The sequence below is a fragment of the Cryptomeria japonica genome, chromosome 6 (assembly GCF_030272615.1).
Source record: "Cryptomeria japonica chromosome 6, Sugi_1.0, whole genome shotgun sequence".
Lineage (NCBI taxonomy): Eukaryota > Viridiplantae > Streptophyta > Pinopsida > Cupressales > Cupressaceae > Cryptomeria > Cryptomeria japonica.
In genome coordinates this window covers 645,197,735-645,269,823 of record NC_081410.1, presented here as the reverse complement: position 1 = coordinate 645,269,823, position 72,089 = coordinate 645,197,735, and the positions used below count along the sequence as shown (strand labels likewise).

Sequence of the window (72,089 nt, the reverse complement as noted above, 5' to 3'; positions counted from 1 at the left end):
TAAAGAGAAGTCAATTAGACATGCAACGATCTTATTACTAGAATATCAAAGGCACATTTGGTATCACCTCCAAAAGGATTAAACAAGCAACAATAGGGTAATTTTGCATTTACATCTAAGTCACATTGGAGTTACTTTTGATTCGAATAACAATTCCTCTTGGAAGATTAAAATTAGAAATTCAAGTAGTACTATCGCTTGCTGATACAGAATCCCATATCCATACAAATTGCATCTAGTTAAAATTCAATTCTATATCGTTAATCAGATTGTAAGAGTCATAAATGTAGTTGTATGTCAAATCCTCAATAATGGACATTACTAGTGGTATTAGAGCCATGTTAAACCTGCCAACCCATGGAGAAATTTATGAGTGAGAGAGATAAAATATATTACAATAGGGAGACAAGAAGATAATGGTAGCCTACCTAAGCCTGCGAGGGTGAGACAAAATCAAGAATTTTGGGTATCCACCAAGAATCAACATTGAACAACAACCTGGAATCTTCATCAAATGAACAAAGAAGCTTAAACATGGGAGATAGAGGAGATATCACCGACCATATGGATTAATTCATGGCTGAAAAAAGAACAACTAAACAAAAATGACACAACTAATTGACATGTTAGCTCAAACGATGATTAATACCAATAACAATAACAATAACAATCACAATAACAATCACAATAACAATCACAATAACAATCACAATAACAATCACAATAACAATCACAATAACAATCACAATAACAATCACAATAACAATAACCACTCAGATGATAACAACTACCACAATGGGGGTAATGATGGATATGAAGACAATTCAATCCACAATAGGACTCCAAACCGACATGTGCCTACAACAAGTTCTAGACCAATGATACACACTTTCTCACCAAGAGTAGAGCACCAAGAAGGCAATAAACCCACATTAGTGGACTTACAAGCTAAATTCTACCAAGATTGGATAGATGAAGGTTTGCAAACTGATATGTCCCTTAGGGACTACATGGACTTAAGAATGAGATTTTTATCCAACAAAGGTAATAGAGATAATCACTTTGATCTAAAGAGAAAGATTGACGAACTCAATTTATCGTACTTTGATGATTTGAGAAATACTCAACATGTGCTTGGGTACAAAAAGTGGATACATACTTCCAACTCAACCCAATGTTGAAGGAAGAAGCAATCAAGTACATTGCCCTACACTTCGATGGGGTAGCCCATGGATGGTGGCACCGTAGTATGATCACTATAGGCCATGCACAAATCATTTCATATGTGGAAGAATTGTATTGTCGGTTTTTGGATATTATTGGCTAAATGCAATGGTGTGAGAATGTAAATTTCTATTTTAGATGTTAAAGAGCCATGTTTTATTTTGTAATGGATTACAATAGCATTATAAGGAGGAATGTATTGCCACATTTTACACATTAGTGCATAAAAATGCATAGAATTAGAAAGTAAGGGCAATAGAACTGCTCATGATATATGTAATTTTTGTTTACTATTAATCTAATGGTAGCAACCCCGATGGCTACATTTTACCAACCAAAAAAATTTATAAATAGATTATGTTAAAAATCTAATTATCATATTATATTATATTATATTATATTAAAACTATGACTTTACAACTCGTGATAATTAGTCTCTACATTAAATACAACTTTCAAGCAATTATCATAAATTCAAACATTAAGGAAACATTTATATTTTTCTCTCCTCGATTTATTGTACTAATCAAACAAATGCATTCAAATGCAATACTAATTTAGATATTCAATGAAATTTGAAAGATAATAAAAATCATATGGATACAAAAAAAAATAAAAAAATGGGGCCCACCATTTAGCTTTTTAAATATGACAACTAAAGTGCCCAGCGTTTTCATTAAATGGTTCACATGTTTAAAAAAACTCTCAAAAATGAATATTAAAGTAGATGATGTGAACACTCAATTTTTATGACCTAGAATTTCTTCCAGTCTTATCATTTCCCTTTGCATTAAATGAGTGGGGGATATTATACTATGCCTTTTTAGCCAAGCTTACAATAACACCAAATAAATCCCCATGTACTTAGTGATTTCCTCCCTAAAACTAAAATGCACAACAAAATATGACCAAAAAAACAATGAACAAAAAAATTAAATATCAAAGAAGACTGGTGAAAATGAAAGCCAATATCATTTTCATTGTCTTACATCCTCTTCTGGAATAGGTTGAGTCCATTATCTCAAAATTCAGCCAATTCATTTCATATATGGAATGCCTTTAGTGTAATTAATTTTAAAAATCATTTCTATAGATATTAAGTTTCACAAAATATTAATTCAATATTTTCATGGTATTTAAATAAATATTGTCTATATAGTTTTCTTATCTTCAATAATTTTCTTACTTTATATTGTATGCATAGATTGTGGCATTTTATCGATATTATTGTTTTTTAGTAAAAAAATAGCAAAACAAGGGTGTTGGCCCTATACAAAGACAGACCGAGAGGCTACAAACAATTGGTCAAGAGTAGGCCAATGACAACAAAGTCCTTAATAGACCACTTACAACACACTAGCAGAACAACTAGTAACCAACATCAAGGGTGGGGAGAAAAACAACCACAACTCGGGGAAGAGTTTGGGAGGAGGATGAACGATCTCTCCTTAGTCGATGAACAACAATCCAAACAATATTGTCATTTGGAACAACATCACGTGGGGGGATCAAGAGGGGGAATCCCCATAGTGAGACTGTCAACACAAGGAGCAGAATGCTGACAAGGCAAAACATCAACCACCAAACGTTGGAGCAAAACAGAAGTAGCAAGAAGAGAAGGGTCCATGGCGCCAAAGGGGGTCGTGCTAACAGCAAGAGGCAGAGATATATCCATGGAGTTTGGGGAGGCGAGACCAACAACAGGAGGCAAAACATCATCCTAGGAGGAATCATCCATAGTCTGTGAAGAGTTGTTAGAGGAAGAATTGGAAGCCATGACAGTCAGGTGATCATCATTAGAATCCTTCCACCAAGTGGCAACACCCTTATGGCACAAGAGAGAACAATTTGTGGCCAAGTGACCCGTAGAGAAGCAATGGCGACATCGAAAGGGTATTTCGTCATAATCTAGCGATTGAGTTCATGGCCTCTCCCCAACCATTAGAACCACATCTCCAAGGAGGGGTATGGAGATGTAAACATCTATATTATTGTTGTTCAAGTCACATGCAACAATATTTATTTAATAATTAGACCAACACACTATGCTAATATAGTTTTATCTCTAATGAATTAAAATTAAATAAACATGAACAAGATACTTGCTTGTGTGCCAACATGCACGTACATGTTGGCATATAAGGGTTTATGGTGGGAATTAAGGTGTCTCAACCTTAGTATTTCCTAGCATTGATTTAATTAATTATTATATTTATCATGCCTACATGTTGTATTTTCTTGCACATCCTATTTTTTCATCTAGTATGACATGACATAGTGAATAGTCATCACATTGGTAGGTGACAAGGATGTTTTTGTCCTCACATGGGAAGACAAGCATCCCACTTTATGGTGGAAACTCTCTGCCATGTGTTAATGTCTTGTAATTATTGTATGACAATTTATAATGTAAGAATTAGATACTAAGACAAGTTGGACAAGATTTAAGGAGCATCTTTGCATGGAGAATGCGAGAACCCAAATTGGATAATGATAGGTTGTAAGAGAATTATCAATTAATAATCAATTATAATAGATTCTCTTACAAATATAAGTGTTATTAGCTATAAAAGATTTCTATGACAACTGTAAGGTGTGTAAGAGCATATGTCATATGTATTCATGGCAAAAATGAGGCACCCAAGTTTGGAGGTTTGAATGAGAACTGAAATAATCTCGTACAAGTGTTATTTGCAAGCTTGTAGGTGGTTGGAAGATGTGCCAAGTAATTTTGGACGCCCATATCTTGTAGCCTCCTCTAGGAGCTACCTTCACACTTGATTCTATATATTTTGGATATCTTGGAGTGTAATTTCTATGGTGTCTTTTGCAGGTATTATTATGCTATTAAAATAGCTCCTAGAGTCAACATTGTAAACTTCTATGAAGAAGACTTGCTTTGCAAGTGGTTGTACAACATTGTTTATTATTAATACATTGATCAAGCTTTTAGAGTGGGGTTTTCTCCTAAATGAGTGTTCACCACATACATCTTACTTTGTGGTATTCTTGATTTATTACATGTAACTTTATTATCATGTGCATATATTACTGCAACTATATAAAGGTTTAAGGAAAAAATTGCATTATCTCTAGTTTTGGTCCCATTATTGGGTAGAGGATTTTTTGGACAAATTTTCATTTGAGCAGGAACTTGTTGCGGAATATTTCCTAACCTTGTTCCAAGAAGATGGCTGGAACAATTGGGAGAATAGAAGTGGAGAAGTTTAAAGGTGACAACTTTGAGTTGTGGAAGATGAAATTGGAGGATATGCTTATGGATAAAGATTTGTAGGATACAATATTCAAATCTAAACCAGCCAACATGGCTCAAGCTGATTGGGATCTTATGAATCACAAAGCTTGGAGCTCATAAAGCTCTATTTGGATGACTTTGTGTTATTGAATCTTCAAGAAGAGATGACTACCAAAAACCTATGCAAGAATCTCGAAGGTGTTTATTAGGCTAAATCCCTGGTGAACAAGTTAATCTTGAGGAAAAAGTTGTATTCTCTAAGAATGGAAGATGGAGGATCTATAGTGGATCATTTAACTGCATTTAATATGCTAGTTGCTCAATTGAGTTATGTTGTTGGATTGAAAATGGAGGATAATTTCATGATTGTTCTTTTTTCTTTTGTTGGACTTGTGGGACCACCTTGTGATGGTCATTAAGATTTGCATCGACAAGTTCAATATGAATGAGGTGGTTGTATCATTACTATTTCACCAAATGTGAAAAAAAAACTTTTGAAACAACTAAAGAGGCTCTTATGGCTCATGGTAGATCAAAATAGAAAGGTAAAAAGGACAAGAAGCAAGAAAAAGATGGATCCAAATCCCATGGTAGATCAAAGTCTCTTAAAAAGTTCAAGGCGAAATATTGGATCTACTAAAAATATTGATCATTTCTTAGAAAAATGCAAGGAGGAGAAAAAGAAGAAAAAGAGGAATCCCTTGTATTCAAATTTGGACAAATTTTCTTAGGATGATGGTGAAACCTTTGTTGCAGCCTTGGCAACACATGCACCAGAAGATGTATGGTTGATAGATTTAGGTGCATCTTTTTACGTGACCCCTCACAGGGTCTGGTTCACTAAATATAAAGAATACGATGGTGGGAAGGTGCATCACAATGATGAATCTCATCTGAAGATTGTTGATCATGGAAGAGTCAAGATTAGATTCCTTGATAGTCGATTGAAGGAGATCAATGGTGTTCTGCATATCCCAAGTTTGGCATGAAATCTACTTTTTTTAAGTAAATTGAATGATGGGGGTGCCCAAGTTGTTTTCTCAAATGAGGGATAAAAGATGACTAGAGGAGCTTGGTTTTGTTCAAGTTGGATGTATGCACAGTTCAGTGCAATATTTCTTTTATTGCTTTCAAGTCTTCATCCTCACCACTGGTTGCATCATCTTCAGATGGTCGTGCTTTTTGGGTACCTAAGGGTGCCAATAATTTGAAGATGAAACTTTGAGTAGAGAAGACAATGTTATGGCACCAAAGTCTCGATCACATTTATGAGAAGGGTCTCTAAACGAACTCTAATTGATGTTCGTTAGCATCTTTAACATTCAGTTTTACATCATTGAGCATACCAACCTTAATGTCTCATAAGATGGGGATCTGAACCTAAGATTCACAATTGCAATAGCATCTGCCATACTTTGCCACTATGAAGACTAAGTGATGTGAAACAACAAACTAAAGTAATACTGGAAATTTGCAATCACCTTCTTCACCTCTTCATACATGTTTTTCATTCATCTTGTACTCTCAAAAGTTGATGTAGGAGCACCTTGGGCTTCTAGTTGTTTGATTTACAGTTTACTGTTTTGGTTTTGGTTTTTATTATCAATTTTTGTGTTGATCGTTTTGGGGTATAATGAATCATTGTGTTTTCAAAATCAAAATTTATTAAGAACATGTGTCTAAGATCAACACAAAAATTGACAATAAAAACCAAAACCAAAACAGTAAGTTGTAAATCAAAGAATTAAGGACATGTGTCTAAGATTTATAATTACAAGGGCCCATAAGGCAAATAAACATGCAGTTGTAATGTAACACAAGTTAATTTAATCATGTGTTGGGTTGTGCTAGAGGTTGAGAAGGGTGCCAACTAAGGTGGAAAGGCAGAATACACATGCAAGAGGAAGGGCATAGAAAATGAAGAGTAAATCCAAGACGTTCAACGCCAAGAAAAAGAAAATACATGCCAAAAAAAAGTCAAAAAAGAAGAAGAGGATAGCTGCTATGTGGAGCTGGAAAATGATGCTAGGAACTTGAAAAGTGAAAAAGTTAAGTGGAAGTGAAAGGGCGCTGATTTTGGGGAAGATATACAAATTTGAATAAAGGCGAAGAGAGTTTAAAAAGAGCAGCAAACATAGATAGTAGAGAGAAGGTAAGATAGAGGGCGTAGGAAAAGAGGGAAGAGGTGTGGGCATAAAATTTCCAACAAGAAAGTGTGGAAGACAATAAGGAATAATTGTAGCATCAAAAAATAAAAGATTTTGAATTTGCAAATTTAATTAGAGAGAGAGAAAGAGAGAGATTAGGACACAATATATATGGGAGCAAGGAAATGTACAACATAGGAAAGATGGAAATATTTGCATAGAAAAGGACGAAGGAGATCATGCACAAGATTATAAAAACATTTGAATGTTAATCAAAATATGCAAAAATAAGACGAGAAAAGAGCACGAGTATCACGCTGAGTAAGGAATGAATGCACAACTAAACAAAGAAAGAGAAAAGGTGTTATGGTGCTCTATCAAGAAACAACACAAGATGATTAATTGCAATTCTTTGTAATGTTGATGTTATTATTTACATGTTGAATAAAATCAATTTTCATTGTAAGTCTAAGTGAGAATTTTTGTTTAGTGCAATTAAATTGTATTTAAACCGAAGAATTGCTTGTTTGGGCTTCTCTCTAGACATGACTACATCATTTTATATAAGAGTCGGTCGTTTGTTGCCTAGAGCGCTGAAGTGCTTGGAAGAGATTTTAAAACAAAGCAGAATGATGTGTGAAAGAAAGATTGCAAAGTGAGTGAGTTATCCTCAACAAAGGTTAAAGCAGGGTAGAAGGTGCATTAAAGAGAGGTGTGTCTTCTAGAAACCTCTTGTTGGGCAGAGGATAAGTAGAGTCAATTTGTTGCAGGGAGGACTTGTGAGTACAAAGGGATGAGTGAGTCTCTAAGTAAATTGTCAAAAAGTAAGAAGATGAATTTAAGGGGTAGGAGGAGATGGGTCATGAGGATACCTGTGATAATCCAATTTTGGGAAGAATATTGGGAGGAAGTGGAAAATAGGAAGCTCTGTGAAGAATTGCGAAAACTCCAAGACAGTTTAGATGTATTGGAAAGAAAGATTGAAGTGGAAGAAAGAAAGTTGGAACAGAGATATGGTAAGGAGAAAGGACCCTCGATAAAAGACAGTTGTAGCCCTTGAACAAAAAGAAAAATGTAAGAAAAAAGATGTTAACGCAGCCCACACAAGTGTAGATGGCACCAATAAGGAGAAGAAAAGAAAAGAAGAGAAAACTGTCATTGTGGACCATTAATTAGTGAGTGAAAGCAAAGAGTGTAAAGGAGGAGAAAGTACCTCATAGGTTAATGTAGAAGAGGAAGAAGTATATGGAGTTAGAGAGTCCAAAATTTGATAAGGAAGTTGATGAGGATGATCTCTTGTTGAAAGAGGTGATGGAAAGAATAGAGAGATTCTTTTAAGGAGATATGTCGAAAGAACTTGAGAATGTAATTAAAAATATGCCTCTTTGAAGGCATAATGGTGGAGAATGAGGAGGTTGTATGTGCAAAAGAAATTGAAGAAGAAATTGAGGAAACAAAAATTGCAACAGTGGTTGGTCCTTTGGAGGACATGGAGACATTGAAGAAAATGATGCAATAGAGTGCAAAACAAGAAATAGAAACCATTGATTTCAATAATGTTTTTAATGATGAGTTGAGTACAGAGTGATATGCGAACGTGACGAGAGGTAGTACAGATGAACAAGTGAAAGAGGTAAAGAAAGATGATATGCATGATGACGTAAACAATGTAGTGAGCATAGAAGAAGAGTTAGTACAAATGGGTTTTGTTTTGTATGTAGAAAACACTTTGTATGATGTTGCAGAGAACATTACAGATGTATGTTGGTGGAGGTGGACAAATAGCAGAAGGTTTAATTCCACAGAGAGGGGAAAGGAAGGAAGATATTCTAAGTGGAGGAGGACCGATTATGGTGAGTTAGTTCTCACAACAAATGAAGATGAAGGTGAAATGTGTTGGAGATGGTCAGTTTGTAGTAAATCAAATACCACAAGAAGGAAAAGAAGATGGATAATGTTTTGGAGGAATAAGTTGGACAACAACACACATAAAATTGTAAGCATAAAAGAGATTGGTGAGGAACAAATTTGGCAAACACAAAAAGGAGTTCTTCCAGCCAAATGTTGGAATAAATGAAAAAATGTTGCAAGATAATTACATCAGCGATGGAGTTTGCTATGGGTTGTGATCAATCTAGAAGGGTGGTTCAATCATCCAGCTCCATTTTGTGAGCTATGCTCACAAACTTCTTATTCGGCGTGTCTGATGCAGGAGCACCTTGGGCTTCTAGTTGTTTGAGTAATAGTTTACTGTTTTGGTTTTGATTTTATCGTCAATTTTTGTATTGATCTTTTTGGGGGTATGAGGAATTATTGTGCAGTTTATTTTAAAAATCAAAATTTATTAAGAACGTGTGTTATATTGAGCAATACCTAAGATTTATGATTACAAAGACCCATAAGCCAAATAAACACACAGGTGGAATGTAACACTATAAATTAATCATAAGTATTGGGTTGCGCTAGAGGTTGAGAAGGGTGTTGTTGTGCCCTTTTAACACATCGCCCCATTGCTAACGGGGACCCCCTCTTTTCCTGCTTTCTGCGTTGTTAGGTTAAGGTTTTGGCTGCTTAGTGGGCAATTTTGTGTTTCATATGCCCCCAGTTTCGAAGTTTTGATCGTGCCTAGCGTCGTTTAAGGTTTTGAAGTTATAGGATCAAGCGCATGAAAATTGAGATTTCTAAATGATCCTAGTTTTGTCTAAGTGTAGACCCTTTTGGAGCCTTAACGTGTTTTTAATGTCCTCATCGGTGATTTTAAGTGCTAAGGTGTTTTTCGGACCTTTTGGAGTTGTTTTCTCACTCCTAGAGAATTATCCCATATTGCTTGTGTGGTAAAATTTGGTGATGAAAGTAAGTTTAAAGGGAGGAGTCCAGCATTATTTTATTATTAAGTTTCCTAGGTGGATTCCATGCAAGGGCGATTTTCTCCATAGTTGGCGATTTTGGAGCAAGTGTTGAAGTGAAGTGTTAGATTGAAGACTTATTCCTTCCTCCATTGCAGCCAGCTGGACAATCCACTCCATTGTTGTCATTGAAGCTTAGTGACTCCATTGCTTCAGATTTTCGATTTTTGGGGAGTTAGCGGTTTTTTTTATTTGGCAACTTTGATCATTTTAGAGGGCTCCTACCTCTAAATTGGCAATTTTCTTTGGGGCTGCTATTTTTTGCTGCTAATTCCGATGATACCGCCATTGTTCCCTACTTGTTGTCATTTGCCTCAGATTTGGGCTTTAACTCCATTACTTCAGGTTTTGACCTCCATTGTTGGTTGTACATTCAATTTTCAGACTTATATTTTATTACCCAGCCAACTGCAACTTTAATTATTTGTATTTGGAGACATTTTGGAGGCATTTTGGGATCATTTTCAGACCATTGGAAGGTTGTTTCAAGTCTACAACTATGTTATTGGCTGCCTGTCCTCGTAAATTTATCTTTTACCAGCCATACCTATGTTCCCAAAATTGATTATTTTCAACATTAAAACTAATTTTTATCAAGTTTGTGCATATTTTTTAAGGATTGCAACATGTTTTGAGAGGTTAATTCATTTAGTTGCGGGTTGTCTTCAGATTTCTGACCTCCATTGTTGATTGCGGAAGGTGTCTTCAGACATAATTTTTTGTGAAAACACAACCTTTCACACTTTTCCCTAGTCACTCTTAATCCAGTATACTCTTTTGCACTGTGATTTTCACAAAATTTCTAAGTATAAGGAGGTGTTGATTTCATGGGGGTTTTCATACTCTAGTCTTGTCACATTTCGTATTTAAATTGCTAAGATCTACTTTGAGCGTGGACTATTTTTCTGACTTCATGCTCTTATTAGCCTAAATCATTAGGAAGTTAGGAATTCTATTAAGAATGTTGTATTTTTTTTCCTAAGTTCTAACTTCAAGCTTCATACAGGTGCAATGTTGAAGTCCAGATTTAAGGAAAGAAGAGAACAACAGAAGATATTGGAGACTAGATTCTATCCAGAATCCAAGATGTCATCTAAATGGAAGGAGATTACGGATACAAACATGCATTTCCTGAGCTTGAACCTGATGCGACGACGGATGTTCGAAGTCGGAAATCAGATTCCTTCCTCAGCATACGTAAACATTATGAAGAGTGGTATTTTTCAAGCCAATGAATTTCCACAGTCCATACAATGCAATGAGCTTATCCTAGAGTGTGGACGATGTTATGATCCTCGCTTGCGAACGATCAAGACTCCTAAGGGTGTTGTCATTGCCTACCTTGTTGAAGATGCGATTGTTGAGGTGTTTGGAATTCCATGCGGAGCGGATATGAAAGATGCAATTAAGGATGAATATGAAGAGCGGTACACGAAAAAGATAGATACGTGTAAGAGTATGATAAACAAAGAGTGGATGATCGAGCCCAAGATTCATCATTCCAAGGCTCCCAAGACACTCATGTGCACAGACTTCAAAGGGGAATATAGTGACTTAGTATTCCTGCTTAACAGAGTGATGGGGACACCACAGGGTGCAATATTCAATAGATGAATGTTCTACTTCATCCAGGATTGTCTTAGATGGACATTAATAAATTGGTCTAGAATCATAAGCGAGAATCTAGACTTTCAGCTAAGGAATGTAGAGTGGTCCAAGTCATATGGATGCGTGTAAGAGTATGATAAACAAAGAGTGGATGATCGAGCCCAGGATTCATCATTCCAAGGTCCCAAGACACTCATGTGCACAGACTTCAAAGGGGAATATAGCGACTTAGTATTTCTACTTAACAGAGTGATGGGGACGCCGCAGGGTGCAATATTCGATAGATGAATGTTCTACTTCATCCAGGATTGTCTTAGATGGACATTAATAAATTGGTCTCGAATCATAAGCGAGAATCTAGACATTCAGCTAAGGAATGTAGAGTGGTCCAAATCATTCGCCATGACTTCCTACTTGGTATACATTCTTGCACAATTTGTTTCATACAAAGAATTGATATGCAAAGGTGAAGTCGAGAATGGACAAGGACAATTCAGGAGTCATGAGTGTTATCCTCAACTGAACATGTATAGAATTGAAGATTATAAGAGTGAATGATGTATTCACCATGTACATCACACAGATGTTGCAAGGCGAAATTCACTGAAGATTGTCCAAGGAGGCAACAAAGCTAATAGAGAAATATGGATCATGGTATATTCAATTTACCACTTTCACGTACCTTAGGATTCATGGAATTCAATCTGAACCCTACAAGCTTCCTAGGTATCTGTCCGACATAATGATCTTGTTGGAAGTGGTGAGACAACTTCTAGAGTTTGATTTCATTCAGAGAGAGAAGCATAGGACAGGCATGACATTCCCTATTTCAGTTGGGAAGACGTTGGAGGTTTGTCAGTCTGCCTTAGCCGCCAACAATGTGAGTGAGGAGCTTGCATTTTATCGATTTGCAACCTTCAAGAAAAGAGAAAGATTTGATCCCGATAAGAAAGTTGGAAGGATCAAGGGAGAGGAGTTCATCCACAAGGTAGACATAGAAGATTATTGGGCCAACCTAATGGATGAGAGGCAATGAAGAGACGAATGTGGTCCAGAATGTCAGTGGATTTCATGAGGAAGTGTGGACTTTTCCTCATTCCTGATCAGGTGTTAGAGATCTTGAGTTTCTCCCATACATGGGTAGATATTCAGATGAATAAGTTAGTTGATATGGGTGTTTCCTTCACTTATGAAGGAATGAAGCCGAAAGAGTCTACTTCCGAAGATGATTAGAGGACTATCAGTGATGTCAGGATTCATGCAGACAAAGAGAGTCAAGCTCTCAAGAGAAAGAATAACACGCCATGAGAAGTCAAGGCTAGAGGGAAGAAGATTGAGGAGGTGAAGAAGAAGAAACAAAAAACTATCATTCCTTCACCTATCATTCCTCCACCACCTCTCAGTGTCTCATCAATTAAGAAATTGAAATAACATAACAGAATAAGGAAACTCGGCAATGTTCCAACACAGTGATACTCCCAGAGAATATTTAGGAGTTACATGTCACAGCGACATCTGCCACACCAAATGAGAATGATGATCAGTCGGGATACCCTACTGTCTTTTTGGAGGTTAGTTTGGGAAATGAGATATATGATTTGACCAAGAGCAATCCTGATGATGATGATGTTATCTCAGAATTGAGAGGATTTGATCGCGATGTGTGTCTCGATGATGATATGGAGATGGCCACTATTCCTGATTGGCTGATGAGAAGTATGGAAAAGAGTAAGAAAATGATCGAGGTACAACCTATTGATAACATTGATGACTACTTAGCTAGGAGCAATAAGGAGAAAGAACCCAAGAGAGCTGAGATTTTGTCACACATAGCTAGAGATGAGACAGGATTGCGGATTGTGCAGGTTGTTGTTCCTATTGGAGGTGTGACAACAGACATTACTACTCCTATGGATTTCCAGATTACTTCAGTTACCCTTGGTCGTACATCGAGAGAGCAAGAGTTTTAAGAGGTTGGTGATAACCTTAAGGCAATCAGCGCCAGGTTAGATAGAGAAATTGAAGGGAAGGAGAAGTACAAAGAATAGAATATCAGACTTAGAGAGTACATTGCGGGGATAAAGCGTGAGAATCCCACCCTTATTTCCCCTATTGCAGTTGATCATGGACTACATTCACACTATGAGGCAACGAGAGATACACTTCCGGAGGTGGAAAAGTGGATTGAGAGTGCAAGAAAACAAGCGGATGATTTCCTTACTCAGTTTGTCCAGTGATATGATAGGACAACAGGGCTTGTGTTTAGAATCCAGTATTTGGAGGGAGTTTGGGAAAAATTCTAGCCTATTCAGGAGAAGACTATTCCATGCCTCAAAGCTTTAAAGAAGATTCATAATTCCACTTTGATCAGCGAGAGCATTGCGCACAGTGGAGACAGATACGATTTCCATAGCTGGTATTGTTCATTGGTCGTGAAGAGATCAACTTATGAGAACGCCCAGTTGAGCTAAATGGAAATGGAAGGATTGATTCAGGACATTCAGATGAAAATCCTTGTCTCAATTGAGGAATTATTGGGTATCGATGTTAGTGATGCTAGTGGTTTACACTTAGCCGAATTAAGAGACAAGATGAAACTTATGTATTTTTGTCAGTTGGACTCTTTGACGAAGAGTCAGATAGATGACTTGGTCTCTTTGTTGATTCATGTTCATAGTTCGCAAAAGCTCATGACAAATTGGGAGAACACTTTGGACGCTTGCTCGAATTCACTGGACGTGATTGATTTGCAGCAAGATATCTTGCTTAGCATTTCCATGGAGGAGTTAGATTCTGTATTGACTAGATTCTTGAATTATGCTAGAGAGAGAGAGAGAGAGAGAGAGAGAGAGAGAGAGAGAGAGAGAGAGAGATGCAGGGAGGAATCTTCTAAAAGATTATTTATTTGATGACTAGTATCTTTTTATTGAGCCATATGTTGGTGACGCCATTTTTATGTAAACCCTAATTAAAGCAGTTCTAGCGTTTTGTTGGCATGATCTTGGTCGTTGATCTTGTATCAATCTTGGCCATCCATTTTGTAAGAGACTCTATATATCCCTCCTTGTCTCTCATTTGTAAGATAGATTTTGTAGAATTGTTGATATATGTTGCAGCTATTTGAATCTAAATCATTGTTCAATTGTTGGTGATTTTGCTCTTCAAATGTTGTCTTTGCAATCATGGTTCTCAATTCCTCCAAGTTAGCTTAGAATTTATTTTCATGTTCGTTAGATTGAGTGAAAGATTTGTTGAATATATTTGTGTGGAATCCTTAATCCATACCACTGGTAAGTGCACCTTGTGTGGTCAACTGAAAATTTGAGTAAGATTAATTTCAATTATTATGCAACCTTTGACAAGCATCAACTTGGATGGTGTCAATGTGTGATGGAAATAGTCTGAAAATCCTTGAGTATACCTTAGACAATTGCACTAAGCTTGTGTCAATACCTGTTTGTGAGACCTTGCCTAGTTTGATTTCATTGAACTTGTTCATCATTTCTTACATTCTTAGGGCTAGAATAGATTTCCTGAACCCTATTCTTTTTGCTCATTTTTTTAGTGAAAATTAAGTCCAGAGCCATATTGTTAAATCCTAAGTTGTCAGCACATATATTCCGCATATTTCATGATCGAAGAAGATAATCCTAACATTTGCGGAAGTCCCCAAGTGAACACAACAATTCACATCGACCATTGAGTTACCCACTCGTCAAGACCTGACATGTAGAAACCTTAGAATCATTTTAGTTGATCTTATCCTTAGCCTATGAGGTGATTTTGTTCAAGAGAGGGTAAATTACCTTGGTATTTTATTCTGAAATGTTATGTGCATAAAACACACATCAACGGGTGCCAAGGTGGACACAATCTGCATGGAAGAGGAAGGGCATAGAAAATGAGGAGTCGTTCGAAGACCTTTCAACACCAAGAAAAAGAAAATACATGCCAAAAAAAAAGTCAGAAGAAAAGAAGAGGATAGCTGTTGCATGGAGCTGGAAAACAATGCCGGGAACTTGGAAAGTGAAAAAGTTAATTGGACGTGAAAGGGTGCTGATTTTGGGGAAGACATACAAATTTGAATAAGGAAGAAGAGACTTTAAAAAGCGCAGCAACCAGAGATAGTAGAGAGAAGGGAAGATAGAGGGCGTAGAAAAAGAGGGAAGAGGTGTGGGCATACAATTTGCAGCAGTAAAGTGCTGAAGACAACAAGGAAAAAGAGTAGCAGCAAAAAATAGAAGACTTTGAATTTGCAGATTTAACTAGAGAGAGGGAGATTAAGATATAATATTTATGGGAGCAGGTAAATGTACAACGCAGGAAAGAGGGAAATATATGCAGAGAAAAGTAGGAAGGAGATAATGCACAAGATTATAAAAATCTTTGAATGCTGATCAAAATATGCAGTAATTAGACAAGAGAAAAGAGCATGAGTATGGAGCTGAGTAAGGAATGAACGCACAGCTGAACAAAGAGAGAGGGTGTTATGACTCACTGTCAAGAAACATAGCAAGATGATTAATTGCAGAAATTTGTTCTTTGTAATGTTGATGTTAATATTTACATGGTTCAATAAAATCAATTTTTGGCTATAAGTCTAAGAGAGAATTTTTGTTTAGCGCAATTAAATTGTATTTAAATTGAAGAACTGTTTGTCTGGGCTTCTCCCTGGGTATGACTGCATCAAAAGTGGTCTATTATCCTAATGTACTACAAGATGGGAAGAAAGAATTAATGTTTCCTCCACCTATGTTTGAGTCATGTGTTGTAAAAGGTGTTGATTCAAGCTCCTTGAAAGAGTCTTGTGCACCAAAACTACTCCATCCAAAAGATTACTAGCAAGATTTGTCGAGTTAAAAGCCATTTTTATTCCAGTTCTTACTATTTTTTCCTTAACATCAGAAATCACCTGAAAAAGATTATTTTGACATCTGCAAGGCAGGCTATGGAAGCAATGGTTTCATGTTTGCTTCCTTTGCCAAATGTCACTTGAAACAATATATGTCACCATTGCCATCATTCAAACACTAATTGAATTTGACCTTGGTTGTACATGAGACAAATGTGCAATGTGTCCGTGCAAGGTCTCTCTAAAATGACATTATGATCAAATTTGTAAAAGCATTTAAATTCAATCTTTTATGATACCAAATCTGTGAAAAACAAATTGCTAAATATACCCAGCACTTTAAGCATTAATACTTTGCAATAAAGACAAGGAGTATGTACAGGTTTGATAGGTTATCAATATAATTTTCCATCATGTACTTATGCTATCATATAATTTTCCATGTGATTCATATTTGCATTACTAAATATCACTAATATTTGTCAAAGAAAACAAAACACTTCTCTTTAAATTTAAATCCTTAAGCTACTATCATAGAATTTTTTTGTACAAATAGTTGCATATTCTTAGATGTTAGTCATTTGGTCAAAGGCCAATGTAGAACAATCCCAATAGTAGATAAATTTGTAAGTTTTCCAGCTCTTTGATAGGATAAACTAGATTAGTTCATTAAAGATTTAAAGGTCAAACATTATATCACGAAGGTGGATACCACGCTATGTAATGTTTTTAATTCTAACATTTCAAGTCTACTTCAAGACCTCTCTTCCTTGATGGAAGCTAGAATCTGATCGAGATTATTGACCATTTTCACTGCAGATCACTTCTTGAACCCCAATTGGACATGTTACAACTTTCAGCAAGACCATAAGCCTTTTGAGCCCAGTAGATAAAGAATTCATGGAGTCATAATCTAAATATCTAATAGTTACAGTTTCTTTTATGTAACTATCAACAGGGTTGCAAATTGCATGGGGGAGATATAGTCCATGGAATCAAGGGAATAGGAAAATGTTGGCTCCCCTTACAGACAATATTCTTTGTAGCTGGAGATAATTTTTTTGGTCAATCATAAACGATTCATAAGTTCTAGTTTTCTTTAAAAATGATTTTCTATGATAAAGGAACTAAATTTTAAACATTGTTAAAAATGATTTTCTATGATAAAGGAACTAAATTTTAAACATTGTTTGTTCTGAATGCTAATTGCAATGCAAATAAGAAAAAGGAAACGAATTGATAACAGCACACTTACAAAAACCATAAAGCAAAGGAGCAATGTGGCCTAAAGACCAAACATGAGCAATGAATAAACTTGTGCGTTTCTCTAGATTTGATCCATCTCTCAAAAGTATTTATTATTCCCATGCTTTAGATGTTGTCCATCAGTATTATAACAAAATGAAATTTTAAATTGTTCTATCAAATGAACTTGAGATGACAGTCATCGGACTTGTTATGAATATGAATCTAATCACAGACTATTTGAAAAGTTTTTAGATTAAACTCAGAACAAAACAAATGATGAAATCTGAAGCTATAGAACATAGACAACACATCAAGAAATTGCAAAAGAGGTATCTGTCTGCAGCTTTCATATTCTCCTTCAAACTCTGATGAATTGTAATGCCTTATACTCAAAGTTTTACAGCTGTGCACGCGGCATATGAATTGTAATGACTTATAGTCAAAAAATTATTTTAATTTCACAGTCAAAGTTCTGAAGTATCAGAGGTATGTTGTATATTGATTTTTTAAGTTATGGAGAATTTTTTTAAGGTGATGAAGATTATTGATTGGAAAAATGTGTTTTGAAAATATTTTGGGGATTAGTGATTTGAAAAATGGTGTTTCAGAATTTATTTTTAGATGTATATATGGGTTTTCTGTTTCACTCATAATTTTAGTGCATTAATGTAAATTAATAAGATCCTTTTAATTATGCCAATTAATATTTGCAAAAATTGAATAAGAGTTTTCTTATATTGTAAATCATTAAATTTTTAAATAATAGTGAAAAAAAATTATAGACTAATATTTTTAGTGAAATATTATATTCCCTATATTTTGGTTTTTATTTACTTCAAGTTCCATGTGCATTCCTTCTATTGTACAGAATTATCCAATTTCTTTTTCCTTTAAGATGCAGTTAGTTAAGATTTACGGCAATGACAGTGGACTATGATGATTTGCTAAGAAGTTCCACATGAAATACAGTTTGCAGAGCTGTACAGCCACTGAAACTTTAGAGGATTGTCAAGGTATAAGTAGTGGTTTATAAAAACAAGATCCATCAATACAATGATATATAGTCCTCCATTCTGCTCCTTCTTTAACAGTTTGCTTGGAAAATGTCCCTTCAAATGCAAATGAGCACTGGATCTAAGCCCCGTGATTCTATTTGGATCTAAAAGTTATCACTCATGCCTCAGTACGGAAAATCTGCCATGAGAAATACCTAAAAAAACAATGGAAATTGTTCATGAGTAAGTGGAAATTAACACAGGTAGGGTTAATATCTATGGTGGGAGTTCTTGGCAATATTTTGTTGGGAATATGAAGCCCAACGGTCACATGACCATTCGACTTCCCCAAACTATTCATTTCACAGCTGAATGTGATTGTATAAATGACTGAGTGCAGTCATGTATGTTGTATGATAGGATATTGGTTAATAGATGATTTTCCTGCTTGAGAGTGGACGTAGGCATTTGCCGTACCACTGTAAATCATGTCTCACGTCTCGTTCTTTAATTCTGTTTTTCTTTCATTGTTTTATGTTATTTCTCTGCTCGATTTAAACTAACAATTGGTATCAGAGTTGGCTTGAGCAGAGATGGAGGAAGAAGAGGATAATGCTGATTTTGTTATTGAAGAATTTCTTGACAATATGGATTCAACTGAAGAGGAGGATGCTAAAGCAAGTGAGGATGAAGTCGAGGAAGTTGAGACCAAGATTCAGGAGGATTGCCAAAAGGAAAAAATTGTGAGGTTGAAGGAAGAGAATTTCCTACTCACAAACCAACTGATTTGTATGGACCATAAGTTGGAGGTTTTGTGTCGTATAATGAATGTTGAAAAAGGCAACTTTGAGAAAGAGTGGGAGTTTTTTGAAGAGACCTTATTTCAGGAAGAGGAAAGTGATGGGAAGATCCTAACAGAGGACTCTTTCCTCACAAAAATGCATGTCTTGTTGATAGAAAAGTTTTTCCTTGGTGGAAAGAAACCACAAGAGGATTCGGGGTACCTAGCGACTGAAGATCCCTGGAGCGCAAGGATTTCAGAGCTCAAGGAGACCGGAAAGAGCCTTGGCTCAAGGCTATGCAAGATCCAGAAGACTTCGGAAAGGCTGAGAATAAGCTCTTTGAGTAAATTGGATTTCAAAATGAAAAAGAGAGTGATGATTTATTGTTGCAGATTGCAGAAGTGGAGGCAGAGTGGAATGCATTGATTGCATGCTCCTCTCCCACACCTTCGAACCTAGGAGTTGGGCGTCATTGTGGTGTAAATGAGAGGCATTGCAGCAGGCAGGTGTCAAGGTTTTATAGCAAGTCGCTACACGATACCTTGGCGGAGGAGCTATGTAGGCTACCTAAGGAAGGACGTTGGGACTACAGCGAGCGGGAATGGGTGAAAGCTGATGAAGAATGTGCACCTGAGGATGTTATTGTTAAGGAGAGCGATGATAACGATAATGATTTGCAAGAATTTGTAGTGAAAAGCACTCTAGAAACTGAGGAGAAATCTCTTGGTTCTCCAGCAAAGGAAGTTACTGTTGTCCAAGATGTTGGAGAGTATTTTGGACAGTGTAATTCAGACGAGTCGCGCGGGAGTCCAGGGTTGAAGATAGTTTTGGTTTGCAACAGAGAGCCCTGCGAGATGTTTTTGTCGTGCTAAATGAGTTTGAAAGAGAGGTGGCCCCATATGAGTTTCAAATTAGGAGGATTTTGGAGGGCCTACACCTCGAAAAATGCAATGGATTGTCAAAGAGAAATGGAGTTATTGGAGGAGGAGATGAAAATTCAGAAAGAACTAGGATCAGAGAAAAATGTGTCTCTCATCAATAGCTTGATTGGCTTCATGCGCTACTGCAAGTGTGTGCTGGTTGGGATGGATTTTGATTCACAGTTTCAACCATCAAACAAAACACAATTCTGTAGAATCGATGCTTCTCTTATTCTAGATGATTTCAGATGTCCAAATTCACTTGATTTAATGCGAGAGTCGGTTATTGTATCCACAGGGCAAACATATGATCTGGTATCCATTACTAGATGGATCAAGGAAGTACATTCTACATGTCCAAAGAGTGGGCAAAAGCTTGAGCACACAAATCTTACTCCAAATTATGCTCTTCGAAGCCTAATTGTACAAAATTGTACCGAGCATAAAATCCCCTTCGAAAATTCGGAAAGATGTAGAAAAGTTCTTTTTTGGAAAATATCCCAAGTACGAAGTGTTGAGACATGGACCAGCTAGGACTCGAACCTAGGACCTTCCATACGCTACTGGATTGCTCTACCACTGAGCTACTGGCCCCTCTTGGACCAATCCATCGTCGGTTCGGGTGTGGCTTATTTCCAACACCAACACCCCCCCTCAAGCCACACCTCTCGTGTGCTCAAGGCTCCTAGCTTGGACCTGGCTCTGATACCATCTTAAGACATGGACCAGCTAGGACTCAAACCTAGGACCTTCCATACGATGCTAGAGTGCTCTACCACTGAGCTACTGGCCCCCTTTGGACCAATCCATCGTATGTCCGGGTGTGGCTTATTTCCAACACCAACACGAAGACATCGTCAGGGCTCGAAAGGGAGTTTGCTTTGAATTTGGAAAAGTGGGGGTGGAATGTGGTGGCCACCGCTCGCAGTCGGGAACTCCTGCAATCTCTGTGTGCAGAGATTGAGCAGTTTGACGTCAAGGCCTCCACTGTTATTAATGTCGTTGTTGGAATCGCTTGGCAATGCTTTCACAAAAACGATGTGCTTATTAATAATGTTGGTTTCAGAGGCGATGTACATGAGTCTTTAGATTTGTCAGAGGATGAATGGAACAAAGTTGTTACAACAAAATTGAAAGGAGTGTATTTTGCACTCACAGACAATGGCATTCCTAATTATGGATTACCAGATGAAGTAGTTAGAGAAGATGTTTTTAACTCTCATCTGACTTGGAGAAGATTAATTCGCGTTGTCCATGAACAGAGTTTGGCGATATTAAAATCTTCTCAAGGACTGGCTGTAATATGAGCTTTGAAATGGAGGCAGGGATGTCAGAGTACATGGCTGTACTGGTTGGTCTTCACGGGGGAGATTGTTGGGAATATGAAGCCCAACAATCACATGACCATTTGACATCCCCAAACTATTCATTTCACAATTGAATGTGATTGTATAAATGACTGAGTGCAGTCATGTATGTCGTATGATTGGATATTGGTTAATAGATGATTTCCCTGCTTGAGAGTGGACATAGGCATTTGCCGAACCACTATAAATCATGTCTCTTGTCTCATTCTTTAATTCTGTTTTTCTTTCATTGTTTTATGTTATTTCTCTGCTCGATTTAAACTAACATATTTTTCATGATCAGAATTTTTTTACAAATTGTCACTTTCATGGTGGGGGGGAGGGGGACACAATCTGCTATGATTCCCAATTGATTGCAATTATAATCCGATTATGACATTATGGATTAAACTCCTCATTTCCCCAATCCAAAGCACTTTCAAATGAAGACGATGAGGAGTCAGCAATAACAATGACCACGCCAGCCAATATTAGATTTATAAAATCCAACAGGTAGCCTATCCCATCCGGGGGATTTCTCATCCCTACAAAAATTGATTACCATGCAAATTTCCTCTTTTGTAAATTCTTTTTCAAGTTCCCAGGAATCATCAATACCTACTTTTCTTGGAATGGTTCTCCTATAAAGGTCTCTAGCCAATTTTCTTTACTGCATTCATACCAAATCAAAATCTTATAGAAGTTCATGAAAGCCAATTTTATATAACCTGGGATTTTATTCAATGTTCAATCAATGTCAATAGAGCCTATCTTTTCTTTAGCAATTTTAACTTTCAGGATATTAAAAAAATGAATGGTACCTTTATCCCCCCTTTGATCTAGTTCATTTTAGCTCACATTTTAGCCCCCTGAACAATAAAATTTTGGTGACATCTCCATTTGTGTTTTGTCTCTGCCAACTTATTTTAGAGCTCAACAATGTGGGGTTTTTTGGAAGCCTTTCCTCACCTTCAGCCATTCTTTCTACATATTCCTTGCTCACTTTTCTCCTATCAAAAGTTTTCTTTCTTTCCCATTGCACTCAGAAAGATTTTCCAATTGCACTCAGACAAATTCCCCAAGAATTCAATAGCAGATTTAGAAGGAAAAATACACACTGATATTCCTAATGATCTAGACCCCATAACCACAGTCTATATCAGCAAGCATGACTGACACCTCGATTGGATGATGATCAGACATAGTTGAAGAGAATACTTTCACACATTGTAATCTAGATCACAACCTTTTATTTCCCTTCTAGTTAATACACCATGGGAACCTAATGCTTTTGTTAACTTTCTTATTTTTCTCAATAGGGTCTAATAGATTGAGGAGCCTTTCCCATTTGGACCAAAACAACCACTCATTACCTTACTAAGTCAATGATTTACCTCCTAATTTATCCTCTTTGTGTTCAACTGTATTAAAATCACCCCCAATTAACTAGAAATCTTAGGCACATAAGAGAATGTTGAACATGCCAACTGAATAAGGGAGAGCAAATCCTACAAGGCTGCTACAACCTCTTCCCGTTCCAAAACAAGAATGGGAAAGTATTTCCATTGATTTCATTATGGATGCACCTTGCCCAAGGTGAAAAAATTGCAATAATGTTGTAGTAGAATGATTGACTAAATATTCACATTTCTTTGCTATCTCTACTGATTTCAAAGCACTTCAAATCACCGACTTGTTTTTCAAGGAGGTGTTTCAGTTACATGAGTTAACCAAAGAACATAGTAAATGATAGAGATAGAAAATTTCTCAGTGCATTTTGGCAGGAGCTATTTCATTTGATAAGTACCAAGTTTACTCTTAAGCACTAGTTACCATCCACAAACAGATGGACAAACAAAAATTGTAAACAATTCGATGGAAGGATACTTGAAAAATTATGTCTCAAGTCAACAAACAACTTGGACCAAATGGCTTCATTTAGGAGAATACTACTACAGCACAACTCATCACATGTTCATTGGTATGTCTCCACTCAAATCATTATATGTATATGATGCTTTAACTTTTGCTGATTTGATTCTTTCAGATAATAGAGTACTTGCAGCAAGAGACTCGGTTGATCAAAGTCCAGGCATATTAAGGATTTTAAAAGATAATTTGCAGCAAGCTCAGAATCAACAGAAGATTTATGCAAATAAAAAGCATACAGAAGGAGTTTTTAAGGTGGGAGGTATGGTATCTATGAAATTGTAGCCATATAAGCAATCTTCCATCAAGAAAAGTGGAAAAAAAAAGCTCAAGCTAAAGTTCTATGGACCCTACAAAATCATCAAGAAAGTAGGTGAAGTGGCATATGAATTAGAACTCCTTGAAGGTTGTTAAATTCATAATGATTTTCATATTTCATGTTTGAAGAAAGTAATTGGTTTGCATATAGTTCCTTCCATTGAATTGCCACCTTTAGATGATGAGGGAAGACTAATCTTGATTCCTGACGTTGTGATTGATACCAGAAGAAATTGAGGAATAGAAGCATAATAGAATATCTAATCTGCTGGCAAAATCTTCCTCTTGAGAATGCTTCATGGGAGGCTCCTGAAATTCTAGAGCATCCAAATTTGCATTGCTTGAGAGCAAGCAATTTTGGGGAGGAGTGACTTGTAATGTCCCATTCCAAATAAAATTTAATTTGGTATACTTTAGCTCATTTCCAATATTTCTGATGAGCTAAGGCAAGCAATAAGGAAATATTTATTTTAATATTTGTATTGATCCTACCTATTGTGACCTTTTCACACATCGCCCCATTGCAAACGAAGACCCCCTCTTTTTTGCTTTCTGCGTCATGTTAGTTTAGGGTTTTGATAGTAGATGGCAAATTTGAGCTTCTCAATGTCCGAGTCTCGAGTTTCGATACGATCATGCCTAGGTGCTATTAGGGTTTTTGAGTTTTGAATAGGATCAAGTGTATGTAAAATGTTAAATGTCTAAGTGAACCTAATTTTGTGTAAGTTTGGATTTTGAGCGTTATTGAGTTTAAATGTGTTCAAGTCGATGATATTTTCGTGCCTAAGCGTCAAGAGGTCCTTTAGGGGTTATTTTCTTGCTCCTAGTAGGTAATTCAAATCTAAATTGCACTTTATCTTGATGGAGTCCCTATTTTCTTGCTCAAAATTTGATAAATTTGGCTAAGTCCCAATGTGTAATGATGAAATTTGACATGTTTAAGTGTTTTTGAGTGGGGAAATTAATTAATTCTTGATGGAAATCCATTAAATTGAAGTATAAGGGTCAAAAATCCTGATGAGAGTGTTTTTCCCCCAGTTTTGAGCAAATTTCTGATGACCCATGATTTTGCCCCACTCAAAATCCTGATGGATGGCGTTTTTCCCCAAATTGTCCTGACATTTGTCTTGATGGACCATGTTTTTCCACCAAGGGGGCAAAATTTTGTCCAAGTGTTGGAAATTATCCTGATGACCCACGTTTTTCCCCTGGGATGAAGTATGAACTTTAATGCGGGTGAAATTGCTTATCCAGATGAAGTTCGATTTTCCCCCAAGAAAATTTGTGAGCTAGTTTGATGGATTTTAGTGTGGATAATTGACCTGATGATAGGTGGCGAATTTTCCCAAGTGTGACTTATGATGATTTTTTGATCTAGATAACCATCCAGATAGGGATTGATTTTCCCCAAAAGGTGAATTTTGGACTTAATGAGCAAAATAAAGAGATTTTTGACATGAATTTTCATCTTGATAGGCCACATTTTTCCCCAAGATAGATTTTTGTGCAAAATGATGTGATTTTTATGCATGAATTTCATCCTAATGGGAATCGATTTTCCCCAAGTGCATTTTGTGATGAGTTATTGGAATTCTAATGTAGATTTTTATTCAGACATGGAGCGATTTTCCCCAATTGGCTCAAATTTGGTAAAAGTGAATTAAATTTAATGCAAATGTGGTTGGAATTTAATGATGTTTGCCTTGTAAACAATTATTTAAGGATCAGCAACAATTATTTCATGATTTGCAATGATCATTTAATGATTAAAACATTTTATTAAGGCAAGTCGATTTTCCCAGGTTGCTATAAAAGGCAAAGTTTTATCCCACATTGTTTGTGTGGTGAATTGACAGGGTAAAAACTAGTTTAAAAAGCCCAGCCCAGTATTAAAATAATATTATAAGTGCTGATTGTAACAGTCCAGTGTCATTTTTGACACCATTTTGTGAGCTGAAGTTGTAGATTGCAGGGCAATTTCGTCCAATTACACCCAGGCGCTGCCATTAGAGGGGATCTTCAGCAAGTTTAATGGCTGATTAGACCATATTTATCAATTTTGAGAGATGGCACCATGATGGGTAAAGCCACAATTTTGTTTGATGGCTGATTACTTCAGACTTTGGGTGATTTTTGATGATATTGTTGAGCTTCATTAATGTTAAAAGGTTGCTATTATACTCGGACCTGAATTTTCGCCATAGCTGGAAGTTCTCGACTTCATTATTGGCTGGAAACAACATTTCCATGCCTAATATTTTTACTTCCAGCCATTTCACACCTAGAATATTTTATTTGGGAGTCTTTTGGAGTGGGTTGACTTTGGAAGCATTTTCTGAGTACACCATCACTGGTGTAAATCTGAAACTCCATTGTTGCAGATGTCTTCAGATTATTTTTCACTTCCAGCCATCTCCTTACTTGGGCGATTTCACTTGTGCACCAATTTTAATGAGTTTAAGAGGTATTTGGTGAGGGTCCCATCACTGGTGTAAGTCTGAAACTCCATTTTCAGACTTGTCTTCAAACTTTTTCATTTTTACCAGCCACTTGTTTTTGCCCAGATTTGACCATTTTCACCTTGGGAAGGTAAATTTCATCGAATATGGGTGTTTTACATGGCTGCAAACTCTCCAAATGACTATTTTTTACAAGTTGCAGGATGTCTTCAAACTTTGGGTAGCCATTGTTGACGTTGGAAGGGTGTCTTCAGACATTGAAAAGTGAAAAATCAGACCTTTCCATACCCTTTTCGAAGCATTTCCAGATTTGTGGTATACTTCCGGACACTATTTTTGACATTTTTTTAAGTATATCACATTTGTCTTCAGACTTTGTTTTGAAATCAGACCTTACACAAGTCTGAAACTTAGGATTTTATGAGGATTTTAGATCCTAATTTTGTCACATTTTCACTCTATTTTCAGAATTCTTAATAAATAATGCTAGAATTTCTTATTTTCATTCCTGAATTTGTCCAAATCATAAAAAATCAGAACTTATACAATTCTCAAAAATGTTTTTCCATGATATTGACTTCTAGTTTCATACAGGTACCATGTCTAAATCCAGAATCGGTGCGAGGGAGGATCAGTTGAAGATAGTTCAAGAGGAATTCTATCTGAATTCCCAATTGTCCTCTCGATGAAAGGGAATCACAGTCACAAACATGGAGTTCCTGAATATGGAGCGGATGCGGCAGAGAATGTTTGGAATGAAGAACCAAATTCCTTCACCCCTTTCTGCCAATATCATGAAGAGTGGCATATATGATGCCGTTGGGTTTCCTCAATCCATACAATGTAGTGAGCCTATTCTAGACTACGCAAGGCATTATGATCCAATTTCCATCCAATTTCCAGGATGATCCGAACTCCCAAAGGGATAACTATTGCCTACCTCGTTGAGGATGCAATTACAAAAGTATTTGGAATTCCCCGGAGTGTAGACATGAAAAAAGGAAAAAGGACGAGTATGAAGAAAAATATAAAATGAAGGCGGATGCATGCAAGACAATTGTGAACAAGGAATGGATGATTGAACCAAGGCCTCATCATTCCAAGGCACCTAAAAGACTTATATGTACAGATTTGAAGGATGAATACAGCGACCTGATATTCGTGCTCAACCAAATGATGGGAATGCCATAGGGTGCCTTGTTCGGAGGATGGATGTTTTACTTTATCCAAGATTGTACAAGAGGAACAATGATCAATGGGGCCAAGATTATCAGTGACAATCTAGATTTTCAGTTGAGGAATGTGGAAAAGACTGAGTCATTCAGCATGACTTCCTACCTTGATACTTGCAAGATTTGTTATATACAAGGGATTAATATGCAAAGGCAAAGTTAGGAATGGACCAGGACTCATATGCATAGAATTGAAGACTACAGGAGGGTGAATGATGCTTTCACCATGTATATTACAAGAATGTTGCAGAGTGGGATCCACAAAAGGTTGTCCAAGGCAGCAATGGAGCTGATAGAGAAACATGGATCATGGTACATACAGTTTCCCACCTTCACATACCTATGGATTCAAGGATTTAGATCCGCACCTTACAAACTTCCTAGGAATCCTACAGACAGAATGATCCTACTTGAGGTGGTGAGACAACTTCTGGAATTTGATTTCATTCAGAAGGAGAAGCATAGAACAGGGATAGCTTTCCCTATTGCAATAGGAAAGACTTTGGAGGTATGCCACACTACTGCTGCAGCTAGTTCGGTGGTCGATGATATTGCATTTTACAACCTTGGAACTTACAAGAGTAGAGATAGATTTGATCCACATAAGAGTGTTGGAAGGATCAAGGGAGAAAGATTCATACATAAGGTTGACATTGAGGATTACTGGGCTAATTTCATGGATGAACAAGCAATAAGAAAGAGGATGTGGTCGAGGATGTCGATTGATTTCATGAGGAAATGTGAACTTTTCTCCATTCCAGATCAGATAGTTGACGATAGCGATCATACTCATTCGCAATATGAGAATGAAGTGAATAAGCCTATCCTTTTGCCTAGTTGGTCACAGCCAGAGGTTGTTGATTTGAATGTGCTTATGAGAGACGTCATCGATTTCTCCAAGGAATGGGTAGACAAGTATATGAACAAGTTGATAGACATGGGCGTTGCCTTCACCCATGAGAAAATGAAACAAGAGGACTCCTCTCTTGAAGATGATCAAAGAACAATCAGTAATGTGAGGATTCATGCAGATGAAGAAAGTCATGCTCCTAAACGAAGGAAAGGTGTGTCTGGAGAATCCAAGATGAAGGAGGAGGCAATTGGTCAACAAACAAAGAAGAAGAAGCATAAATCTAGCACTCCTTTATCTCCCCTTAGTTCATCATCAATGAAGGAGATAGATGTGCCAAAGAGGAGCAAGAATTTGAACAATGCTCCAATACAGTGATTTTGCCAAAGAATATTCAAGAGTTACATACTACAACAACATCAGCACCACGGCATGAAGATGAAGAGCAGTCGAGATCTCCCACTATCTAGTTGGAGGTTAGTTTGGGCAATAATGTTTATGATTTAACCAAGGACAAGGAGGAAGATGTGTCTTGAGTGTCTTGATGATGGCATGGAAATTTCCACCATTCTCGATTGGTTGTTGAGGAGCATGGAGAAAAGTAAGAAGATAGAGGCATAGCCCATTGATGGCATTGATGACTATTTAGCCAGGAATGATAAGAAGAAAGAACCAAAGAAGGCTAAGATATTTTCCAATATAGCTAGAGATGAAATAGGTGTGCACATTGCACAAGTGGCTATCCCGATGGGTGACGTGACCAGAGATGCAGCTACTCCTATGGATTATCATATCACTTCGGTTGCCCTTGGACGGACTACAAAGACACAGGAGTTCCAAGAACTCGATGATACAATCCAAGCAATCAATGCAAGGTTGGATAGGGAGATTGAGAAGAAAAATATGTACAAGGAAGAGAACATGAAGCTTAAGGAATATATTGCAGGGATGAGGCGTGAAGACCCCACTTTTGTCTCTCCCATCGCGATTGATCGTGGATTTCACTTTGATCATGAGGCAACGAGGAGTACACATTCAAAATTTGGGAAGTGGATTGAGGATGTGACAAAGCAAGCGGATGATTTCCTAACTTAGTTTGCCCAGGCATTTGACAAGACCAGGATGCTCGCATTCAGGATACAAGATTTGGAAGGAGTTTGGGATGATTTCTAGCCTATACAAGAGAAGACCATTCCTTGCCTCAGGGTGCTGAAGAGAATTCCTATGCCTACATTGATCCACGAGGAAGTTGTGCATGAGGGAGACATCTATGATTTCTAGGGTTGATATTGTTCATTGGCCATGCAGAAATCCACTTATGAGCATACACGGAGAGATTGTGCAAAGATGGAAGGATCAATTCAGAAGATTCAATCAAAGATCTCTACATCCATTGAAGAATTGTTAGGGGTAGATGTCAGTGCTTCCAGTGGTTTAAACTTACAAGAATTGAGAGATAAGATGAAGTTCATGTACTTCAGCCAATTGGATTCTTTAGAGAAGAATCAAATTGATGATTTGGTTTTCCTGTTGATTCATGTCCATAATTCGCAAAAGCTTATGCCAGATTGGGAGAATGTTTTGGATGCTTGTTCCGATGCATTGGATGTGATTGATGCTCAGCAGGAGGCTTTGCCCAGCATTACCATGGAGGAGCTAGATTCAGTCTTGGCCAAATTCTTGGAATATGCTGCTAGAGAGAGGAATGCAGGCCAAAATCTTCTAAAAGATTCCCTACTTGATGACTAGGTGTCATTCCATTGGATGACATGTTGGTGATTCCTTTTTTGATGTAAACCCTAATTAGGGCAACTTTAGGGTTGTGTTGGCATGATCTTGGCCCTCGATTCTAAATGAATTCTAGTCATTCATTTCATTTGAGACTCTATATATACCCCATTGCCTCTCATTTGTAAGGGAGAGATTTTTGAGAATTGTCGTCTACATGTTGTAGGTTTGAATACAATCATTGAAGTTTGGTGTTTGTGGTTCTCATTGCCTCCAAGTTAGATTAGAAAGTTAGATTTAGAATTTGCTTTCAAGCATTTTAGATTGAATGGAAGAGTTGTCAAATGCATTTGTGTGGAATCCATTTAATCCAGAGCACTAGCTTCTTGCTGATTGTAAGTTAGCCTTGCATGGTCAACTGGAATTTTATGCGAACTTAACTTCAATTGTTGCACGTCCATTGTTATGCTTTGCTTTGATGGTATCAATGTTTGATGGTAATAATTTGAACATCTATGAAATATGCCTTATATGATTGCACTAAGCTTGTGTCAAATTGTTAATTTGATGGTGAGACCTTGCCTAGTAGGATTCCATTAAATCTTTCATTGCCTTTTGCATTCTAGAATTTATAATAGAAATTCCTAAACTCTATTTCTTTTGTCTTTTTTTTTAAAAAAATGTTTGTTAGATTAGATAAAGAGCTCAATTGCAAAATCCTAAGTCATCGGCATAGCCTATTCCAAATCCATGATAAGATTGATCAACCTGAACAATTGTGTAAGTCCCCACGTGAAAACAGCATATCACATCAAGTCATTGAGTTACCCACATGTCAAAAACTACCTGTAGAAACCTTGGAATCGTCGTAATTGATCATATATTTAGCATATGAGGTGATTTTGTTCAAAAGAGGGTAAAATACTTTGGTATTTTAATCTGTGTTCATATGTGCATAAAACACACATCAACACTATACCATAATTCATGTTCTTAAAATTTGAGCCATTAAATATTAAATTATTATTATTATTAATGTTGGCAGCAACAATGAAGGAAGACTAAGAGGGGGGGGAATCAGTCTTTATCGGATCTACAAACTTAACCACAAATACTGATCTGATAAACTGCAGCAATGGTAAATATAAGAAAATTGAAAGCACAACACATAATACCAAGATTGTGACGTGGAAAACCCAGTTAAGGTAAAAACCACGGTGGGAACCTACCCACAGTAAGATGATACTCTGAAGTAGTATGTGAAAATGTTACAATGGAGAATGCACATGCATACAGGCACACTGCCTAGAGCTCACTGCTCAAATACAATGACCCGGAAGGCTACAACCCTCAGGGAAGTCTCACTGACTTACAACAAGATTCGGACTACAATCCGGAAGCAATGAACTGAAAGAATAACATCTCCAAATGCCTAATCACGGTTCCGATTAAGCACAGTTGTCTACTTAGCAACACCAATCTCTCCTTAATCACAACACTGAAAGATGAATCACTTGATCGCACATACACCACTCTTTGATAATGCAGACACAACCTCTACACCTAAATTACATGACTATATCACCTATATATACAAATCATCAACCTTGACAACAAGGTCAGCTGAACCCTCAACCCACAATTACAAAATTACATCACACGATACAAAGATCGACCACCGGACCAATATAATGATTTACATGACATATCATGGACCTAATTCAAATTCCCAAACGCTTAACTCCATTGGAAATCATGCCAAGAACAACCGCAACACGCTAAACCACCAGAAATACCGCATAACACAAAAATCATCACTGGTTCATAAAAACCATCAAAAACTCGCACAACGATCAATGCGGATCACCAGAACAAATAGGACATGACTAGGAAACACCAGCAAGCACGTTAGAATCATCAGAAACAACTGCACCAACACCACTTATCAAATCTTCATTTGTCAACGTCTAAAAGCTCAAGAACACAACCAATCAGCAACTGTCACGAAAAAAGATAACTTGCGGAGCGCCAAATCACGAACCATCTAAAATGAAGATACACAAGACCATTGCAAACAATCTCCCAAAATATTAGCTCAAGATCTAATCACACCGGAATATACCGGAAGAAATACTGAGCTCTGCAAAGCACCAGAACTGCAAAACCGGATCATAAGATCTTCTCAATCTGCAAACACCGGAGCAAATCACAGGAATATGTTGACATCAATGACAACAACATATCCTAGCAGGCAGCAATGACCAACAATCTCCAACAATTATACCAATATGGGGTGTGGATTTTTCAAAAACATTCTTTTGAACAGCCAAGACTTAAAATAAGAAATCATATGACAAGAATTAAGGGACAAGTTTCTGGCTATTTTTAGCCAACAGTTATGGAGTGCAAATAAAGACATTTAATGTTATTTTTTATTATTTTTTACCTCCCCAAGAATGGAATTGGATCTTGACTGCCCAAGATGTTGAAGAATCATACTGGAAATTCTGTGGGCAAGGCATCCATTATCATTTTTACAACAAACTCTGTCCGTCAAAAGCATTGTCCGTACAATATCTTTCGTGGACAAAAACACATTGGAGATTGTCATTGGTGGATGAAAACCCATGGTTGCAGGTATTAAAACGAAACCCCCTTGGTACATGAGGGTGATCTCATATAGGGACTGCATTAGAGGTTCACAGATTTGTGGGTTTCAGTATTCAATTTGGTGTGTGTTTGCAGGTTTTGGTATTTCCAGTTTTGTATGAATTGTTTCTTGCTATTGTTGTGACTGTACATCCGTCCAATTTTGCTACTTAAATCGGATAATATCATTAATATAAGGTAAAGTTTCAAATTTTGTTATTTTTGTGTTTATCGGTGAAACGGATGCAATAAAATTGTTAGTTTTGTATGTAGGTTGGCATCTGTGATTAAATCTAGAAAAAAATTGATACGTAACAACATGAAACCATACCATTACTAACATTTGTTGTTATTTACCAATATTTTAAGTTAAAATAAGATTTCCATTGCACTGGTGTTAAAATTACCAGTCCTGAGATCAACTGATGTAGGGAAAAATTGAGCATTTTGAAAGATGACTTAAAATACATTTTCAAATTTGATTGCTGGTTGCAAATATTTTGTTTGGGACATTACAAAACATTCACTTTGCACCAAGAAAAATTAAAACAAATTGACATAAAAGGCACCAAAGAGAGCTGTAAATAAGAAGCATAAAGCAACAAAGAGAACTAATCAAATTAAATCACAAGAGAAAGCAAAATATATTGCCACAAGCAAGGAGGAACAAATAATGGAGGATTTGGTACTACCAACGTACCATCAACGCTTTCCTTACTATGCAAATAAATGCACATACATTGTTGGTATTGAAGATAACATCCTGCTAACCCATGCTTACCAAACAATTCAATTTTTTGAAACTATGGCAATTTTACCCATTGACGTCAATTAGACACAAACATGCATAGAACATTCACCACAAGCCAAGAAAAATAAAAACAAATTGACACAAAAAGGCACCAAGGAAAGTTATAAATAAGGAACACGGAGCAAAAAGGAGAACTAATCAGATTCGATTGCAAGAGAAAGAAAAGCTCCAAGAGAAGCAATAAAGGATCACCAAGCTCCACTGACAACCTTCACCTCTTCCTTCCAAAGACCCTCCAGTCCAAAATAGTTCTCCCAAGCAATTCTCCCATTAAAATGGAAAGGGAGACAAAGGTCTCCTTGACAAAGACCTTGATAGGAATTAAAAAATTATGAAGGCATTCCATTGACTTAGACAAAAATCTTGGGGTAGAAAAGCGTTGGTTCATTGACACTATAAAAAAGGCAAAAAAAAACCAAATTTATCAAGAACTCTATTTGACGAATCCCAATTCACTCTATTGTAGGCCTTTGAAACACTTAATTTGAGCAAAAAGCCTTTTGCCCACCAGTTGATAAAGAATGAATTAATTTATGGATGACAGTGATACCGCCTATTATATGCTTTCCTTCTGTGAAACTCCTTTCTCTTGTGAGATCAAATGCATTGGATTCACTTTTACTTGACTCACAATGACTTTGGATATAACTTTATAAGTAGTACTATAAAGTGAAATAGGTCTAATATTGTCCAAAGTATGAGCTTCTTGTGATTTAGGAATAAAAGCAATGAATTTAGCATTGAAATCCTTTGGAATCAATTGGAAAAATCTATACTCTTTCAACTATGACAACTAGTTCCCCCTTATTCAAAGCCAAAAATGTTGAAAGAAGCATACAAGGAAACCAACCACGCTAGGGCATTACCTTTATTAAGGTCAAATAGAGCAGATTTAACTCAACCTTATTTCAATTCACAATACATCATAACAACTAGTTCCCCCTTATTCAAACACAAAAATGTTGAAAGAAGCATACAAGGAAATCATCCACGCTAGGACACTAGCTCTATTAAGGTCAAAGCTCTATTAAGGTCAAATAGAGCAAATTTAACTCAATCTTAGTTCACCTCACAATACATCACATGGTTTTGACATTCTAAGACCGCCTTGGGAAAATTAGCCAGCGAGCATCCTCTATTTCTACCTCATCTTCCATGAGAAGATCTTCAAAGTAACAAACAACCTCCTTGTTTATTTCTTCCTAGAATTCCAAGTGTCTCCGTTCTCAGATTCTAAGTGAATGATTTTGTTCCATTGCCTTCATAGTTTAATGCATTGCTGGGAGAATATATTGTTAAGATCCCCATCTTGATACCATTTGACAGAGGATCTCAGTTCCCAAAAAAATCCCCTTTGCAATAGGTTTCTTCCAGATTGTAAGGAGCCTCTTCTCCCTTCTCCAGAAAATTCACCAAGTTTTTAAGTGATAAAAGTCTTTACTACAAACCAACTAGCAAATGATCAGACACCCAAGTATTAAAAATTTCAAAATTACGAACTAAATTATGATCAAACCAAGTTGTAGAACCTATAAATTTGCCAAGCTTTTCACAGATAAAACTCTTTCCTTTTCATCTATTCTTCCATGAAAAGTAACCTTTAGACAGTTTAAAGCCCCACAAATTCATATTAAAAGAAAAATTCTAGAGATCCTCACACTCAAAGCCATGCAAAGGACAACTACTTTTCTCATCCCCTGTATCAAAAACCAAATCAGAGTCATCTGCAATAACTCCCTTTTGGGCATTTTTTACCACCAGTTCTCTCTTCAAATCCACATAACACTTGTCAAGGCCCTCAAGTGAGGCACATAAAAAAAAATGAGAATGAAACTCAATGATGTTTCGGGGCAAACAATTTGATCATAGGAAAAGTCTATCTCAGTACACCATAGCCGTACAAGATTCCAAAGTATGACAACACCTCTAAATTGTATCCCAATTACTCTTTTCCAATGTGACCAAATAGACAACATATTTTTTGAGAAGCAAAATTTAGCAAATTTTGATCTAGTCTAGATTCTTGTAAAAGAAGAATGTCCTGAGTTTTCTTCAATCATTCCTTTTACCAATTACATTTTGGCTTGAGCATCAGAATCTCTCATTTTCATGAGATAGTTTTCATTGATTGAATCAGTGTTTCTTGGATCATCCCATCACATTTTCCAGGAGAGCCTGAGATCCGTTTGGCACTGCTCCCATTGCCTATTTATGGACTTTTATCCAGTTTGCTTCTTGACCCTCTTTTCTTGATTTGTATCCAAATGCTTGTTCTTTTTGTTAAAATGCATTATTGAGCTTCCATTCACATTTCGATTTGTATCCCTAGAGGTAATGGGCTTGTTTGCTTCTTGTCCCCTATTTCCTTGATTTGTATCCAAATGCTTCTAGCCCTTAAAATGCATTATTCAGCTTTCATTTATGTTTTGATTGTGAAACCATGGAGATAATGGGTCAGTTTCCCTTCTTGTTTGGAAACTGCCTATTTCTTCATCTCAATCTGAGTTCTCTCTAGATTGCTCATTGGCATCATCAGTTTCAATCACAAGACTAACTGGATCATCTCACTTGGCATTTTTCAAAAACTTGACAATCCCTTTGTCATTGGGCATAGATTTGTCTAGGTCTTCTTCTAGGAGATATTCAATTGCCTCAATGAACTCATAATCGTGCAAGAAATCATCTTTTGTCAATATTTTTGTGTCCCAAGGGCCAATAGTTTCTTCATTCTGATTAGCATGCTACCCTTTTGAAGGATGACCTTTCTCGATGTTCCTTGTTTATTTGTTTCCCTTTTTCGACCCATTTGTGTTTGAATATATGCTTTCTTTTCAGTTTCTCAAAGCCAACATCTTCTGCTTTTCCAGATTTTTCTGAATTTTTCATTTTTACTGGTCACTTTGTGGAATCACCTAAAGTGCATTCCCTAACAAGGTGACCATACTCATGACACATTCTGCATTGAAAGGGGATCGTTCATTATCAATTGAGTGGACCCACTCCAGATCTCCTAACCTTATAGTTATGCTCTTCCCAAAGACTGATCCAACTCTAATTCAACAAAGATTCAAGCATAATTGCCAGATTCCTTTACTCCATTTGTTTAAGTTGAATTTATTGGCCTCCCATAAATTCTCCCATTATTTTGAAGTCATTATCAGACCAGCTGATAAGGCAAAGCAAATAATCAAATCCAAATGGGCACCCTAGAGGGCATTTGCTCAGTTCATTTGAATCCAAAGTGCCAGAAATTTATAAAGAGCACAGCACTCCTGCAGAACCAGGGTCCACCTTGAAAGATTTTCACTCAATCTGACTCATCTGCAAAGGCCAAAATCAATAACCTCGGATGAGAGTTTTGATCTCATATTCCCTACAAATTTTCCAATGCTTTTTTGTTCATTGGTATTGATGTAATATCCCCCGCGGTAGTATGACTGAAAATACAAGGGTTGTTTACAAATACTTGTCTAATCAATCTGCTGTTATCAAGTTTAGGTCTTGCTGATAGATAGTTCAGAATTTCAGTTTGATAGGAAATCCTTCCAACACATGTTTTGACTGGCTTTGACTTCTAACAAGGGCTAGGATAGATTGAATAGTTACCAAGAATGCATAAACAACTCCCTAGAGATGCATCACATCAAAAATAACCCTTAATCATGAGCAATCAGCTAACATTCATTTTGTCAAACAGTTGTCCAACATCCTCAGAAAAGATTGTGTTTAAGATGCAATCAATACTCCTTCAATCTTTATTCATATGATAACCAAATGAGGCATTACAATGACAGGGATATGAGCCTACACATTGACTGATTTCTATTGACCATTTTCAGACTTTTGAAGACAAATGACAGTCTAAACTTATGCACACAAACTGAGAATTACAATGTAGTTTTATTTGCAAATGAACCTGGGATAAAGCGCCTAGGAGAAGCAAGCATTATCGTGGTCAATGCAGACTCCAGAGTGCCAATCCGACCTCCTTCTCAAGGTGCCCCTGTTGCTGCTAGATGGAGGTTTGATACCATGATAAATGAACGCTGCAAGTCCTCCCAACTCCTCCCAAAATGATCGCTCTTCCCTTTCCAATGAAGCGCTACCCTTATTGATGCATTAAGAAGACAATTTGAAGAGTCGTCATCAAAATCGAAGGTTCCTAGCTGACTGGTGCGAATCAGATTTCAGACTGGTAGAGTCAGATTCCTTCACAATATCTCCTTAGAATATCATAAGATGAAACGCCCTTGTCCCTAGATAATATCGCTGTCTCTTACCAATCACAATGCTCGTAACAAAACCCAAATCTGCTGCTCAAACTTGGAGATAGGTATAAATTCATGGAAGAGAGGATAAAGTTCGATCTCCCTCAGACTTGCACTGTCAGCTGCGATCAACATTCAATCCACCTTCCAAACACTGCTAGGACAAATCGCCTTGAATCCCCAATAAGAATTAATGACAATATGGATTTTCCTATGATAAAAATCGTGGCACCTCCTCACTGTCATGAAGTCTGAAAATACTGAGATAAGGGCTCAGCAAATGTAACTTCTAATCATCTTCAGTTATGGCAATAAGATCGGCCTTATACTCTAAACAAATCGATGCATTATGGGCATTCCAATTGAAAATCTGCATATACCATGAATCCCATTCACCATGAAATTATAGAAACTTATTATGCACAATTAGGGAGATTGAAGTGTCTCCCTCTCACAATAGCAAATTTGTCTTCGAAAGAAGATTCACAAATTAGGAGTTGATGTAAATTCCGTCACGAATCCACCCCCAAGATGAAGAACTAGGGTTTCGTCCAGCCCTTCTATCAATCTGTTGAAGGTTTGCGTCCTCATAGATTTAACTAATGCAACGCATCAGTCAGTTTATCAGATCCAAATCCATTCTCCAATGATCATACAATGAGGCTCAACCTCTATTTATCTTTCTTCTCCATACATCTCATAAACTTTTAGAGGATTCTAGAAATAATATTATTTCATTTTAGTGACTTTATAATTAATTATTTTATTTTAAGTCACTAATTAATTAAATATAAAGTCACCCCTTTTAATTTTTAATTTATTTCATGACTTTATAAGAAATTAATTAATTTATTTATCCTTATTTCTCCACTTAGCCAAAAGGCTAAAACTTCATAAGAGGCTAGAAAAATGGGCACATTACAATTGATCCATAGAAAGTTGCAACCCCAAAAATCTATATATGAGACCTCTTGCTGCCAATCAGTAAATATTATCCTCCAAGAATTTCAGATCCAGATTTAACACAAAACTGTCATTTTCTGGCCTCGAGGCATGCGTTATGAAGCTGATCTGTTAATATAACATTTTGTTTTCACACAGATTTGGCCATAAGCACAGGCATAGATCTTTTTTTCAATCATACTACTCCTGTCAGAGCTTGATGGATGGAATTTTAGGGTACTATAAATGCCCCCTTCTTAGATTGCATGTGAATCTCCTCCTTTCAAATAAAGACTTGATCCACTTGTGATAGAAAATGAATTTTGTGCTATGATATTAAGCTTTTCAATCTTGACTAATCTAGCTATAGAAAAAGTTCTGATCCCACTTTAGATAGAAGAATTTTGATATTTCCAAGGGAAAGGCTGAAGATAATAGCAAAGCCGGAAAGGTACTTTTCTCTGAAGAATATCATCTACTGTTCATCATATTGTTGAATTTAGGACCCCACTCCATTGGTTGCTTTAAAGCAAATACCCTAAGGTTCTACACAATGAATTATATAACAAAGATATCCTTTAGCTTAGATGTCAGATCTAAGTTGTATCTAGTTTGCCAAAATTCTTAAGATCTTAACCCAACCTCATCCCTTTACATACCATTTCTGTTAGAAGACACGGGTGGAAAGGCACACTAGTAGACAGCATAAATATTGATGGAGCTCACCACTAAACCCAAGAACCAATTGACTAATTTTATCTGTTTTATTTACATCTCCAGACTTCCTCGCTACTTAATTCATCAAATTTGGCAATTCTGTCTTGTATCATACAGATGAACTTTTCTACTATGCTCACAATTTTAGCCAAGAACCAACATCCAAGTCTACGAATCCATAAGTTATGAGAAGTCTATGAGAACTAATAACAATGAAGATACCCGGGTACCATACCGAAGACCGCACTGAGTACAAAGTTGTACGCTCCGCTCCTCACAACGGAAGTATCAGTTTTTGTGAACAAATTCTAGACCAGAATTACAATTTTCACGAGTTCAAAACCCACAAATTAAGAGAAAAAAGAAGATTAGTAGAGCGCATATCAATTAACATTTTCAAACAGTTCTTCAATTACAGTGAAAATAAAACCTAAATGCCCTTTCTGAAAAGCAGTTGAATGGAGGGCAGTCCAGAGAGGGTAACATCTTTTGTACTAACCAATTGAGAAGAATTAAATAAGGCATTGATCTGATCAATCGGGTAAGAGATGGGAACCAGGATGAGAGCATGACCTCCTGGTTTGAGAGTCCTTTCCATCTCAGAAACAAATCTAGCAGGAAAAAGGGCATCAGATAAATGTGAACTGAATTCCAGATCAAAAGTAGTATCAGCAAAAGGATGTTTGTGTGCATCTCCTCTAATAACTAACGGTGGGGATTCAACAAGCTCAATTCCAATAGCACCCTCCACACCCATATGTCTTAATGCCATTACTTCTTGCCCAATTCCTGCTGAAATGCAAATTGCCTTGGAATGCTGACTCAACACAACACTCTCGTCCAAACCCCTGAACAATGCCGACAAGGAATCTACCTTTTCCTTCCAATTCCTGCTTGCCCACAACTTTTTTTGCTGTTTTTCTTTCTTGGCAGGCTCTTCATTTACATGACAGGAATCCTCGTGTTCAAACTGGTGGAAATGTTGGTCTGCATTACTGGTTTCAGTGCAAGAGTAAATTTGATTGTGTAGAGAGGAGAAAAGCGGGAGGAGGAGAGGAGCAGCCAAAATGAGAGCTGCCCACAGTAGCCTCTGCGCCACCTTCATTGTCCCTTCTTACCTCATTGGCTACCCGTACAAGACGGATCTCATGGAGCTGAATATATAACAAACAAGAGACAAAGCATCAAGTTCCTGTTGAGTTGTTTATGATTAGTATAAAGATTGTTGGAAGTGCATTTGACATTTTGAAGGAAATGGCATTGTCATGGTAAATCAAAATTCGATGAGCATTGCCAACATAGTTGCTCCTTGTTTTAACTTTTGTGATTTGGAACGATTGGCAATTATGAGAATTGAATATGTAGACACTCAAAATTGTCCACTTTAATTAAATAAATATTTTATTTATTTAATTACTTTAGTCCAATTTTTCTATTAATTAAATAAATCTTTATTTATTTAATTAATTCATTTATCCTCTTTTAGCCTTATTTCTCATTTAAATAAATACATTTATTTATTTAAATTATCTTTTTCTTAAATTAAATAAATATTTTATTTATTTAATTGATCTCATTTCTTCCATTAATTAAATAAATATTTATTTATTTAATTAATTCATTATCTTTTTCTACATATGACACATGTCATTCATCTCTTAATTCATACACTACCTACCCATTGCATTATTTTATTATTTCTTTTACCTACCCTCTAATCCTAGCCGACCTCTTTTTTACACCTCTCAATCTTATCCCTCCATTTCATATTGTGTCTTCTATTTAAGGAGATGCTTTCTTCATTACCAGACCCTAATGATCATTTTGACTACACTACGATCCTATTTGCAACCACATTCCGTTCTTTGTTGAGCTCTTGTGCACATAAAATCTGAGAGCAAATATATCAAGCAAGATCAATGGAGATAGGAAGAATGGAGATCAAAACCCTATTGGACATGTGATGGTATAATCTTTGTGATTTTGTTTTATTTACATTGTCTTAGGTAATCTTCATATGTTATGGTGGATCTTTATTGTTGTTAGGCTAGGGTTTGGTGGTTGAATTCATTTAACCTTTCAATTCTGTTATTATTGTTATCCATTTTCACCGTATACATTTTGGCACGCCCGGTGGGACTCTTGTCCCTTTGCATCTAACCTCCTTGTTGCAGATGTTGCGTTTTTGAAGTTGCAGATCGGACATTTTTCGACAGCATTTTAGTTTTTTTCTGCGTCTGTGAACTTTCGGATCGCGTCTTTGATTTTCTAGCGCGTTTGCGGGATCTGGAATCACGTTTGTGTTTTCGACAAATTTTATTTTGCAGGTTTCAGAAAGGAGCGTCTGTGTTTCAGAAACGCGTCTGTGTTATTTCTACCCGCGTCTGTGTCGGAAAGGAGCGTCTGTGATTTTTAGGCACGTCTGTGCATCACAGAACCGCGTCTGTGTTATCCAGACGCGTCTGTGTTGAGGGTAACAGCGTCTGTGTATTTACTGTTTCAAAATTTTGAAGTTTTCATTGATTCAATTTTCGGATTTTGTACTTAGGGTTTCAGATCTGGTTTATTTTTGGACTAACACTTTCAGATCTAGCTAACTAAATTGGTGCAGCTTGTCTTGGAAGCAAAACATTTTGTTGAAGGCCCCTATGTCACAAAGTCTTTTGGGTTTTTAAAATGTACCTAACTTGTGTGTTTGCAGGAAGGGGTGATTATGTCAAACAACCCAAACTACTAACAACTTTTGTTGCAGGACCTTGGCTAGGGTTTTGAATTTTTGTTGTGTGCTTTGTTTTCATAGAATAGCAAACACTTCCATTGGTGCACTAAAATTGAATCATTGTCTTTTGTGTCTTAAGAAATAGGCTCTTTTTGTTTAATCTTTAGAGGGCCTGTCTTCCCGTGTGGTCATTAGGACTACTAGTGAAAAGAGAACGACCCAAGTGGTAGCGAGGAAAACCCACCTCTTCCAAACCACTATAATCAAATGTATTCATGGTGAAAACTATGAATAACGTGTGCTGATTAGTTCATACCGACACTATGTCTCCCCATAAACCCGTTTGATCAAATTTATTTGATCATTTGTAGGGCGTAACCCCTACCGACTGAGAGCCTTCTGTATTTACAGAGCTGAAAGTGCCGCATGTATGGCCACACGAGCGGATGCCCTTACTAGCACCTTTTTGTTTTAGAAGCCCAAATCCTTCTAGTTGTTGGGGCAGGAGGTCGGACCTCTAGTAGCGGCCCACACACATACGGTTCTTAGTAGAGATACAAAGTTCGCCATGGGGAGTTTTCATGGGGACTGATGCTTGGCTGACTCGAGAAGTGAGTGCCGAGGGTGGAGCCAGTGAGGTCAAGCATCTAAGTATCCGCTCTGAATAGCGTAGCCTCGGGGGTAAAACCCTATGTGGGATCAACAACTATTGTCTTGGCCAGCCATAAGAATTGTGCTTGACTTATGTTAAACATTCAAACAATCAAGACCAAACAACAAAACATTGTGTCTTTTGTGTCTTCAAGTGTATGGAAAACAATTTTACATCAAACAACACACTTTTCTTAAAGTCATTTTGAGTCTAGACACTGGCAAACATTGAGTTCTTATCAACATTGTGTCCTCTTGTCACGACAAACAGTCAAACAGTCAGATTTGGTCACAACAAAACGACTTCACATATTGGAAAAATTGCACAAAGTTTACAGAAACGCGTCTGTGTCTGTTTTAACCGCGTCTGGGTCATCTAAACACGTCTGTGAAGGGCATAATAGCGTCTGTGTGTCTAGCAGCGTCTATGTCGAACAAAGACACGTATGTGTCTAGGAATCGCGTCTATGAAGTATACAGAAGCGTCTGTGTCTAGAATTGAAAAATTTCACAGTCCAGCAAACAAAAAAAAATTAGTTTCGGAATTCTTGAGCTTCCTAGGTTGTTTCTTCAGGTTTCATCTAGCATTCAACCTGTCTTTGGGTCTCACATAGTCCATCATTGCTTCACATCTCATTTTACATTCATACTTGTCTAAACTTGAGTCAAAAGGTCACTTGCTTGTCCTCATCATACTTTGTCAACATACTACATACAACAACACTTTGCTAAGTGGTCCCTCATCAAGGTTTCTTACCTTTGGGTCTCATTTGGTTTTACTTAGAGTCAAGGTCAACTTACCTCATCAAGAGAAACTATCCTCTCTTTGGAAGTCACACCTACTCTACTACATACATACTTGGTCTTACACTTTGAACATTGCAAGTACACTTCAGATTCATTTACATTTCATCCAACTCTTGGTCTTCCATACTTTTTCCATTTTCATATAGTCAGACACATCTTGGTTAATACCTAGTTCATGGTTGAAACCCGTCTTCAAAAATCTAGGAGAGAAACTAAAGAGGCTCAAGAGTCCGCAAACATGAGTTCTTATGAGTATGACAACGATTTATTTTTCAATCTTGAGCACACTACATTGCCTGACATGGATGTTTATAGAAACATTCCAAATGTGGAAAACGCAGACACTACAAACAACAATGCTACACACAAGGACAATGTGGACAACTTTTCAATACATTCAGCAGATGTAGAAGAATCCATTATGAATCCCCATTTCAATCGATTGGTTGAGGAAATAATGAGGGATAGACAATACTTTTTACACATGATGGCACAAAGTGGAGCCAAGATACCTCATGATTTTGACATGTCTCAAATAATGGAAAACCGACCTTTGCAACAAACTCACTCCAACATGGATCAAAGGAGACCTAATAGTGGAGGAAATGGAGGACCACATATAGTACCTGAATCACCATCAGCTTTGCTTCAAAAACCAGAAGTCCCACATACACATGGTCAAACATATGATACTCACCTTCGCAGACCATTATGGAAGTCTTATGGAGAAAAATATGCTCAATCACATATCAATGCTAAGGATCAACCACCAAAGCAATGGGATATTCCAAGGCATGCTCAAAATTTGGACACAAGGAAACCCCGTGTCAAATTTGGGGGCAACACAATAGAACATGACATGCCTGTAGAATATGGTATACATGCACAAAATAGATATGGGGTTCCTCAACATGAATCTATACCAAGTGCTCCATATATGCCGCATCAATATAGACCTCCTCCATATGAACATGTGTATGATCAATATCATCCATATATGCAACATGCACCTCCTCCAATGGGTGCCTCAAACATAGGATATGGTCCAAGAAGTCGATCTCCACCTAAGAGCAGTTTGGAACAACAAATCAGGGACTTACAAAAGAAAATGGAGGGCATAAATACACCGAAGCCAACATACACAATGAGAGACATATGTCCTTCTCCATTTGACAAGAGCATTCCAATGCCTCCATTTCCTGCACACTTTGTGACGCCTAAATTTGACAAGTATAGAGGAAAAGGGGACCCCAAGGCACATATAAGACAGTTTTTCACAGCTTGCATTGAGGTAGCTTCAGAAGAGACATATTTGATGAGATTATTCCCACAAAGCTTAGGTGATCAAGCTATGGAATGGTTATCCCAACTCCCACCTGGTATTAAGTCATGGGGTGACTTAGCAGAGGCATTTATTCAACATTTCTCCTACAATATAGAGACAGACATATCAGTCACTACTTTGTGCAACACTAAGCAAAAAGAAGGAGAGTCCTTTGCATCATTTTTACAAAGATGGAGAAATCTAGCTAGCAGATGCTCTTGTGAAATTCCACAAAAACAAATGGTAGAGATGTTCACCCAAAATGTTAACAAAGACATTGGCTATGATCTAAGGAAAGCTTGTTTGTCCACCTTCAAGGATGTCATTGAAAAGGGCTTAGCAACAGAAAAGGTTCTAATTGAACAGGGAGTCATCAAGATATTCAAGGAAAAGAAAGATGACTTTAAAGGGAAAGACAAGCCAAGATTTTGGAATAAAAACAAGAACACAGTCAATGATGGTGTTGTTGATGCCAACACAGTGCGACCCAAATTCATCTTTTCAGGATCAAGTTCTACAAACAATCAAGTAAATACTCAAACAACTTCTAGACCACGAAGGAAGTACACCCCATTGGGAGAACCACTTGAATCAGTCTTCAAAAAGCTTGTGGCAAACAAAGTGATCACAGTTCCAGATTTTCCTCCATATGAACCAAAGGTCAAACCAAATTGGTGGAATGATGATGAGTATTGTGAATTTCATAAGAGCAAGGGTCATAAGACGAGAAATTGTCATTGACTGAAGAACATTGTGCAAGATCTCATTGATAGAGGTGATATTGAGATTGAGGGACACTCATCCAATCAGGAACATGAGATGTTTAAGGAACCATTCCCAAAAGCATGACAAGGGAAAAGCCAAAGTCACAGATGATCAGGCCAACTATACTAGAGCACCTTACAACTATGATTCAACTATCAATCATATCTTGATGGACAATCATATCTCTACTATTACCATCAAGAACAAAAACCCTGAGAATCCTCCTTAGAGACCCAAGATTGTCCTAAGAGGTGTTGGATCTTCTTCCGGACCTACCTCTGAATGTCATGTTACAACTTGTCGAGGTAAAATTATGTTGCCAGGTGCCTCCACTAAAAATAATGCTTCTTCATCAACCAAGCCTGAGTATGACCTTGTAGAACAGTTAGGGAAGACACCCGCGCTCATCTCCATCCTTGAGCTTTTACGCATATCCCCCGCTCATAAAGCTATTCTTGACAAAATCTTGAGAGACACCGTTGTTCCTACTGATCTGAACGTGGACCAGTTTCAAGCCATGGTGGGATACCTTTCCATTCCACATTCTCTCACATTCACAGAAGTCGATGACGCCTCCGTAAGTCAGCCACATAATGCACCATTACATGTTGAATCCTTATACACAAACATCGAATAAAGCGAGTCCTGATAGATGGAGGAGCTGGTCTAAACATTTGTACATTGAGCACCATTAAACAATTGGGATATTCTGATAAAACTGTGAATTCAACAAATCAAATCACCATCAAGGCATATGATGATGAAGAATGCTCATCCAAGGGCACAATCACCTTACCTCTAAGAATTGGGCCAGTCACAAAGGATGTGGTTTGTCAGGTCCTAGATCTGGATCTCACTTATAATATATTGTTAGGACGTCCTTGGATTCATGAAATGAGGGCAGTCCCATCGACATATCATCAATGCATTAAGTTTCCTCACAACGGAGTCGAGGTAACAGTTAACGGTGATCCTAATCCGTTCATATATTGCAATAACTTGAGATCACATACTGAGACCATCATTCCCAGTAATCGTGAAGTTGTTCCTTCTTTGGCATACATTGATCCTGAGTCATTGAAACCTTCGACATCAAAACAAGGTGAACTTAAAGGCAAATTTTAGGACAAAGGCATGGGAGAATACACTTTAAATCAGACCATGTATTTACGACAAGTCATGAGCTCTCCAAAAGAATATGGAAGGCCACGTCCTAACAAGCAAATATCCATCATGGTATTCAAATGGGATCCTACTACCTTTCAAAGATGGGGCGAACTGGAAGAGGAAGGCTTATACAAAATGCTCTACAAAGACATTGAAGATGACACACAAGATCAGATCAATATACCCTGTGAGAAATATGGCAAAGGCTTCAAGATTCTACAAAAATTCGGGTATGATAGAAAAAGCCCTATTGGGTTACTCAAAGAAGGCGTTATGGAGCCCTTACAACCTGAATTGACTGTAAAAAGGGAACGTTCAAAGGGACTTGGTTTTCTGACTTCCAAGATCCATACTAAAAGGACAGAAAAGGCATCACAAATCAAAGTTTCCAAAGTTCAACAAGAGGAGTGTTATTCCACAGATTCCAACGAATGGGAATGGGGTTCAGACAAATCCTCCAGTGACTATGAGCTCACTGAGACATTCAGAGAGCCAGATGAACCTACAGAAGAAGAAGAATTTTATAAAAAATTCAGAGTTGGTCAAGAAACAACCCATGAGGATTCCGCACAGTCTTCGTCTCAAGGTTCTAGGTTGAAATCACGTAGGATGAGAACACCTATCCCAGAATGCGCTACTAGTGACGACAATTTGGATTCGCTCACAATCGAAATTGATGAGAGTGCCATCGATGATCTCGACGATTGCCTTGATATACCCGAATATAATCACATCTTCACTCTTAGTCCCGCAAACTCCGAAAATATTACAGGCCTTCCCCTCATTCACCACCAACTCATTGACTGGGATTATGAAGGACCAGCACAATTTGACACATTTCAAAATGATGAAGCTATTTTTGACTATCTTGGCCTACGAGATGATCTTCCCCCTGGGGACCACAAAGCAGGATACACTATAGAACTCAACAACATGGCATATTTTGGTGAGGGTGTCGGACCTTCCAGTCGCAAAAATGTGAAAATAAGAACAAATCAAGGGTCTTATGGCGAAAACCACACTGTGGCGCTATCTGATCCCAAAAAAGTAAAAAGAAAGGACGTATCTAAGGGCGAAAACCTCTCTGAGGCACCCGAAGATGGAAGGCTTGACATTCTCCCAGCCTCGTATGAGGAAAAGTCATCCATGTTGGTAGATGAGACTATCAAGACAAACATTGGTACAGAAGAGGTTCCACACAATATATTCCTGGCTCAATCATTGACAGAGTCCGAAAGGTCACAGTTCATAAGCTTCTTCAAGGAACGACAAATCAACTTTGCATGGTCACACGCTGATATGCCTGGACTAGATCCGGATTTGTTAATGCATCATTTGACAATCAAACCGGGGGCAAAGCCAGTGAAACAGAAATTAAGAAAAATGCATCCACAAGTGGCATTACTAGTCAAAGCAGAGCTGGAGAAGTTATTGGATGTCGGATTCATACGCTCAATTGATTATCCTGAATGGATCTCCAATTTAGTACCTGTTAGTAAACCAGATTGCAGCATCAGAATATGTACAGATTTCAGAGACATCAACAAAGCTTGTCCGAAAGATGACTTCCCATTACCAAACATTGACTTGATTGTTGATCTCACAGCAGGTCATGAAATGCTATCATTAATGGATGGATTCTCTGGCTATAATCAGATAAGAATCGCACCTGAGGATCAACATAAAACAACATTTACTTGTCTGTGGGGAACTTTCTGCTGGAATGTCATGCCTTTTGGGCTAAAAAATGCAGGTGCTACATATCAAAGAGCCATGACTACTATCTTTCATGATCTCATGCATGTAACTGTGGAAGATTATGTTGACGATCTCTTGGTCAAATCAATAGACAGAGATACACATTTGGACATACTTTCAGTCGTCTTTGATCGGTTGGAAAAATACAAAGTAAGATTAAACCCCAAGAAATGTGTCTTTGGAGTAACCTCCGGGAAGCTCCTAGGATTCATTGTGTCCAAAAGAGGAATCGAAGCCGATCCAGCAAAAGTCAAGGCTATCTTGGACATGCCACCACCCAGAAATATCAGTCAACTTCGATCCTTACAAGGGAGACTCGAGTCTATATGAAGATTCATAGCCCAACTTGCAGATAAGTGCAATCCTTTTCAATACCTGCTACATAAAAATGTCAAGTTCAAATGGGATGATAACTGTCAACAAGCTTTTCAGACGCTTAAAGATTATCTCTTGAATTCGCCAGTTTTGATGCCACCAGTTCCAGATCAGCCTTTGCTACTATACATATCAGCTACTCCAACAGCACTGGGGGCACTCCTAGCACAACAAATTGCTGACGGCAAGGAAAAAGCAGTATACTATATCAGTCGCACATTGGTGGGATATGAGCTAAACTACACGCCAATCGAGCGTACATGTCTCGTCGTGGTCTTTGCTTCACAGAAATTACGACATTACATGCTCACTCATAAGACTAAGTTAGTTGCAAGGATCGATCCGTTGAAGTACCTTCTCAATAAAGCAACACTTACTGGGCGACTAGCCAAGTGGGTAATGATCCTTAGTGAATTTGACATCGAATATGTGGACAGAAAAGCAATAAAAGGACAAGCCATCGCGGATCAATTAGCAGATGCCCACATGATTGATGATGTTCCTCTAAATTCAGAATTTCCAGATGAATCCATTTTAACAATATCACATACAAGGCCATGGCAACTGTATTTTGACGGTTCATACACACAGCATGGGGCAGGAGCTGGTATTCTCTTTATAACTCCTCAAGGCGATTTTATACCAAAATCATACCGCTTATCATTTCCTTGCACTAACAATATAGCGGAATATGAAGCATTAACAAGTGGATTACGAATTGCAGTTCAGTGGAAGATTCAGGAACTTCGTGTTTTTTGGGATTCTCAACTTGTCATCCGTCAAGCAACTGATGATTACCAAACAAAAGATGAAAAATTACTGCCTTACAAGCAAATGGTGGACGATTTGAAACAACATTTCACAAAGATAGATTTTGAGCAGATACCGAGAGAACAAAATCGTGCTGCAGATGCCATGGCTACAATTGCTTCATTGATTGATCTACCTCAAAATGAGACCCGCTATGAGTTCTTGGTGGATAACCTTTTGGTTCCTTCATATGAGATCACTCCTACTGAAATGATATGTGTTGTCGGTCCCGAATCCCAGTTATATGGTTCCATCTTCACATACCTTCACGACAATATCCTACCTCCTGATCTATCAAATAACCAACGCCGCACCTTCATTCGCCAATCTTCTCGATATGTCATTCTAGCTGATATCCTATACCAGCAAGGTCTAGATGGCACTCTTCTTAGATGTTTAGAAAGCGACGAAGCTCAGATTGCATTACGTGAAGTGCATGAAGGGATATGTGGTCCACATGCTAGTGGTCCTACCTTGGCCAAGAAACTCATTAGGACTGGATATTACTGGCCCAATATGGAAAAAGACTCATATCAGTTTGTCAAGAAATGTAATCAATGTCAAATTCATGGAGACCTCATACATGCGCCAACACAAGAACTACAACCACTTGCGTCTCCTTGGCCCTTTTGTCAGTGGGGACTTGATCTCATAGGCAAGATTCACCCTCCTTCTTCTAATGGACATAAATTCATTATCACAGCCACAGAGTATTTCACAAAATGGATTGAAGTCGTGCCTCTCACACAAGTCACTGGAAAACAGATTGCTACCTTCATCCTTAACTATATCATATGCCGATATGGTATTCCTATTTCCATTATTACTGGTAACGGGCGTCCCTTAAAAAATCAGGATGTTCGTGAACTCTGTGACCGCTTCCATATTTCCCATCATTTCTCCACACCATATTACCCCCAAGGTAATGGGCAAGCTGAGGTGTCTAATAAAACAATCCTTAAAATCCTTAAGAAGACAGTCGACGACGCTGGCCGTAATTGGCATATCCAACTCAATCCTGCACTTTGGGCCTACCGCATAAGTGTCCGCACACCTACAGGAGCTACACCCTATTCACTTGTCTATGGCGCTGAAGCCATCTTGCCTATTGAGGTCGAGTTACCTTCTTTACGGGTCTCTTTGCAAAACATCATCACTAATGAAGACTATAGGGTCTCTCGCTTACAAGAACTAGAACTGCTGGATGAACGGAGACAAACTGCTTTTAATCATCTCAAGGCTTACCAACAACGAATGAGTCGCAGCTACAATCACAAGGTCAAGCCTCGCACATTTGAGGTAGCTAACTTGGTTCTCAGAGAAAACCCCAAGAATCAGCAAGACAGAGAGAAGAAGGGCAAGTTCGAACCAAACTGGCTTGGTCCTTACATCGTTACAGCAGCCTATGGATCCGGGGCATATCAGCTCTCAACTACAGAAGGTGAACCTCTGGAGGATCCTATCAACAGCATGCACCTTCGCAACTTCTACACATAGCTCTTCAGAATATCCTAATTTAAAAATACAAAAAAATAAAAAAAAATAAAAAAATACAAAAAAATTATAAAACAAAAAAAAAATCGTTCCCTGGTGAAAACCTGGCAAACAGGCGCCTTGTGACACAAAAACATTGAAAAATCAAAAAAAGTAAAGAGAAATAATTTCGTCCAACGGTGAAAACCACTTCGGTGGCGCCCTGGGCAAGTACCATGGTGAAAACTGGGTCACCAGCGCCATGCATAGAGACATTGTTCCTCCCTCCTTCAGGATTCACTTTCATCATTTCACTTTGCATACACGCACAACCTATTCGTTCATAATAAATTTACCCATTCCCATCATGGCTTGTTATTGATCTACTCAAGATTGGTTAGCCGTTCATAATAAACCTCCCTTTCTATCCATAATAAGTCAGATCCTATCCGTGGCTAAGGCAAATCCCACGTCTAGTAATGGGTGTGGAACTAAGAACATCACATGTTTCGAGGAGTACAGTTTCTTCCAGCTTTCTTCAGTCTATTCGCGCACAATCCGCAATAAAGCAACATCTACATCGCCAGTCCGCAATAAAGTTTCATCTTCTTCGCAATAAAGTATCAGTTTCATGGATTCAGTCAGTTTTAGATGAGACACAGCAGCAACAATGGGCTTCAACAAATCAAATCTTTCAACAAACTCAGACAACATTATGGTTCAGTGCTATCTATCCTTTCTGTGAAAGTGAACATTGTGACCACAATCAAATAAGACTTATACGAGTGACAAGAGACACTAAACTTGAGGACTATAGTGGATGTTGGTGTCGAGTCTTGGTTATCTTTTGATTTTATCTTTTGGTGACATGTCTTTTAGCTTTTCCAGGAGCTCTGACTAGAGATTCTATCTCCAAGATGTCTTTGACTAGAAAGAGGAGGATGGGGTATCGTCACCTATTTGCATTTGTTGTCTATGGATTGTCTCTTAGTAATGCGATGACTTGTCCAAGGATATGAGGACACTGTGAGTCTAGTGTGAACTGGGGCATTCCTTCTTTGTGACTGTCTTATCTCCATGCAAACAGGTACAATGACTTTCTGGGTCGAACATATGCCTCGATTGTCATAACCTATTTTGCCATAATAAAGTTCAATGATGATAATGCACAAGAAGCTCTTTCACTTTCATATCTTCTATCTTTCATCCCCATTTCTTGATTGACTCTCATCATCCTTCTCGAGTCCGCGTAGCCTGCTATCACATGACTGAGTATAATGACACACCAAAAACATTTGCATTTCATGTAGTTGCACCTACATTACCACATATAAGCATTTCATACATACATATAGATATCACAATTGCATCACATCCTGCACACAACACCTGTTAGCACAATTTCTATTTGCATTATCATATTCATCTGCATTACATACATTCACATTTTCATCTTGCATACACATATAAAACATAAAAGAACAAAAATATTGCATTGCATCATATACATATTTGCATCCACATCATAAGCATCACATAAGAACATCTCATCACATAGGTACACATGCATATAGCTGCCGCAAAAATGAATCATCTCATATATATAATCAAAAGTGTCATGATACAATGATGTCAAAAAATCATATGGCTACAAAATCACCCGCAGGTGTCTACAATACAAAAATGGTACAATACTGATACATAGGGAGTCCTCTAAAGCTATGATGAACTCCCTCCCTCGGAGCCGCCTGGCCTCGACGGAATCTGAGCCCTCGAAGGACCCGCCCCAGGATCATCCCTCCTGTCCCCTCTATCTGGTGGTGGTCGAGGACCCATAACCCCACCACTCAATGCCTGTCTCCTCCGGCTCCCTCCCGTAGCTGTTGCTGTACGCGATGGTCTATGGAAACTCCTCGCCCGCTGATCTGTTGGCACTGCACCATAATAAAGGTCCCTCCAGTAGGCAATCTCCTCTCCTGCCCGCAGGACATATGCATAGCCTGCCCCTGTGTCCTCCGCCGCCTGCCTCCCTGCCCTCAGCGCTGTCTCAGCCTTTGTGTAGCACTGAATCGCCTGATCTCTCTCCTGCTCAGTATCCCTGAGCCTCATCCTGAGTCGGTCTCTCTCCCTCTCCAGATCTTGTATCTCATCTGCCTAGCCCTGGCAGATCTCCCTGAGCTCAATCAGCTCATCCTCCTCTAGATCCCCACCCTCTACCTCTCCCTGTGGCTCTCCCTCAGCGGGTGCCTGCCCCTGTCCCTGTACCTGTACTGGTGCCTGAGCGAGTACCTGTCTTTGTACATGCCTAGGTCCCTGTACCTATCTCCGTCCCTACTCCTGTGCTACTGGCACCTGTCCCTGTACCTGTCCCTGTCTCTGTCCCTGTACTCTGGGACCTTGTGTTGCCGGTACCTGTAGGGGCAATCCACCGCGACCCCTCACCACCTGAGCCTGTCCCTCCTATCCACCCTCTCTCCGAGGTGCAACTCTCCTCTCCCCAACTACCCCCCTCTGCCTCCGTCAGCCTCTGCCCCCATCACCCCCACCATCATCATCATCATCTCCTCCTCCATCTCCCTCCAGTAGCTCTCCTGGATCTGTCAATCGGGGGAATGGATGCGCTGCCCAATATGCTGCATACTCTGCATCCATCCCGGCGTCCTCGATCTCTGGCCACATATCCCAGGGTACAGGCACCATCTCTGCCAGCTGTGTCAGCGCCTGATCATATGACAATAAAGGCCCAAACTGCGCCTGATCCCTAACTGTACGGGCATACATATCCGAGCCTCATGGCATCCTCTGGATCCTACCATACCTGCATACCCTGTCCACCAGCTGTCTCTCTAATATATAGGGTGTCCGCCCAATCAGGTACCTGCTCCGGAAGGTGTAGGGCAGCTCCACTGCGTCATCCTCCCACTCCTTGCATCCTAGATACGGTCTCCAGATGACTACATCAATGTCATCTATCACTCGCCGCCAATGCTCTAACCTGCCAATCCGTGGCTGCGAGGTGATCATGTCATATAAATGAACAAAGCTGCGTCCATGACCTCTACCCCTGAAGTGTATCGGTCGGGTAATCGGCAGATGCTCATAGGCCCAAACCTGCAGTAGTGTCACCCCGCAGCCCAATCCCACTGACCCATGGTATACAAACCAGTGAAGCTCATAATATAAGTGGGCCAACACACATGGTCCCCAAGCATATCTGGTGTGCTGCCTCACCAGTGTCTCCAGTGCTCCGCCCCAGCCCACTGCCAATCCCCGTGTCACCCTATCCGGACACAAGAACCCATTGATAGCTCCTCCGATCACAGCTGGCAATGCTAACCCTGTGGCTGTCATGGTGTCCCATGCCACATGTCCTGCCCTCATCTCTAGGTCGGGATCCTGAAACACCCGTCTCAATGCCTCCCTGTCTCCGTCATGATCATATGGAATCAAATCTCCATCAATCGGTATATGCAGAATCCTGTAGACATCCTCAAGGGTGACTGTCATCTCACCCATCGGCAAATGGAAAGTGCATGTCTCAGAATGCCATCTCTCAGCAAGTGCAGTCAACAATCTCATGTTTGCCCGAAACTCAGGCACATATAGCACATGTCTCAAACCCATCTCCTCGATGGCAGCTCTGTCCTCGAGCGACAACTCAGGTTGCAACCTCTGCGTCAACGGAAATCTCTCCCGTGACTCCAACATAGGCAAGTACTCCTGCAGTCAAGCAAATCAATCATGTCAGTCATGGTGGCATTCATTGTTCATCACAAAATGCTACTTTTTATCTAAATGCATATGGTTATCTATCCTAGTGACACTCACTGTTCATCACAAAGTGTTGCTTCTATCCTAGTAGTACTCCCTGTTCATCACAAAGTACTACGTGTGTGACACTCACTGTTCATCACAAAGTGTTACTCACATTTGCACTCCTTGTTCATCACAAAGTGCTACTCATACTTTGGGTACTCCCTGTTCATCACAAAGTACTCTATCTTGGTGCTCACTGTTCATCACAAAGTGCCTTGATCTATCCTAGTCTTCCTAGAGGACCTGCTTGAGTGTATCCTCTCAGCAGCTTATCCAATCGACAGTGTATGTTCATCACAGAACTGCCGATTTGACCTAGAAGACACAACCTTGCATTTTCGGACATAAACGCGCTTTTAACTCACAAACGCGCCTATAGACTTCACAAGCACGCCTAAACAACACAGACGCGCCTGTATGACATAAACGTGCCTATATTTTTCATAAACGCGACTTTGAAACACAAACGCCTCTGCATGACATAAACGCGCCCGCATTTGACATAGACGCGGTTCCAGACACAGACGTGCCTGGCACCGACACAGACGCGCCTGTCAGACACAGACGCGCCTGACACCGACGCAGACGCAGTTACACGATTTTAGATTTTTTTGTACCCTATTCCTAAGCGCATTTATTGCTCTAACTAGCATGCATTAATGACAACAATAAATGCATCAAAGTACGAGGAGGTTTGGTGGTACTTACCGGCTCTCCTGCCTCTGCTGGCCTCTGAAATCGTCGAACGCGGTCGAATCTATGCACGAAAGCCATCGCTGCTGACTGCTACTGCTCTTTTCTTGCTCTGCACTTTGATCTCGTGAAGGTGTAGATGACAATGAGGATGTCTTTTGCCTGTGGTCTATCTTATAGCCTACCCTAGCCTTAGCCTTCATTTCCCGAGTCAGTCTTCCTCATCCCGTGACTTTGTCACTTTATTCGGTCAGTCCATTCTAGCCTTGCTTTCTTATCGAGAGATTTTCTGCAATCTTTTCAGACATTTTCATCCAATCTCTCGAGGGGGCATATCATTCCCATCCTGGGGCAACTTTGTATCAGTTCATCTTATCTTCTTTGAAACAACGCGACAAGCCACATTGTCTCAAAGAGGGGCAAAATGTAGACACTCAAAATTGTCCACTCTAATTAAATAAATATTTTATTTATTTAATTACTTTAGCCCAATTCTTCTATTAATTAAATAAATCTTTATTTATTTAATTAATTCATTTATCCTCTTCTAGCCTTATTTCTCATTTAAATAAATACATTTATTTATTTAAATTATCCTTTTCTTAAATTAAATAAATATTTTATTTATGTAATTGATCCCATTTCTTCCATTAATTAAATAAATCTTTATTTATTTAATTAATTCATTATCTTTTTCTACACATGACACATGTCATTCATCTCTTAATTCATACACTACCTAGCCATTTCATTATTTTATTATTTCTTTTACCTACCCTCTAATCCTAGCCGACCTCCTTTTTACACCTCTCAATCTTATCCCTCCATTTCATATTGTGTCTTCTATTTAAGGAGATGCTTCCTTCATTATCAGACCCTAATGATCATTTTGACTACACTACGATCCTACTTGCAACCACATTCCGTTCTTTGTTGAGCTCTTGTGCACATAAAATCTGAGAGCAAATATATCAAGCAAGATCAATGGAGATAGGAAGAATGGAGATCAAAACCCTATTGGACATGTGATGGTATAATCTTTGTGATTTTGTTTTATTTACATTGTCTTAGGTAATCTTCATATGTTATGGTGGATCTTTATTGTTGTTAGGCTAGGGTTTGGTGGTTGAATTCATTTAACCTTTCAATTCTGTTATTATTGTTATCCATTTTCACCATATACAGAATATAAAAGAGAGTATAATAGAATTGAATGCAAAATTCATCTCTAAGTAAACAGATAACATATGAAAAAATGAGCATGCACAAAAACATGTAACTAAGTTTGAAAGCATAATTTTAAAAAATGAGACATAAATATGATATAAATTAGAAACTTGTTACATTTACAAATATGATAGATGCAAATAAAAAATATTTCCAACATTACATTTACTGGTCACAACAGGGCTTGTTCACCATTATAGCAGTTCAATTGTAATTACTTTAGTGGAATCAATTTGTGTATGTTTAAATTAAAGTCCATGAGAATAATAGTGAGAATTTGATTCATAGATTAATCTCCATGAAAGAATACATACAAGCTCGACATACCTTCATTCAGGGTTATTGTTAGATAAATAGAGAAACAATCTTCTAAAATGTGAAGCAAGCATTGAAATCTGATATTAACATACATATTCCTGGCATAGAATATACAGAAACAGTGTTCCAAATATGCAAACATCTTTTGATAGGGCCTATACTAAGTCATAAAAAGAAATGCCTATAAAAATAATTCTTCAAACAATTAAATATACTCTTATAGAGCATATAATTTTTTTCCTAAATCACATATCAGTAGATCCAGTCTTCCAAAAGGACAACTGAGTATAATAAATTTTGTCTTATTGGACAGTGCATAATATAATAAATTTGTCTTGTCAGCATTAGCAACATTTTAAAAAAGTTGTTGAGTCTTATAGTGTAGTAAGCAATAGTTTGTAGAGTGCAAGATAAATATAAAGTTTTAACAGAGAAAACAAATTTGTATCTAATTTGCTTTTATTTGTTAACCAGTAGTAGTCTATTTGAGAGGAGTTCTTCCATTTGACAGGTATCCGTGATTTATGCCTTAGAGATTCTCTCCTTCCTGCAGAACAAAAATTGGTTATATTGTTTGTAAATTAGTATTTGTTATAATATAGAGGTAATAAAAATGTTTGAAATGTATAAAGGTTAATGTAATGTATCATGTTTACCTTTTTGTAGAAATCATTCGTGAAGAACAAAGGCATGAGTAATGAGGTTGTTTTGGTTGAGAGTGAAGTGGCCTTTTGTTGTAAAATCACGTAGAATGAAGATAACTCTTGATTTGTCTTCTTTGTAATCTTCATATGTAGTATTTTGAAGTGTTGGCAACAATTGTTCAACTGTGGACTTATCAAGAGAGCATTGTATAGTTTCTTTATTTTCTGTTGTAAGTATTGTATTCAGCTGAAGTGAGTATACATAGTTTACTTTTTTGTGACACCTGGTGTAGTGAGCACTATTGTCTTCAAGCATGCCATAGTTCTCAAATTTATAATTGCATTGTGGGCAAAATGCATGGAATGGAACTGAGAATGGATTTGCCACTTTTAAGATACCATCAACCTGTAAGAGATGGGTAAATGTTACTGTGGTGTGCAAACAGTGCATTTGAAAAATAAAGACATGCATGTTGTGAAAATAGTTACCTCATAAGTTGTATTCAGTAAGCCATTGAGCCTTTCCAATGTTCTTTTATCGTTGAGTTTGCATATGAATGTAAAAAGGCTTGTGCGGAATATTATTCTTTGGTCCACTTTTTTAACAACATTTCTGAACAACATTGCAGGGATTTCATTCCTTTGTAGATGGTCTTCTATTGTGAGGCATTGCTGGCCAAAACTTTGGTGCAGGTACAACTATGGAGAGTAACATTATTAGTTATGTTGTGTAAAAACTTTTAGAATGCAAAGTATTTTGTTCTACTGAACAGAAGTTTGGAACAGGTTATTTGGAAACAATTTACAAGTTTTTTACCTGTACTTTGTCTGTTTCATTGTCACCATCTTTGATGTCAAGTGTGTATTGTGAACCTTGTTTGCTTGTCCTTGTTACCAAGGCACCAATTGTTCCAATGGGGTACTCATTTGTACTGAAGCGTAGTTGTTTTATTGTGGTGCTTGGTATGAAATTGTATTCTTGACACATGTGTGGCATTGTTTCAATTGTTGTTGAGTCTTTGAGGATTAGAATACAGTCACTGTCACCACGATCGTAGTCTATCTTTGGGGCAATATCAAATCCTGAGATGCAAATTGCAAAATTTGGCACTATTTTTTCTTCATATTTTTCTACAAGGTCACTAGTAACATTAACTGTAATTGTCATTTCAGCTTTCAAATCAATTAGATCTGCACGGAGGACAGGCCTTGATTTGTTCACTTTGTCAAGTGTGGTTTTATAGACAACGAGCACATCCCCTTCAAAGATGTTGCCTGCTTTCCTTGCATTCAAGTCTTCAATAGATATGGCATTTTGTCCTTTCACTTTTGATCTGCAAGAATCGTAAGACTAGTGCATTAATATTGTTAACTTTACATAATATTTATTAATTTGATATAAGATAAGTTCAATACCTTTTTGTGATCTGTTCTTGATTGATTTGTGTTTGTTTTCTTGATCTTTTTGTCAGCTCCATTGTTCTCCTGCTAAAAAAGATATGTAGTATTGGAATAAATTTTATTATTATTGTGTTTTGTTTGATGTATGGATGAATCGTTTGTGAATTGTAGAAGCCAAATTTTATATGTGTTGTAGGAATTGCATTTCTATTATATTTGAACATTGTGTATTTGTGATTCTATTTGTTATATTTTTTTAGTATTTTGAAGTTTAGTTTCTAAATTCAGTGATGTGCATGTTCATAAAAGTAGCAAGATGATCAGTCCAGTATGCCTCTATTTTATAAATGAAGCATATGTTTTTGTATGCATTAGACCAGATGTGATCAATTAGTGGTTTGTTTACAGTGTGTGATTCATCTAACAAGAAATGTATATTGTATTTTTTCATATAACTCACAAGCATTTTTTGACGTTTGCTTTGTATGGCCATGTCAATATTGAAATCTCCCACAATGTATAGAATTTGTTTTGGGGGAATGTGGGACAATACTTTGTTCGAGATTGTTAAAATTTCAAGTATAGGAGCATTTGGTCTTGCATAAACATTACAAACATTGAGATCATTGTTTGGGAGTGGTGTTGTTATTGTGATTGCTTCTACATTTTGTGATCTGTGTTCTTTTGTTTTTGATATTTGTAGATGTTTCTTAGTTAAAATCATAATGCCATGAATGTGTTATGTATAGCAACAAAATTGTAAAGGTTTAGTAGAGTGTTACTTTGATGAGGATCAGTATGAACCTCTTGTAGACAAATTATGTCAGATAACATTATGTCATAGTCATTTAGAATATCATTTGTGTGTGCTTGTAAACTACGAGTGTTTAATGTGTAGACCAAGAGTTGTGCCATATTGTGGGAACATACATTAATGTTTTCAAATTTCCATATTGCATTGGTTTGAAGGCGTGACATTTCAAGATGTACTTTTTTCTTTATTTTGAAATTGTTTGTAGTTAGAGGTTTAAGCAAGAATAATGATTGCATTGATTTGGTACGTGAAAGTGCAGTATATGTGAGGCCATGTTGTCGGATAGCTATGGGATCAAATGCTAAATCTTCCATTGTTAGTCCTTGTGACCGATGTATGGTTCTTGCACATGCTACTTGTATAGGAAATTGTTTTCTAATCGTTATTTTGTTGTTCATTGATATTTTTTGAATGGGTCTAGCAATCCGAAGTATAGGTACCCATTGTTTATCAATGTCAATTGTGTAGCATTCAGCTAGTTTTTTCCTTTCTTGTTGTCCTATTGTAGGGTTGTTTATTTTGAGCCATACAATGTCAATGTCATTGTATTTTGTGTATGCTTTAAATATTCCATCTGTTCCATTGACTAGACCATCTTTTCTGTTATAGTTGCCTGCATAGATTTCCACAAGAATGTTTCGTTTCAATTTTATCTGTGTGGGTAACATAGTCATATGATTGTACAAACTTATTGTAAAATTATTTTATTCATATTCATCTATTGCATCTATGACAATGGCATTGTCTGAAATGGTAGATAGCATTTTATTGTTGTGTTCGTCAACATCCTTTTTCCTATAAAATAGGTAAGGAAATGTTGGGTCAATGGGTGGTGGCCGTGAGCAATGTTGATTCAGGTAATGCAAATCATTGTTTGTTTGTAACCCAATGCGAATTCTATTGAGGATTGATATAAAAATGTCATCTTTTTGTCTCATTGTACAATTTAGTTAATAACACCTTATTTTCTCTTTCCAAAAGTTGTAGGGCATCAATTCTTTTTGAGTTGGTTTATTTTCAAACACATTAGAGTCAAGTACAGGTTGTGCTTGATATAGATCTCCAACAAAGATTGTGTCAAGGTTCCCAAAATGTGCAGTGGGCATTTGCATTATATCACTTAACCTTTTGTCAATAAACCGTAAGAATGTAGAGCCCACAAGTGATATTTCATCTATAAGAAGTACACGAAGTTGTTTGTAATGCTTTGACATTTTGTGTAGTGTTTCAGTATTGAGTGGAAGATATTCAGATTTTTTAAATGAAATGTGAAATGCTGAATGTAATGTGATTCCGCCTATGTTAGATGTTGCTTTTCCAGTGAATGTCATTTTAAGACCCTTTGGTTTGTCTGGATCATTTTCCAAAGAGGTGTTATAAATACGTACAAGTGCTTCGTATATCGCGTTTGCAGTGAAAGTCTTTCCAGTTCCAGCTCCTCCTGTTAGAAACAAGTGCAATGGGGTTTTCATAGTTTTCAATTTTTTCATGACAATGTCCTTGACAATTTGTTGTTGTTCTTTATTAAGCATTTGCCTTAATTTGAAGTACTCGTTGTTATCCATTATTTGTGGGTGTTGTCCGATTTCAAAGGATGTTAAAAATTTGCTTGAAATTTTTCGGTGGGCTCTATTGTTCATGTCTAATTGTATGTCATAGAATTCCTTGTCTTTAGAATTTGTAAATGAAGAGGCCTCGTCTTGTGTGTTTTGATTTTCTAAGTTTACATCATTGATAGCTTCGTCAATGTCACCCCATGCAGAAGTAGTGTTGTATGTAAAATTTGAATGATTCATTTGTATTGTTCTTTCATGATGTACATATGCACTTACCCATGAATTGAAATTATCTTTCAAAGTATTTTCATGTGTCGTAAATGGCACGTACAATACTAATTGCTCTCTGTAGTGGTTTTCTTCATCTATATGTTTGTTGAAATTGATATAACGTATAATATTTGGTTTTTTTTAATGTTCGATATGTCTACCAGTTTTGTGATATTCTGAGACGAATTGTGCAAGGCAAATGTTTGCAATAGATTTGGGTCGATTTATATAATAGTCGATAATGGATTTGCAAATTATGTTATCAGATTCGTCTGGTTCCTTCTTGATCTGTTTCATAGATTTAAGTATGAATGTGCGGTCATTATCAGATCGTGTATCTATGAATACACATTTTCTTGAGCTATAGTTTAGTGGTAGTGATAGAACAATGTGTGCAGCTTGCTGTGATGACATTTGTTGGAGGTTTAGCAAAGCATTTCCAAGTTTACTTATCATCTTGATTGCATCAATATTGTCTTGTTGGTGATCTTTTCGAATTTTTTGGAAAGCACGTGTCATTGATTTGTCAACTTTTGCCATGTATGAACTGCAATACATTGTTGTAGCATATGCATTTAGGACATATTGTGCATCTGTATTAGCCTTCCATAGGGGGTTTTTTTTTTTGAGAAACTATTGTTCCAGATCTGTGATGGCTTTCTTTGTAGGAGTAGTGTCGGTCTAAGTAATGTAGATCGAAGAGCTAATATGTAATCTTCCTCTGTTAATTGCATTTCATTTATCAACATGTGGAAGGTTTATGAACTATCATAGTTTGCTTTTTGCAATTTTGAATTTATATTTCTTGCAATTGTAGTTAGAGTTTCATTTTCTTCTGGCAGTGGTTGCATTATCGTAGTATTTTGCATTGGTGGAATGGGGAAATTGTATCTGCAAACTCGTCTTCTAGATGCCTTGCATTGCCTTGTGTGGTGGTGTTTGTGTAGTATAGCTAAATCAGGAGTCAAGTGTTTTGTGTTACAAGTGATATACTTGTCAACAAATTGTATTATGTCTGTATAGTTGTCTTTCCCATAGATCGGTGCATTGTCAATCCATAACAAGAAATGGTCATGTTCATTTCCTCGATTTTGAAATTCAGTTACAGAGATGTAATCTATGACATTTCCAAAGAAGGTGGAATCTGTAAATATCAATTTTTTTAATGCATTTATCCTATGCCTATAGTATCACGCACAACTTATTGGATCATTCTTGATCAATTGGAATTTATCAATTTCCTTTGTTTGATAAGATTCATGGTTTTGTAGCCTTGATTGGTGTAAAGTTTGTAACTGTTGCAGTGTATTTGTCAGGGGATCCCAATTTTGTTCTACACTAGTGAAAGTAACAAAAAATGTTGGAGGTCCAAGTTGTCGTATCATTGCAAATATGTTCTTTTTAAGTTGTTGTGTGTAATCTGGTGATATTCTTATTCTTTTGAAATCGGTGTAACCTATATCTGATTTCAACAATCTCTCTAGGTTTGGCTTTTCCTTGACATCCTTTGCATATAACTTTCTTCCCTGTAGCTGCCCTTTTCGAATTCGTATCCACATTGTGGACAAAACTTGTCGTATAAGTACTTTGATGGTTTTAAAGAATAAGTTTGTTGTGTGGTATGCAAATTGTCTATGTGAATTTGTCAGTTCCCATTGTGCAATCTTTTGGTAGCTAAATCTTTTAACAATGTCTTCATCATGTGGATTACCAAAGAATAATGTCGGAAAATTCATTTCTTCAGCGTATGTGTCCTTGAAGATTCCAATTGGATAGAAATCTTGTGCAGGTGCAATTTCAATGACTTTATCATCCATTTTTTGTATAGATGTAGATTCAGTGAATCCATGTATCAATGTTTCAGATGGATGTTCTTGTTCTTTCTCACTATTTGTCTCATTATCAGTTGTACTAAGTTCACTGTTGTTTTCATCTTCATTCTTAGTCTGTAAACAGTCTTTCCAGTTGTCATTAATTTGGACATTTTGCCATTTGTATAGTTTTGTTTCAACCAATTGGGTTAGAGCTTGCATGACAATGTTTGGTCGTATCATCCCCTTTTGGAAGGCATTTTTATACTGTAAGTGTCTTTTGAGATATACAGCTATTGTCGTTGTACTATTGATTGGTTGTGGTAGTGCTTTTTGTATTATGTTCATGTTGACAGGAACATTAATAATAGAGCCTGTAAGTCCTATTTGGGATCTTTTATAGCCTAGCTCCCATATTTGAGCGAATGCAATTCTAAGTGAAACAAGTCATTCTTCTAGTAGCGACAGATTTTGTACATAGTCCAATGGTTTGTTTGTTCATATATTACTTGGTGTAGCATACTTAGGCAACTTCGATTGCTTCAAAGCAGTAAAGCATATTCGACATATGGAATCTGACAATATAGTATTATCACATTTTACTAACTTATAATATATTTGTTTGAGTTTTCCTTTCATGGTTCTCATATCTTTTCTAAAATGCAATACGTGGCATATTGTACATGTATGTTTAGGGGTGTCTTCAATTGTTCTCTAGTAAATCTCAATTGGACAATATGATTTTGTCCTTGTTGACTTTGTTGATTTTATCACTCTACTCTGCCTGCGTTGTGATTTATTATTCTCATTTGAAGTTGTATTCTCAGTTTGAAACATTTGTTGTGCTATTTGTTAGATGTTTTCATGTTGTTGATTATTTCTAATCATATTCTTCAATTGGTGAAATGTTAATTTTTTTTTATGATTGCTATTTTGTTCTCGAGTTTCCTGTTATGAACAGATATTGTTAATTTCAATCTTTTGTCTTTTGCCATGGTCTATAATTTTTTCATCTGTTTTGTTTCTTATCATTTTCTTATGTTCGTGCAATATTATTTTCCTTTTATTATTGGTAATTTCTTTTGCAGTTTCTTGTTTTGAATTGCTATTGTTAATTTCAAGCTTTTGCCTTTTTCCCTTGTCTATATTTTCGTCTTCTCTTTTGTTTCTAATGATTCTTTTAAGTTCAGATAATTGTGTATTTTGGTGATATATTGCATGTTCATTTTCAACTCTTAATAGCAGTTCGAAATGACCACTACAAGGATTAGCATCATGGAACAAGATGTAATATTGTTGACTTTGCAATGTTTTGTTGTAGTGCAAGTACATCTTCCCTGTTGTCATTGACCAAACACATATTTGTATTTTTAACCAGTTCGATAGCCAATGTATACAAAATATGTCTCCCCGTAATCCAACTTCAGTGGGTGGTGCACATGGTTTTGCAGACAATCTCATCTTATGTAGATATGTTTCTTGATCTGGGAAATTGTGTAGTTCAAGAAGAGTAGGTGGATAGAGTTCAAGGTTGTATGAGTTGATTGCTTCTATTTCACCTCTTGCAAGACATGTTTCAAAGTAGTTGATTGTGCCATTTCGCAGTTGAATTGATGTGTATTTTCCTTCCAAGAGTAGTTCAAAGGAGTCAAATAGACAATCACCTACATTGTACTTGAAATTACGTGCCCTGTATAGTCCATGACAGTTTAGCACATTGTCAATGTTTTGTATTTGTTCTCGAGCAGAACACTTGTAACTATCAACATCTACTATCTCCATTTCTTCGTTGTCGGTTTATTTTAATTAATTAAATATTTTGGTATGTTTTTGGAGAATAATAATTGGCTATTGTAGATTGTATTTCACTTAGCTTGTGAAGTTTAATTATGTGGCATATCTCTTGTTTGTCAATACACGTGTCGATATCTGCGAGAAAAGTAGACAATGTGAGTACAATATGCTTTTCTTGTATATATATATATAATTTTTTTTTAATGTACCTAATTAATTGCACTATTCAAAAGCTATAATTATTATTAACTTATGCCAATATATGTATTTTCAAATGCATTCAATAAACCATGGATTAAAGTTTTTAATTTTGAAATGTTTATATAACATTTCATAATTTATAGTAGTTGCATTTGTATAAATTACTTTTCTCTAAATTATTTCGTGTATTAAATTATGGGTTTTCATTGCGTATTTCAAAATACATACAAGCAAGAGAACAATGAATACAAGGTGTATATGATTGTACTAGTTATATTGTATAGTCGTTAAAAGTATATGTAATTTCTACATGAACGACAAGTAAGGCATAAACCATTTCAAATGCTACTATGCATTTTTCTATAGATTTTGATGATAAGGGAGCACTACAAATTATGTTTATTGACAGAAAGCTTGTTTACAAATTCATCACCAACCCCACCTAAGGTAGCATTTCATAGTTTCAAATATTTTTCAAATGCATTGAAGAAGAAGGCGACGCTAATTCTTCATAGGTGCATTGGTGAAACGAAGATAATTAAATCCAATTTTCTGCCAACATAGTTTTCCATAAGACAGACAACCTTCGATGCAATGCTTGAGAAGAACCTTGTAGGGCTTACATCGTTCAATGGTGCAAATAATGCAGTTAGCACAAAGAAAATTGATATGCCAACCAGATCATTTACACATAAACTCTTCTATTCAAATTGAATAGGATAAATGTATAGAGATTGAAGATTAGAATATGTTATGCCACTTCTAGTTTACAAAATAAATAAATAAATTATTTATATAAGTTGGGTTTTTAATAGGCTCTTGAATATGGTGACAAATCCCACGAGTATATATTGTTCTAACTATATATACATGGTGGTGAAAAATCATCTTTATTTTAGTAATTATCTTACAAAGTCAAACTTTAAGCATAGCATTTGTAAATAATACAAACATATAAAGCTTAATATTAGAACAAATATTTGGGTGGAAATAGTTTGCACCCTTCATATTTGATCTTTCAATATGTCTACAAAGAAGGGGCTTGGCAAAGAGTTTGCACATTCTGTGAAAATTTGTTATAGTTCAAACTGTAATAATATTTTTGGACAACTCTTCACATTGAATGCTTAACAATGTCTTGCAAATATGTGCATAGTTTGAACTTTTGAACATAGCTGACAACAATGTTTTCTTTTCTTTGGCAGGCTCGAACCTTTATGTGTCAGTGAATAGTACACATTGCATTGACGTTCAATTGATATGCCATTATTGGGTTGTTCACTCTTTGACATGCCTTCCACATTTAAAACATTATCAGCTTTAATCTGAAGCTTTGTGGACAAATTGTCAGCTTTGTGGCATACACTATTTTGTTGAAGCCAAACTTGATTGTTCTCTACAATATACGAGCTGAAGAAATTGTCAGTGAATTCAATTACTGGATAGAAATGCCAAAAATTGGAAAAATCATTTACAAATAAGGTTTATACCAGTTATTTGATGTAGGTGTGCACACTTTGAAGCTGTGCGTCCTTCTTTTTCCAAGGCTGGAGCTGACAAATGAGGTGTAGCATTATAATTTTTGAAACAATTACAGGTAATTAGACCTGTATAATTATCTCCTTTGCCTTTAATAATGTCACAAATAGTTGGCTGGAAAATGTATTTGTGGACAATATCATTCAACAATCCACTACCTGGGGAAGTAGTTATTGTGTTTGCCTTTTCCAGTGTTGGGGTAAATGGATTTGATGGAAACAGTTGTAAAGTAGTTGACAACATGCAATCACCTTCTTGAGTTATTTGACTAAGATTGTCAATGTCTATGGTAGTATGTACAATGGAATTACGATACAGGACTGGTTTACTGTAAATAGTTGCTCTAGACATTGGGCTATTGAGATGGTTAATATGAGGAGGACAATCAAAATATGAAAATAAGCATCGAGATGTACAAGTATTATACTTTCCTTGCTCTATCTAACTACTTTTTCTCGGCAGAGATGAGAAAGGTCTTGTGTTTTTTAGCAATCTCTCCGTATTTTTATTAGCTTTCTGGAACCCCTTGGTAGAAAACCATTAAACAATGAAAAATGCAAAGAAGTAGTAGAATATTATGACATTGCATGCCAATAAAGTAATGAATAGAGGAGTGTCGTGTATTGTCATAAGCATGACAAATACGATGCACATCTCTACAAAGAGAGCGCCTAATTCTACTGGGAAGTTACTATTGTAGACAGGGGGAATCATTGTTTTAAATTTTTTAGTTCTCTACTACCATGTGCACAATGTAATTTCGTGACCTGTACAAAATGTAGAGGAGTTTAGTAATTTGAATGTGTCTTCTATAGCAATATCGTATTGAATATCAATGAAAATAATTTTTCATGTACAAAATATAAATCAAGAGTGTTTTGATAAATTTTTTGTTCTGTCAGTGGAACTACATTGTATGTACAATAGTAAGTACATTTATGTAAACAATAGTGACAATATGCCAAGATCATTTATTATTCTCAAGATTTTTTTCCCTCTCAATGGAACTACATTATCTCTACAATGCTAGGTTGAGTTCACAGTAATATGAAATTTGTACATAAAAAGTAAACAAGTGAATTGTACCTGTATTGCTCAAATCTCAAGGTACTATTTTAGTTGATTTCCCTTGAATTTTGCAAAATTGGGCTTATTTGAACCCTGCTACAAAACAAATGAACATAATGTGTCAGAACCTAATTCATTGTCATGTTAACTATTTTGATTTTCTTAAAATTTGCAATTAAAAGAATATTTGTAAGTCATCGTTCAATTTATTACTATATAAAGGAACTATTAAATTAATTAAAAATTTGTACACATAAGGGCTAAGTAACTCCCGCAAACATTATTTCACTTAAGCTGAATATGATATTCAAATTATATACAAGGTATTTTCAACTCAATATAACAGAAAAGAACAGTAAAGGAATTTTTGGTAACTCATAAATTTGTTACTTTTTACATAGACAAATAAATTATTTCTTACATGTTAGTTATATGTAAAAATAGATAGTTACATTAATTTCATTTTTTTCAACCAAAAATTAATGTGTTGTAATTAAGTATTGGTTTCTTATTGAATATTGCATTGTTTCAAGTGATTGGGTGGTGTTATTTTTGTGCATTGTTGTTGTTTTTCCTTTGTTTACTGATTACAGATCTGACATATTAAGATTAGGACATGCACAATTCATGATTGCAATTACCAAAATCACATTTTCACACACATACATCTCAAATAGCAATTACAATGACACCTTTAAATATACACTTCCTTGTGACAATGTTGTATGTTTATGGCTGAAATATATTGATAGTAGTAAACATTCGAACACATATAACTTTTATAGTAGACTAGTAAAGCATAAACATAGGTGCATGACAAAGATGTGCATGCAAATTAAGAAGACACTTGTGAAGCAAGTGTGGGGAGTGCAGTTGTAATAGGTGGATAAGGAGGAAGATGTGTGTATAAGAACATCAGTGCCTTGAAGACATTTGAAAGCTTTCTTGTCAGATCATGGCCCAAGTGCTCGCTGTGTTCTTTCAAGGCATGTGTAAAAACCAGCTCACAATTATTGTTCACAACAACTTTTACAACATTGTAAACACAAGAAGTTGCATCACATAGTGCTATTGTGTCGGGCGAAAATATACCCCCCCAGAAGACCATTATGGTTACTTGCATCATAAGCATTGATAGCTACATTGTAACCAATTGATGGAGTGAAATAGTCTTGAATATATGAATTTGCAAACTTTTCCACAAACTCTGGGTCCTAGACCAAATCCATGCAATTTGACAGGAAACAAGACACCACATCACTGTAGTAGACTGAACTAGAAGCATTCTATAGGAATTCTTCACCTAATATCATCCTCAGACACTCTTCAATGGAGGGAGAATGAAAACGAAAGATGTGTGCCATTGTAGTCATATCAATTGGCCCAATAATTGGACAATCCCATTTTGGTGGCGGAATATATATTCTCTTATTGCTTCTCACAGTGTACATTCTGTGATAATATGTAATTAGAGGTACCATAAGAATAATTGAAGTACCATCATTTTCAAAAGAAATTAAATTCTTCAGAAATCTTTATCTCAGTTAAACAAATGTGTCTATAAATTTTGATTTCGTATGTAAGAAATATTAATGAGAAGTTCAAACAATATATATTACTTTATTGATTGGAAACAATTATAAATGAATAAGTTAAATTCAAAACAATCAATTTGTCAACAGCTAATGTTGTTACAAAATTTGAACAAGGATATAATAGAGTCGCACTAGTTAAGTACCATTAGATGATATAATGAAAAAGAAGTGGAAATTGTAATCAACAATAGAATATATAACATCAGTAAAATTCCATACACGAGTAAAAGGTGGACAACCTTGTAAAATTATTTCACTCAAGCAGCTAATTCGCTCAAAGTCTATGTCACTATCCTAAACTTTTCAAAGAGAAAAGAAATTAATGCTAGGCTAGTATCACTTGTTTATTTTCAGGTTCGTTAAAATTTGCGTGCATAATAACCAAGAAATAAAATACTGATAATTATATGCTTTAGCATTTAATCTGAGACTGGTGATAGGTAAACATATAATTTATTATAAAAATTTACATAAATAATATCAACAATAATTATATTTATTAAAAACCTACTATTATTTACTTATATATGTCTATTTGTAAGAGTTCAATAATAATATTATTAAATTTTTAATATAATATATATCTTAGATTCAGTTAACTATATTATAGATGATATAATATAATAATTATTAAACTATAAAAAGATAAAAAATTAAAAATTCAAGCACATAATTTATTATTGTAAATTACATAATCTATAAAATTAAAACTATACAAAATTATATATAATTAATGTGAAATATGTTAATTAATTAAATCAATATATAATGGACAATCACATGAACTATAGAAAAGTAATATAATTATAAAAAGTAATTAAAAATAAATATATAAAAAAGTATAAATATATAATGCCAAATATAATTACATTTATTAAAAACTTATTAATATTTACTATTAAAAATAATCCTATTTATTAAAAATTTACTATTATTAAAAAATATAAATATATTTTTAATGACATCACATTTCCACAATTCATTATGTTCATAGTTCACAATTGTTGTGATTACCTTACGGGGGTACGGACGGAAGCCGTGGATTGCTTATCTGTTTTACATATTGTCTGTATGAGGGTCATAACCTTCTCGTACCCGATCACTTGATGTGAATGCTCGGAGACCACCTTCATACCTATTCAATATATAATGTTTATAACCTATACACCTTTTTGGCTCACTATTCGATACACCCAAAATTTCGCCTTGTATGCTTTAATAAAAATGTGAAGATAAAGAGTAAGAATGCGAACATTACTGCTTTGTAAACATACAAATTTGCAGTATGCATTATTTAATCTTGGAAATCCTTTTTATAATGACAAGGGCATGGATATTTAATCTTTGTATTTAGATATTGGTACCGGAGATCTAAGCAGTACCCTCATTTTTGTGAAAAGATATTAATTTGATCTCCATATTGAAAATTGGAAATAGATTAAAATTTGTCTTTTCTTGCTTACTGAGATTGAAGAAGAAAAACAGGGACTTCAGTCCTAATTTAAATATCAACAATGAACAAACTGATCGTTTTAACACACAATTAAAATTAAGAATAATTATAACAGCATAACTTGGACATGTGGCCTCAAATTTCTTGGACATAATTACAAGGAAATCTATGTTATTAGTTGTAATTTTGTTGCACTAGCAATAGCCATAGCCTATCATTGTCTTGTCATAACATTTGCACATCCAAGTGTTCGATGTGGGCCTCGCTGCTTCAAATCCACACAAAATAACTACCTAGACAAAAACTGATTAAAAAAATAAAAATAAAAACTAAATTGAACTCCAATCCAGGGTTTTCAATTGATCACCTATTAATGACATCAGATTTCTACATTCTATTATGTTTATCCCCTCAATTTTTCTAATCAAAATTAAGCTCCTATTGCATGTTTAATCCCAAATCTAAGTTTAATTGTTTTTAATATTAATTTAATATTATTTTCCCATTAAATCTATGCTGGCCACCAATGAGATCAAAATTGAGAGGCCTATATTATGGGATGTGCAATGAGCAGAATATGTGACTTCTTCAACAGGCATTGACGATTCTTCTTCATTCAAGGTCTGTATTTTGAATTGTGGTCTCTGAACTTCTGTAGATTTTTCATTCAACACAGTGCTAATGCTTGAATTCAACCACTGATTAAGAGTACATGCTTACAAGAAATCATTGCATGGTTCTGGGTATTATGGTTTGGGCTTTTTTTGGGTCTGTTCAAAGGGAGCTTATGCATGAGAGTCTGCATTTTTTCTCCCTTTCCTTTGTGAGGATGAGATTTCCTTGACTGATAGCA

At 36.7% G+C, this 72,089-nt stretch overlaps 1 protein-coding gene across 1 annotated transcript; it reads right to left on the bottom strand.

Annotated features, from left to right (window-relative positions):
* Positions 1–39,384: 39,384 nt before the first annotated feature.
* Positions 39,385–40,380, bottom strand: LOC131060681 (uncharacterized). Its single transcript, XM_057994002.2, has one exon. It carries the CDS (start codon positions 40,290–40,292, stop codon positions 39,618–39,620), a length of 675 nt encoding a protein of 224 aa, XP_057849985.2. The 5' UTR covers positions 40,293–40,380; the 3' UTR covers positions 39,385–39,617.
* Between the last annotated feature and the right edge of the window lie 31,709 nt (positions 40,381–72,089).

What these genes read in the sequence shown, in the direction of transcription:
- LOC131060681 (XM_057994002.2), bottom strand. Translation starts at nt 40,292, where the DNA reads ATGAAGGTGGCGCAGAGGCTACTGTGGGCAGCTCTCATTTTGGCTGCT.